The sequence below is a fragment of the Mauremys reevesii genome, linkage group 2 (assembly GCF_016161935.1).
Source record: "Mauremys reevesii isolate NIE-2019 linkage group 2, ASM1616193v1, whole genome shotgun sequence".
Classification (NCBI taxonomy): domain Eukaryota; kingdom Metazoa; phylum Chordata; order Testudines; family Geoemydidae; genus Mauremys; species Mauremys reevesii.
In genome coordinates, this window is record NC_052624.1 from 119876643 (window position 1) to 119948731 (window position 72089).

The window sequence follows — 72089 nt, forward strand, 5'->3', positions numbered from 1 at the left end:
ACTATTACTAACAATGAGCATGGTGACAGAAATGGGTGAGAAACTGATGAGTATTGTTTTCTCAGTGATTTCCTCCCAAAACAGTAAATTTTCAAAAGAAGGATAATTCCTTTGGTATCTAATGAACGTCAATATTTTGTTTTAAAGCTGAATCAAATTGCCTTTTACAGTGACTGAAGGAGACTTGGGACACCTGGTGCTGCTTATAAGAGTCAATGTATCCCCTCCTCACTCAACAATATATACTTTACATATAACATTGCTGCTGGCAGGCCCCTCTATCCCTGCCACCCTCTTTTGAATATGCTTCAACACCTCACATTGTAATTGTAAGCAGAGTCGGCAGAAGGGTTACATAATAACCCCAAAAGAGAGATTTTCAATTTAGCAGTAACAATGTTTATCTCATTACAGTTGCCAAAATCATGATATGGAATGGATGCTGTTTTGCATCAAGAGCTCATATGAAGGCTCTTTTCTCGTTTGATTTATTCAGCACAAAACTCAAATTTGTTCCTATTTTGCATAACTTAGACAAGCTAGGCAGCTCTACCATATAATTTTCAGAAAATATTGTGACCTTCCCATAACTGGGATTCATTCAGTGAAGTGTAATAGTTATACACAGTGGTGAGCATCTTCAAAAAAAGGGACATAAAACATGTAAAAAGTGGTAGAAATGACTTAACTACATGGAAAGAAAACTCAGGCATGCAAGTTAAAGCTGATCAGGTATAATGCAACTCTTGTTTGTACGGGATGTGGCTTTTCACTAATAATGGGCTCTCCTTTGAGTTTCCTCAGCAGTTGTATCCAATCACATGAATAGTCATACATATATTCTAACATTTAGTCATACTCATTGTGATGGGATCCCCGGGGGTGTAACCTGGGACTGTGGGACCACTGTGCCACCTTAACTGACTAATCTGGGTTGTCTCTCACAATGCTTTACAGGTGATAAGCAGCAAGATTCTCCAGGTGCTGTTACTACTCAGCACAACAGCATGTGGAGCCTCACACCCAGCTAGATTGCATGAATACTCCCAGAGCCACTCATGAATCAGAGAGAGAGAGAGAAAGGCACCAGCCAGATGCTGTCAGCACTGTACCTCAGGATAGCAACCTTCAACTTTTGATAACAGCCTTCAACTACCTGAAGGGGGGGTTCCAAAGAGGATGGAGCTAGGCTGTTCTTAGTGGTGACAGATGAGAGAATAAGGAGCAAGTTGCAGTGCGGGAGGTCTGGGTTGGATATTAGGAAAAACTGTTTCACTAGGAGGGTGGTGAAGCACTGGAATGGGTTACCTAGGGAGGTGGTGGAATCTCCATCCTTAGAGGTTTTTAAGGCCCATCTTGACAAAGCCCTGGCTGGGATGATTTAGTTGAGGTTGGTTCCTGCTTTGAGCAAGGGGTTGGACTAGATGACCTCCTGAGGTCTCTTACAACCCTAATCTTCTATGATTCTATGAATATACCATCTTGTACTGCTCAAGACCCTTTCTTGAGTAATATAAGATTATTAATTGGTTCACCACTTCATCAATGGAAAGTGGACATATACTTTGTAATGTGAGCAGATTTATCAAACACTTCAGTCAAACTCACTGGTAAGGATAAATATCAGAATAAGTTTGTTTATTATGAAAGATGGATTAAAAGTGATAGAAAGTCAGAGTAGTTACCAAAAAGAAAATAAAAGGTAAGTATGCAGTCTAAATTTTCAACCTTTATAGACTAGACAATATCTGGACTAGACAGTTTTTCTCACCCCACTGGATACTGCCATTTGGGTACAGTCTTTCATATGCAGGTTCTCTTTGTTAGCCTTGGGACCAGACTCAGTTCCAGCATTCTTGTTGCCTTTAGCGAAGGTAGGGGAAGAGAGAGGCCCAACTATGTGGCCGCTGCCCTCTATTTTTTATCCTCATTCCACGTGCTTGGAGAACACAAGTCAAGGCATGTCTAGTAGGCATTGCTGAGTCACCAGGCAAGGTTGAGCCTATTCCCCCGGTGTGGCCTTAAATAAATAAATGGAGATATCCTATCTCCCAGAACTGGAAGGGACCTTGAAAGGTCATTGAGTCTAGCCCCCTATCTTCACTAGCAGGACCAAGTACTGATTTTTGTCCCAGATCCCTAGGTGGGCCCCTCAAGGATTGAATTCACAACCCTGGATTTAGCAAACCAATGCTCAAACCACTGAGCTATCCCTCCCCCCAAGTAAGACATTGAATTGTGAGTCCTTTGCTGCACAATGGCTATTGATGGCTCCTCCTTCCTGGTTGAGATCCAGCAGGAGGCACAACAAGAGATGCAGCAGAGCAGCCACAGCAGTCCCAGGCAGCTGAAAGGCATAACTGAAGACAAATATCTGCTGTCTGCCCACATCTCGGCAGGTTGCATAAGAATCCACTAAGATGCAAGTAGGCATGACAGGGCTGCTGCAAATACATTAGTATCATATGCCATGTATGGTGCTTGGTATCCCTTGTGTGGGGTATACTTGCACTGGCAGTGTTTGTGCTGTATTTGTTCTATAGATTAAAAAAGAGAGTACTCAGTTACCAGTGCTATAAGTAAAGTACATTTCAGGAGCACTAATTCAATAATAAATACATATTAATAAGTATATAAATACTGCACATTGAAAAGTCTCCAAAAGGTTCATTTAATAAAGTTTAAATGAACCTTTTGCAGACTTTCCAATGTGCAGTATTTAAATGGAGATTTTTGTTAATCAGCTGTGAAAATGAGTAACGTAATCAGTACAACAGCCAATGTTTTATTTATTTTGATATTAAATTCGTTTTTTATGCTGTTTGCACTTTTTAAATTTTCTATGTAGTGCAGATTTTTGTAACAGCAAGTCATAATGATATTGTGGATGTTGTCAGTGGGAAAGCTGGAGATTTGGCAGATGGATTGGAGATAGAGCTTTGAGCTCTTAGAAGACAAGGGAGACCCAGAGCACCCATCATTCCCATGGCTCATTAAGCCTTAGACGGGAAACCTGGATAGCAGCAAGGAGCGCTTCAACAATAGGCTGAGTAGGTGCAGAATGAGCATGGAATGTGCATTTGGCAGATTAGCAGTGCACTGGTGCTACCATTATGGCAGGTTAGATCTAAATGAGAAACATTTCCATGGTCATAGCAGCCTGCTGTACGCTCCATAATCTTTCTGAGGGTAAGGGTAAAAATTTTCCCGTGGGGTGGAGTGCTGACACAGATCGCCTAGCTGCTGATTTTGAGTAGCCTGATACCAGGGCTATTAAAGGGGCACAATGGGGGGCAATTTGAATCAGGGAGGCTTTGAGGCAGCTTTTGATAATGAGCACCAGTAATGTGTATTTCTATACATCACTCTGCCATGCTTCATTAATTTATCTTATTTTGCCTAAAACTTGAGCTGATTCCCGAGTGGGATTTGTAGTAAGCAAATGATTAAACTGCATGTATGTTTTACTACCAGCAACAATCAGTATGTGTAGGACACAAAATAAAGATTAGTTATCTTTCAGAGAGTTTGTTTTTATTAAATACCAATTAACACACCCAAAAGGCTTGGTGGGTAGGGAAATAGCCGTGTAGGGCAGTGTAGGCTCTCATAGCTGTGTGTAAGTCCAGATATCATTTTGGAAGGTGTCCAAAGGGTTGGAGTGACTGAGATGCTGAAATGTTCTGGGAATTTGCAAGGAATGTGTGGGAGGAGTTTGGGGAGGGAATGGAAAATAGTTCTGTATCAACTGCAGGATCGGGGAGCACATTCTGACTGCAGCATGATTAGGAACTTCAACATTTCAGTTTGCTCCTCCATCATCTTTATCATCTGCTCATGGAACTTCAGAATGCACTCCTCACTGTCCTTTCTGTCCAACCTTTCCATTTCCTCTACTCCCTGCATTCTCTCTTTTTCTGACTCAGAGGATTGGAGCACCTCTCAGAACATGTCCTCCTTGCAATGCCTTGGTTGCTTCCTTATCTGGTGAAGGCACTCCGCTGGTGTGTAGGGGGATCCCTGAAGGCCACATTCACAGAAGCACAAGAAGCAATACACAGAAGCATGTTTGTTCATTCATGCACAACATTTAATCATTGCAGTAAAATACACCTTTTGTAACATCATAAACCCTTTTTCACTGACCCTTGGCAAGCACACATCTCAGTGAACACCCGAAACATGGTGAACCATAGGGAGGAGATTACATTTGTAGAATCATAGACCCATATGGTTAGAAAGGACCACACGAGTCACCTAGTCTATCCCCTTGCCAAGATGAAGGATTTGTTGTGTCTAAATCATCGAACACAGATGGCGATCCAGACTCCTTTTGAAAACCTCTAGTGAAAGTGCTTCCACAAGCTACCTAGGCACTCTGTAGTTTGAACCCATGGCCACTTCTCCTGCCCTCTGTGGCAAAAGAGAACAACTTTTCTCCATCCTTTTTATGGCAGCCTTTCAAGTATTTAAAGACCACTACCATGTTCCCCCTTAATGTCCTTTTTTGCAAACTAAACATACCCAGTTCCTTCAGCCTTTGCTCACGTGGCTTGCATGTCTTTCCTTTGGTTATCTTTGTCACTTGTCTCTGGATCCTTTCCAGTTTCTCTACATCCTTTCTATACACTGGTGAGCAATACTAGATGCAGTACTCCAGCTGAGGCCTAACCAGCGACAAACAGAGCAGTACTATCACCTCCCATTACTTGCATGCTCTGCCTCTGTTAGTGCAACCTAAAATTGTGTTTGCTTTTTTTGTAACAGCACTGCATTGCTGACTCATGTTGAGGCTGTGATCCACTCCCAGATCCTTCTCAGCAGTGCTGCTGCCACGCCAGTTTTTCCCCCTTCTGTATTTGTGCATTTGGTTTTCCTTCCCTAAGTGTAGCACCTTACATTTGTCTTTGTTGAATTTCATTTTGTTGTCTATAACACAGTTCTCCATGGTGTCAAGTATCAGGGGAGTAGCCGTGTTAGTCTGGATCTGTAAAAGCAGCAAAGGGTCCTGTGGCACCTTATAGACTAACAGAAGTTTTGGAGCATGAGCTTTCGTGGGTGAATACCCACTTCATCGGATGCATGCGATGAAGTGGGTATTCACCCACGAAAGCTCATGCTCCAAAACTTCTGTTAGTCTATAAGGTGCCACAAGACTCTTTGCTGCTTTTACAATTTTCCAATTTATCAAGATCCCTCTGAATTTTAGCTCTATCCCCACCAGCCTTGTGCCATTTGCAAATTTGATGATTATGCTGTTTTACTACATCCAAGTCATTAATAAAGATGTTAAACAACACCTGACCCAGAACAGATCCCTGAGGAACCCCTTTTGAGCAGGGCCGGCTCTACAGTTTTCGCCGCCCCAAGCAGCGCGCCGAATTGCCGCTGTAGGCATCGGGGGCAGTCCCTGCGCCCTTAGGGTGGCAGGTGCGTTTCCGCGGTGGCGGCAATTCGCCAGCAACTTCTTTGTTTAGCTGAAGCTGCCGCGGACAGCTAAACATAGAAGCTGCCGCCGAATTGCCGCCACCATGGAAATGCACCTGCCGCCCTAACAGCGCACGGACTGCTCCCGCTGTCCGCAGTGGCAATTCGGCGTGCTGCTTGGGGGCAAAACAACAGGGACTGACGCCCTTTGCAGAATGCCGCCCCAAGCACCAGCTTGGAATGCTGGTGCCTGAAGCCGGCCCTGCTTTTGAGACCTCTCTCCATAGAAAAGAAATTGTAAAGAATCTATGGACATGATTCTTGGTTTGGTTTATTTTACTGTCTATAGCAGGGGAATTTTCATATTAAAAATGTTGTAGGACATGGCTCTTTGTGTTTCCATTAGCCTGCTGTGCATGAGGATCCTCACAGGGTTTTGCATCTTAGTCGTCTCAAATGTTTTCTCTGCATTTTGTGGTGCTCTGTCATTTACTAATTACTATTTTTATGTCATCCTGACTGATAGATATCTATGTGAAAAACAATTAATATAATCCCATATGATGAAAAAGCTTTAAAATGAACGATTGGCAGACAGTTATATAAAAATTATTATGCTATACTTTACATATGATAATATTCATAAGGAAGTGTCCAATTATGCTCAGGTCTCATCAGTGTCTCTTGCTGGGAAAAAATGCTGTTTAATTTTCTATCAGTCTTCTAGACTAAAGAAATGAATGGTTCAGACCAGACTCTTTTAGTGTTCCACATTGTATAAAACACAACAGTCTCATCCAAAACATTTGTTTGTTCCACATGTTACAGGACAAAGGAGGAGTCAGTTTATCTTCATTTAAGAAGTATTTCATTTGAATTTCATGGTGGGTGCATTACAAATTGTTTTAACACATTTTAAAATGGCCTGAACTCTATTTTCTGCATATTTTAGCCATGAAGGCAGCAGTCATGCACCAGCATTTCACATTTTCATTCTTTCATTTTAATAGCCTTTTAACAAATCAGCAGGTTGAGAGGTAAAATACTAACATATACCCAATACTGCGGTCCTTATGCAGTTGAGATGAGCCACAAAATTTGGAACATATTTTTGAACACCAACAAATGTTCAAGTGTTTGGATGTTGGGTTTGTTAAGGGCATATATCTTTTACATATCAAGTGCGTGAGGAGTGCAGATGGGCAGACAGAGTAATTGAACATTAAGACTTGGGCTAAATGTTTTTCACAAATTTTCTAAACTCAGTTTCATTGATTTTTCTCTTTGTGACATTGCATCATATTGATTAAGATTTTAGCATTTTGCAAAAATCTGCTGCTGAATTTGTTCATGCTGTATTTGTAACCCATGTACTTATATCACATAATTTGGGGGTGGGGGCTAGTGGGTTAAGTCTCATGAAAGGGAGAGAAGCAGTGGGGAGGATGCATAGATTTTCTTTTACTCTTTTCTTTCTCTGCACTTATGCAGAGACAACTTAGTAAAAAAACTCAGTAAACTAGATGCAGGGTGTGGCAATTTCTAGACTCGATTATTGGCTGTTTTAGAAACTGTACAAAGGACAAGTAGTTTGCATGTTTTCCTAGTGAGGATAAGCAGTTTTGCAGACTCCACTCATCCACCAGGTGAGAATAATCAGAGTCTGGGGGGAGTGAGAGGAATGTTATAAATAAGGGAGTGGTGTTCACAATTCAAAAAAAAAAAAAAAAGATAAATTGGAGAGGATTCAGAGAAGAGCCACAAGATTAAATTATTAGAAAACATGCCTTATAGTGATAGAATCAAGGAGATCAATCTCTTTACCTTTATAAAGAGAAGGGTAAGAGTGACTTAACTACAGTCTGTAAGTTTGTCTACATCGGAACTTCATCAGCAAAACTTTTGTCATTCAGCCGTGTTAAGTTTTACAGATGAAAAGTGCTGGTGTGAACAGTGCTTTGTTGGTAGGCGGCTCTCCTGCTGACAAAGCTGCTGCCGCTCACTGGGTGTGGAAGTTTTTTGTTGGTAGAAGAGCTCTCTCCTGCCAACCGACAGCAGCTACACAATGTACCTTTTAGCAGCATGGCTGTAGCAGGACAGCCGTGTCGCTAAAAGTGGGTAGTGTAGACAAAGCTTTAGTACCTACATGAGTGTGAGCGTCCGGTGTGGGGGCTTGACCTTCTCAGGTGCGGCCGGGAGCCAGACCACGTCACTACACGGCCTAAATCCGCAAGTCAGTCTCCGAAGGTCCACAGGCTCAGACCCTCAGGCAGGGGCTGAGCAAAAACAAACAGAGTCAGTAGATTAGGCCCCAAGCCCTCAGTCAGGGCGGGGCAACCAACAGCAGTTCTAGGCTCAGACCCTCAGGCAGGGGCTGAGCACACAGAGTCAGTAATTGACGCCCAAGCCCTCAGTCCGGGCGGGGCAACCAACAGCAGTTCTAGGCTCAGGCCCTCAGGCAGGGGCTGAGCACACAGAGTCAGTGGTTTAAGCCCCAAGCCCTCAGTCAGGGCGGGGCAACCAACAGCAATAGTTCAGGGCTCAGGTCCTTGGCAGGGGCTGAGCAACAGCAATAGTTCAGGGCTCAGGTCCTTCGCAGGGGCTGAGCAACAGCAATAGTTCAGGGCTCACTGTCTGAGCGCTGGTGTGAGGCGGAGACTGCCACCCGTGAGTGGGGTGGCAGGGGGGACACAGGCCCACCCACTCCACTGTGTCCCAGCCCGGGGCCCTAACAGCAGCAGTTAGTCTGCTGCTGGGTCGGTGGGGTCCTGACCGCAACACACCGACATCGGATCAACGTCTGCTGTAGCCAGACTGGGGTCAGCTACCCCCGGGCTACTTTCCATTTCCCCCTCCATGGGTACCTGCTCAGTACTGGTGTCCGGCGCTGGGTCCCACACCATGGGCTCCTCGTCATGTTGAGTATCGGCTAGCTCGGGCTGCTCCTCAGGACGCGGGTCGGGGTTACGCTCGGGTAGCTCCTCGGGGTACCGGGCCCAGGGAAGGCTTGGCCAGTCCTCCTCGGGGTACCGTGCTCGGGGAAAGCTCGGCCAGTCCACTTCAGGATACCGGGCTCGGGGAAGGCTCGGCCAGTCCACTTCAGGGTACCTGGTTTGGGGCAGGCTCGGTCCAGCAGGAGCTCGATCAGGAGCGTCTGTCCTCTCCGGCTGCCGGGCTGCAACTGAGCGCTGGGCCGGGGCTTTTATACTTCCTGTCCCGCCCCTTGACTTCCGGGGGACGGGGACAGGTGGCAATGGCTCCGCCCACTGTGGCGGCTGTTCTGGCTCCTCCCTCTCAGGTGCGGCCGGGAGCCAGACCGCCTCACTACAATGGGAAACAAATATTTGGTAATGGGCTCTTCAGTTTAGTAGGAAAAGGTATATCACCATCCGGTGGCTGGAATTTGAAGTTAAACAAGACATATATTTTTAACAGTGAGGGTAATGAACCATTGAAACAGTTCACCAAGGTTGTGATGGATTCTCCGTCACTGGAAATTTTAAAATCAAGATTGGATATTTTTCTAAAAGATGTGCTCTATGAATTATTTTGGGGAAATTCTATGGCCCGTGTTATACAGGAGGTCAGACTAGATGGTTCACAGTGGTCCCTTCTGGCCTCAGAATCTATGAATACCTGTACCGTTTTGGATACAAGGTGCAGAAACTCAATCCTGCTGGAAAATGAGAAGTTGGCTGTTGGCTTGGGGACAGTATTTGCTGCTGACAGTAAGGTTCTTTATACTTTTGTTTTCTGAGGATATTCTAAAGTGTTGCGGGGGGGGGGGCTGGGAGGCTGCTATTCTCCTCAGACTCTGCAGACTCAAGGTGATGCATGCATACATGCATTTTGAGGCCACACTTACTGAGAAGACTTCTATGAGATCAGAGGGACATGTATCTGTATGTGTATACCAAAGTATAAAGGTGTCATTGTTTTGTCAAAACCTCACAATGACATATTTTAGTGGCAGCAAAATGGTGGAGTCATCATAAACCACATGGAGAGCAGAAGACAGACAGTTTCCTTGTCTTCAGTGCTGCTTCTCTGAGACATAGCTGTCCCTGTTGGACTAGAGGAGTAATTGAATTAAATCTCCTGCTTATCCCTTGCAGACTTGCTGGATGCAATAAATTCCATCATGGTTGCAGGACTGCATAACGAAGCTGCCAAATATGTGACACTACATCCCTGTTTATGCTGTGCAAGCAATTTACTAGTTTTGAGAAATTAGTTTGTTTTTACAATATTAATAGATCTTGTTGAAAAATCGGAAGCAAATAAACAATGTCCGCAGTTAACAGGCCAGGCAAAACAATTCATTTCCTCTTAATTCATTTTCATACATTGCTGTTTCAGACTGTCTTTTCTAGTGATAGATTAATTCTGCAACATTAACAACCTCCAGCAGAACACCATCCTTGCCACCATCAATGTCAGCTCCCTATGCACCAACATTCCTCACAATGACGGCATAGCTGCATGCCTCAAATATTTACTAAACAATGGACAACCCTCAGATATCCACTCCAAACACATTGCCGAACTCATTCATTTCATCCCCACCAATAACAATTTTACATTCAATAACAAATACTTTGTCCAAACCATGGGCAGACCATGGGTACTAGGCTGGCTCCCCAGTATGCCAACCTCTTCATGGGCCACTTTAAAGAAGAATTTCTGGACATATGTGCCGTGAAACAATGTGTATATATGAGATAAATCAATGATATTTTCATCCTCTGAACAGTTAACTTAAACTCCCTCATAGATTTCCACCACAACTTCAGCAACCACCACCCATCCATTACACTCTCTCTGAAACACTCCCGCACTAGCATCAAATTCCTAGAGCCATGATCAGCTTCAAAAATGGAACCCTACAGACAATTATATACAAGAAACCCAGGGATCATCACACCTACCTTCATAGATCCAGCAACCACACCCACTGTTGAAACGGATCTTTAATGGCCCACAGCTGGGTGGATAATTACTGGTATCACTGAAAATTCAGAAAACAATATGCTTAATGCATAATAATTTACTTGAGAAAGAATCAGAAAAGAAGTAGATTTTACATGGCACATACTTCCTAGTAAACCTCAATTCCCCAAGCATATACCCTCAGTAACTATGTTGGCTTTACATAATATCCTGATTGGCAAACAGCAGGTATATCTACCAATTCTAGATGGAGATTTCTTCTCTTCTCTTCTTTCCCCTCTCAGGTACTTGGTCTGTCAAATGTCCTCTGGATCAGGGTCTAGGTTTCCCTGAACTCTTCTGGTTCTAGAATCCCATAAAGATCCTTCAAAGCAGGACCTAGGTTACCATGCGGACTTTTGTGTCTCAGTCTCAAACCTCTTCAGATGTTAATTGGGGAACTAACTTAACTAATTTACATTGCTTAGCATTTATATCTTTTGTTCTCAACAGAGTCACATGCCTGAGGAATATGCCCTGTGGGTGTCATAGAATCATAGAATATCAGGGTTGGAAGGGACCTCAGGATGTCATCTAGTCCAACCCTCTGCTCAAAGCAGGACCAATCCCCAACTAATCATCCCAGCCAGGGCTTTGTCAAGCCTGACCTTAAAAACCTCTAAGGAAGGAGATTCCACCACCTCCCTAGGTAACCCATTCCAGTGCTTTACCACCCGACTAGTGAAAAAGCTTTTCCTAATATCCAACCTAAACCTCCCCAACTGCAACTTAATTACTCTTTGTTCTGTCATCTGGTACCACTGAGAACAGTCTAGATCCATCCTTTTTGGAACCCCCTTTCAGGTAGTTGAAAGCAGCTATCAAATCCCCCCTCTTTCTTCTCTTCTGCAGATAAACAATCCCAGTTCCCTCAGCCTCTCCTCATAAGTCATGTGTTGCAGCCCCCTAATCATTTTTCTTGCCCTCCGCTGGACTCTTTCCAATTTTTCCACATCCTTCTTGTAGTGTGGGGCCGAAAACTGGACATAGTACTCCAGATGAGGCCTCACCAATGCAGAGTAGAAGGGAATGATCACGTCCCTCAATCTGCTGGCAATGCCCCTACTTATACAGCCCAAAATTCCATTAGCCTTCTTGGCAACAAGGGCACACTGTTGACTCATATCCAGCTTCTCGTTCACTGTAACCCCTAGGTCCTTTTCTGCAGAACTGCGGCCTAGCCACTCAGTCCCTAGTCTGTAGCAGTGCATGGGATTCTTCCATCCTAAGTGCAGGACTCTGCATTTGTCCTTGTTGAACCTCATCAGATTTCTTTTGTCCCAATCCTCTAATTTGTCTAAGTCCCTCTGTATCCTATCCCTATCCTCCAGCGTATCTACCACCCCTCCCAGTTTAGCGTCATCTGTGAACTTGCTGAGGGTGCAATCCATGCCATCCTTCAGATCATTAATGAAGATATTGAACAAAACCAGCCCCTGGAGGTTACATGCTGCCAATTTCTTCTTCACCATCCTTCTTTCCTCACTGCAGAGCCTGCTCTGATTCTTCAGAATGCTGTGCCCATAGAAGCATATCCTGATGTCTGTCAAAGAAATTTTATTTTTTTTAATTTTCTTTTATTCAATGCAGGGTCGATAGTTGTTTCTCCAGACCTTGAACCTTCTCTTCCATTATGGAGACCAGCTTTCACTTTGTACAGACAAAGTCGCTTCTGTCCTGTGGAAGAAATACAAACATGGCACATCCTGTCAGGTCACAACAGCTGATCACTCACCATCCATATTACCTTCCTTCTAAGAGCTTCCTCAGCTGTTGCATTAAGTATTCAGAGACATCTGTAGGATGAAGTCCTCAGTGGGCTCTTCCCAGGCGAACTCCCAGTCAAACTCCCTCTGTTAGCCTCTCCACTGTTCACCACTCAGCTGGCTGCCTTTTTATAACAGTGAGGCCCAATCAAGGCCCACCTGGAACAAAGCACTCCCAATTCACACTTTTCAAACAATCAAGCACACAGTCAAATTGACAAACTGTCCCCGCAACAGACACTCAGATACTCACCAACACAGCCCCCCTAATGCAGCACTTAGTGTACCTCCTCTCAGACAGATCCCGGTCAAACACCCTCTGTTTTGGAATGGGGGCTGCAGAACAGACACAGACCAAAGATCAATCAATGTTTACCCTCTCATCAATCATTCACTTAAGCTCTTAGTGTAATGTCATCTAGAGTGGTAATTTTGACCCAGGTCAAGCCCACTGATTACATGTTTTCTTTAACATTTATGTTTTCTTTACTTTGTGATTTGGTCCCATGGTTGATATATTCTAAAGTTCGATGTTGAAACATACATGCACATTGAGCGTTTTTAACCATTCAAATGCAGTTTCAACACTTCCAGTCATTTTCCACATAATTTGTCTAATGCTAAGAGAATCCTGCTCCCAGAATTCTCTTGCATATTCAGACATACCAAGCCATACCAAATTCGTGCTTGTCAGGCACTCAGATACACAGAATATGCTCCAAGGAGCAAATCCGGGATAAAAACACACTCAGAATCACCTTTATCAAATAAAGAAGTAGATGGAATCATGGAACATGCCATGCAAATACCCCAAGAGAACCTGCTTCAGTACAGAAATAAAACCCCTCTGACCGCACATTCCTAGATGTCACCTACCACCCTACAGTGATATTATGAAACAACTACAACCCATTCTTGATGGGGACACCATCATGAAAGAAATCTTTCCTGAACTCCCACTTCTGGCCTTCAAACAACCCCCCACCCCCTGCAACCTCTCCAATCTCATCATCAGAAGCAAGATCCCCACAGGCTAGGACACACCAACTCAAAGTGGCACCAGACCCTGCCAGAACAAACCTGCAGACACAGCTCCACCGCTACAATGATCAACACCCCTCACAACACACCTTTCAAGATCCATGGTCCTACAGATGCCTATCACAACATGGGGTGTATCTCATCCAGTGCACTAAATGCCCCAATAGCAACTATGTGGGTAAAAACAGACAACCACTACACTCTCAAATAAACTCACACACTCTATAACCCACTTACAACCATACCCCAGCTATTTCTCCCCCACCTTCCTTTCGTCCCTATGACTGGAGGGGTGTTAACAGGCCACTTTACCTTGAATGGTCCCTTGAAATATGTGTCACATACTTATGCTAAGTATCAGGGTATAGCCATGTTAGTCTGTATCCACAAAAACAAGGAGTCTGGTGGCACCTTAAAGACTAAGGATTTGGCTACACTTGAAACTTCAAAGCGCTGCTGCGGGAACGCTGCCGCGGCAGCGCTTTGAAGTTTCGAGTGTAGCCACAGCGCCAGCGCTGGGAGAGAGCTCTCCCAGCGCTGCAGGTACTCCACCTCCCCGTGGGGATTAGCTTACAGCGCTGGGAGCCACGCTCCCAGCGCTGCGGCACTGTTTACACTGGCGCTTTACAGCGCTGTAACTTGCTGCGCTCAGGGGGGTGTTTTTTTCACACCCTTGAGTGAGAAACTTGCAGTGCTGTAAAGCGCCAGTGTAGCCAAGGCCTAACAGATTTATTTGGGCATAAGCTTTCACGGGAAAAAAGCCCACTTTTTCAGATGCATGGAGTGAAAATTACAGATGCAGGCATTATTATACTGACACATGAAGAGAAGAGAGTTACCTCACAAGTGGAGAACCAGTGTTGGCAGGGCCAATTCAATCAGGGTGGATGTAGTCCACTCAGGGCCGGCTCCAGACCCCAGCACGCCAAGTGCACGCTTGGGGCGGCGTCCCGCGGGAGAGCAGCAGGCGGCGCTGGTGGACCTCTCGCAGATGTGCCTGCGGAAGGTCCGCTGGTCCCGCGGCGCCGGTGGACTTCCCGCAGACACGCCTGCGGAGGGGCCGCTGGTCCCGCGGCTCTGGTGGACCCTCCGCAGGCACGTCTGCGAGAGGTCCACCAGCGCCGCGGGACCGGCGACTGGCAGAGCTCCCCCTGCGGCGTGCCGCCCTGCTTAGGGCGGCGGAAGTCCTAGAGCCGCCCCTGAGTCCACTCCCAATAGTTGATGAGGAGGTGTCAATTCCAGGAGAGGCAAAGTTGCTTTTATAGTGAGCCAGCCACTCCCAGTCCCTATTCAAGCCCAAATTAAATATTGAATTGATATACTTATGCTAAACAATCTGTTCTATCTTGTATTTAGCAGTGACATTCTGAGTTAGTTTCCCAGATCTGAAAAAGAGCTCTGTGTAAGCTCGAAAGCCTCTCTCTCTTGCCGACAGAAGTTAGTCCAATAAAAGTTATTACCTCACCCACCTTGTCTCTTGGAAATATATTGTAATATTAGAAATTATGTCTCATGCAAACTTTTCAGTTGCACTACTAGTTAGCTGATAATTGCCCAGTTCTCAACATTTTAACTGAATATTATGGCAAAAGTAAATTTTTACAGTTAAAAAAAAATAGCACTTTTTCACAATAGTTTTGTCACAACATTTTTTAGAATGTTCACACACAGATTTTTTCATTCCTATATTGCTGATTCAATTATAACTCATTGTTGGTGATAGTGATTTAAAGTTGCTACCATCTAATTGCTGTTCACAGTTCTATGTCAAATGGAACTGCTGTTCTCAGTACAGCTCTCAGGTGTCAAACATTTATAATTACCAGAAGGATGGCAGTTATGGGTGTTTAGCATCTTAGAAAATCTGGCCATTTATGTTTCTGAATATGGGTGTAGATGCTTAACTTTAGGATACCCACATTTGAAAATGTTGGCCTATCTGAACATAAGAAATAACTTTGAAAAAATGTGCAGTATTATGATAGTTTCTCTAGTGTCCAAGACATCTGTATCTCCTGATATTTTGTGACTGAAGAAGAAATATTTTAATTTTTTTTAGAAAACATTAGAAGGTCAGAATACATATTGCAATTGACATGATAGAATTAAACAAAGGGTTTTTTTAATAAAAAAGATATTTTAGTTTATAAATATAAATATTTATATTTAACTTTCTTTTATGTGACAACAATCAGTGTGGGGAAGGGACTCTTTTATGTTTCTAAATCAAAAGTATTTGTGAGTATTTTTTTCTTTGACATTCCATATTGCCTTTTCCAAGAAGGTTAGTGAATGCCTAGAAAATACAAATGCACAGTGAAATTAAGAGTATATTTTAATTAGAATGGGAAGCAGTTCTGAAGATGGTGTCAGAGATAATTTTAAAAATCAGTCAGGAAGAGCCCTGACTGAGAATAAGGGTCCATGATCCTTGTGGATGCAGATGCATCTCTCATCATATCACAGTTTGAGCTATACTGTGAGTGAGAGATGAGATTTTATGCAATAATATAACAATACCTGGTCAATGAGGTGAAGTTATTATACAGTGGGTTCTAAGACCTTCCGGTAGGAATGCACTGATCTAGCTTAGTATGGGAATCTTGGAAGAACAAACAGAATGGCAACACTGACACCCCAGATAAGAATTCCTCAGCATATACTTGAAGACAAGAGGGGGTAGGAGATATTGGCTTTAAGGATCCTGTATCCTGCCTCCAACAAGTTGCAAGCCTTGTTTTTCCAAACCTGGGATCCTGGAGATTGAAAGAACACCAAACAGTTAAAACAGGGGTCGGCAACCTTTCAGAAGTGCTGTGCCGAGTCTTCATTTATTAACTCTGATTTAAGGTTTCGCGTGCCAGTAATACATTTTAAAGCTTGTAGAAGGTCTCTTTCTATAAGTCTATAATATATAACTAAACTATAGTTGTATGTAAAGTAAATAAGGTTTTTAAAATGTTTAAGAAGCTTCATTTAAAATTAAATTAAAATGCAGAGCCCTCGGACTGGTGGCCAGGACCTGGGCAGTGTGAGTGCCACTGAAAATCAGTGCATGCCATAGGTTGCCTACCCCTGAGTTAAAACATAATTCTCAGGGGAAGGAATGTGGGGGTTTCAATTTTCAGAAGCTGTCAAGGAAGACATGCTGACACAGGTAGACTCTTCAAATTGTGGCTGAAGTTGTTGGGCCGTCCCAGATCCAGGGAGTGGTAAGCCTTAGGGAAAAGAAGCCATGCATATATACTGGTTTATTGTTAAGTCAGACCCGCTGAGTCCAACGTGGTAATATTTAAAAACTGGACTCTCCAGCAGGAGTGCTGGAACCTCCCCAGCCCCACCTCTTCCCCCAGAGGCCCCACCCATGCCCCGCCTCTTCCCCTGAGGCCCCATCCACTCCTCTTCCCCCCCCCCTCCCCTGTCGCTTGCTGCTTTTTCCCTCCCACCACTCTGCCCGAGTCAGGAGGGACTCGCCTACAGAGTCAGGGCTGGGAGATGCAGCAGCCTGACACAGGTAGGAGGTGGTCCCGGCTGAGTAGGGGCTGGTGTGGGTTACAACCCAGCACTTCCCCACCTCTCCCTCCTGCAGTAACCAGACATTGGGTTATGACATTATCTAATTAAAATATGACCAAATAAATCATTGTTGCAATCACTGGTATATATTTGCAACAAATCTTGTACAGAATGTGGCATGTAAGAGGTCTATGAAAAGGTTATGATTTGCTGGTTATGATAAAACTATTTGTAGGCATGTATCATTTTTGTAGTTGAAGTTATAAGTATTGGTGCTATACCTGGATTTTAAATGTTTGCTCCTGGGGTAATGCCCACAAGATAGTTAGCCAGCACATCTTGGGGGGGTCTATTCAAATTGAGTGGTCCATCAAAAGAACATTTAACTGACAATGAACCATGAGAGATGCCTATTACACTTAATAGAATTTCCTGCTGTGACTAGCCAAAATGCATGGACATTGTCCATATGACTCCAACCACCATCTTGTTACTGTACTTTTCCACAGTAAGAACAATGGGATTCTTTCCACATGGCAGGAGATATAAAAGGCTCTGGAAACACCTCCATTTTGTGTCTTTTCTGCTCCAGCCTCTGGACTATGAACTAACGGAAGCATTCTAACCAAGGAATTGAGGACCTTGAAATGATTTGGAAGCAGCCAGAGACTTGACTTAAGCCAGCAGTTTATTCCATCTCTGCTACAAGCCTGAACCATGAACTTTGCAATTATTGTATGTATTTGATTCCTTCAGCCAATTTTAACTCTCATCTTTCTTTCTTTCTTTCTTTCTTTCTTTCTTTCTTTCTTTCTTTCTTTCTTTCTTTCTTTCTTTCTTTCTTTCTTTCTTTCTTCTTTTTATGAATAAACCTTTAGATTTTAGATACTGAAGGATTGTCATCAGTGTGATTTTTGAGTAAAATCTGAGTTATATATTGACCTGGATGTGTGGCTGGTCCTTTGGGATCAAGAGAACCTTTTATTTGATTAGACTGGTTGTAAAGAACCATTTGCCTTTAAATCCTGTGTTTTTGGTGGTAATACAAGGACTGGAATGTCTAAGGAAACTTCTTTATTGACTTCTTGTTAGCTAGTGTGTGAAACAGACATTTACTTTTGTTGCTGCTTTGGTATATCCTATGGGGGATTAGCCACCAGTCTTGGCATGTATCTGCCCTATTTTTCAGCAGTTTGTCCTGAATTTAGCATTTTCAGTTGTTGGTCACAAAGGCATGGTTACATGGGTGCCAAGTCAGTAGAACTGACCAGATACTGTTAGGTCCCCTTTTCAACTGGACTTTCCAGTCAAAAACCAGGCACCTGGCCACCCTATTGCTGAGATAAACATGGTTAATACACTGGGGGTGCCACCTAGCGACTGGTCTGAGAGTGAGACAATCACATGATTCCATCCCAAGAGACAGGTGATGGCTAGAGGTCTGAGACTTGAGAGGGAGTGCACTCAAAGACACCAGAAGGGCTCTGAGATGCATTTAGATAGTAACCATCAGTGACCTCATGCAAGTAATTCCTGCATCAGTGAAAACATCTATTGCCAACACAGTGAAGGGTGGTTGGAGTGCTTGCAGAAGAGGGAGAAAATATAATTATGTGGGACAATACACCACATAAAGTGGCACGTTCACGTAATCCTTCCTCATGTCTTCCAGAAGACTAGAAAAGGGCAAATATAGTGCCCATTTATAAAAAAGAGAAATAAGGACAACCCGGGGAATTACAGACCAGTCAGCTTTATTTTTGTACCTGAAAAGATAATGGAGCAAATAATTAAGCAATCAATTTGAAAACACCTAGAAGATAATAATGTGATAAATAACAGTCAGCATGGATTTGTCAAGAACAAATCATGTCAAACCAATCTGATAGCTTTCTTTGACAGGGAAACAAGTCTTGTGGATGGGGGGAAGAGGTAGATGTGGTATATCTTGACTTTAGTAAGGCTTTTGATACTGTCTCTCATGACCTTCTCATAAACAATCTAGGGAAATACAACCTAGATGGAGCTACTATAAGGTGGGTGCATAACTGGTTGGAAAATCATTCCCAGAGAGTAGTTATCAGTGGTTCACAGTCATGCTGGCAGGGAATAATGAGTGGGGTCCCACAGGGATCGGTTCAGGGTCTGGTTCTCTACAATATCTTCTTTAATGATTTAGATAATGGCATAGAGAGTACACGTATAAAGTTTGCGGACTATACCAAGCTGGGAGAGGTTGCAAGTGCTTTGGAGGATAGGATTAAAATTCAAAATGATTGGAAGAAACTGGAGAAATGGTCTGAAGTAAATAGGATGAAATTCAATAAGGAAAAATGCAAAGTACTCCACTTAGGAAGGAACAATCAGTTGCATACATACAAAATGGAAAATGACTGCCTAGGAAGGAGTACTGAGGAAAGGGATCTGAGGGTCATAGTGGATCACAAGCTAAATATGAGTCAACATTGTAATGCTATTGCAAAAAAAGCAAACATCATTCTGGGATGTATTAGAAGGAGTATTGTAAACAAGACACAAGAAGTAATTCTTCTGCTCTACTCCATACTGACTAGGCCTCAACTGGAGTATTGTGTCCAGTTCTGGAAGCCACATTTCAGGAAAGATGTAGAGAAATTGGAGAAAGTCCAGAGAAGACCAACAAAAATGATTAAAGGTCTAGAAAACATGACCTATGAGGTAAGATTGAAAAAAATGGGTTTGTTTAGTCTGGAGAAGAGAAGACTGAGAGGGAATATGATAAAAGTTTTCAAGTACATAAAAGGTTGTTACAAGGAGGAGAGAGAAAAATTGTTCCTCTTAACCCCTGGGGATAGGACAAGAAGCAATGGGCTTAAATTGCAGCAAGGGCAGTTACGGTTGGACATTAGGAAAATCTTCCTAACTGTCAAAGTGGTTAAGCACTGGAATAAATTGCCTAGGGAGGTTGTGGAATCTCTATCATTGGGGATTTTTAAGAGCAGGTTGGACAAACACCTATCAGGGATGGTCTAGATTACACTTAGTCCTGCCCTGAGTGCAGGGGACTGGGCTAGATGACCTCTCGAAGTCCCTTCCAGTTCTATGATTCTATATCTGCTTATTGTAGGGCAATGCTGGCTGAATGATATATCCCCAGTGAAAAGGTATATCACCAGTGGCTCTTGCCAGTTCTAGGAGCAAAGCTAAGGTTGTGGGACAGGCCTGGTGTGTACCATGGTGCTGTATTTCCTGGTTTTCAGAGCTCTAAGTATAGGGATATTTGATATTTTGGAAGGATATGAGGCATGTTGGTAAACTAACAGTGTTAACAAAGTTTTTGGGCCATTAATTTTCCTTGTTTTTCAAGGAAGTGGAGGTAGTTGGCGGGGTGGGGAGGATAACTGGAGGGTATCATGAGTAGTGGGAACAAGGACCCTTCTTGGGAACATCTCACTGCGACTCATATTCCAACTATGGCCTCCTCCTGGCTCCTTCCTGCCCCCACTCAGGCTGGAGGGGCTGTGGGAAGAAAGAAAGGATAACTAATGGCTGTGAGGAGCACATCTACCATCTGAAGGCAACAAGGGGGAGTAGAGAGGTGTTTCAGAATTTATACTCCACTTCAGGGGCTAAGGTGTCGAATAGGGGCTCTACAACACTCTCTTCAGCACAAAAGGATTGCAGAGGTATGAAGTGGCACACTCATCTCAATGGTATCATTTCAGATGAATGAGACCACCCCATGAAGATTAATACAGCCTGACACAATAGTTCTGAGAGTTCTGACTCGTTCATCTCAATAGGAGTTTGTCTTCCACCTTTCCCAAAGTCTATCCCTGCCTTTGTGGTAGCATGCCCGTATTCAAGATAATCTTACTATGCACATGGAATTTAGAACATGCTGAAAATTAAGAGAGACATTTTGTGTGTGGGGATATATATTGGGAATCTCTCAATCAAATTACTCCACATTTGCACCGCAAAAGCTAATCCAGATTCTATTGTGGCACACCAGTTTTCAAGATACTTTTCAAGATACCGGGGCATGTGGATATTAAAGCACTTTGAATGTTAAAATTAGCTCCTTACTAGGGGAGACAGTATCTAAGGAACTCCTTGATCAAATGTCCCAAATTCTACCACCACCTCTACCCCTGCCTCTAATGTGGCACAGGAATATTATGGAGGGCAGGCAGCAGCAGAATTCCCATTTTAACAGCAGTGGAAAAAAAAAAACTACCGTATACCAAAATTCTGTCTTTTGGGGTTAGGGTATCATTTTAACATGTTTATTGTACTTGGTGCTTCACTTGATTTTTCTATAGCAGTTTGTGGGAGAAAAATATCATTTGAGATTTGTTATGACTGTTTTATTAAAAAAAAAGACTATATGACTAAAACTTTTCTAGTGTCTAACATTTCCTTTAGACTCCTTTTCTCAAGGTACCATAGTGCTTTGAGGGATTAAATTAGTAGGCATGCACCCAGGCTTTTTATAAATTGCATGAATTATTATAGAAAGTTGAAATTTGTTTTCTCTGTTCATTTTTCATGATGAATATAAATTACTGATTTCCAATAGGCTAAATTTCTTTCCCAATGCAGTGGTAGTGGTACCCTATATGGCAGTGTTGAATTTGGTCTGTCATGCTTCTTTTACATTCAGTAGCACAAACATCAGAGAGTTTCATGTAGTTAGCACAAGCAGAGGAAGTCTAACATAGATCTCTTTATCTAAGTCCTGCTGCAGATTCCTTATATCATAGAGATCTCACTGAATAGGTAGCAAAGGAATGCTACTTTTATGGAGGGTGGATGGGGGGGCAGTATTATAGATGGAGCCTCTTACATGAAATCCACCAATTCATCTGATACCACCCCTGGAAGCTGTAAAGTGTTAACTATTAACCTCATTCTTTTCCAAGATGATTTAAAATGGGTAAAAGGATGTGTATCTATGTGGGTGGATATATATATATATATATATATATATATATATATAACGGTGTGATAGGGATAAGGCAGTGGGGAGGGGGGGCATTAAACCTCGATAGGCCTTGGAATCAAGCCTGTTTCAGTCAGATTGTGGCCCTGCTAACAAATCCAATAGTAGTTAATCTGATCATCTGCTCTCTAGTTTTCACGCTGTGTTTTCTTCAGAGTTCCTTCTCCTAGTTCCAGTCTGTGACAGTGTGATAAGACACAAGAAATTTAGTCATCATTGCTGCTGTAAAGGAGCTCAGAGAAGGGATTATGATATTCCATAACCCTTACATTAGACACGGACAGGGGCAGCCACTGCTGTGATTACAGGCCTGAAAACTGCTGTTATTTTTTCCCCTCCCTTTGCTGCTTATTTATTTATATTATTTATTTTATTTTATTTTACTTTTCTTTCAGTGAAAGCTTTACAAGATTAGCTGAGAAATAGTCATCATCGCAATCATCATCATAAATCTTGTTGTGTGGAACTCAGAAGTTGTGCAGCTCAGAAGGTTGTTACACTTCTAACCAACACTGGCAAGATAACTCTCAAGTAAGTTATCGAAAACACTCATCCGCTATTCAGTCATTATTAGGAAATTCAAACAGTGTAAGCTGAACAAATCAACATGGAATACAGAGAGGATGCCAGAGGGAGCCCTGATTTAGGGAAAATATAGTTTACTGCTGAGGCAAGACAGATTTTGCTGCCTTCTCTGTTCTCTGCACATGGCAATATTTTGTAATGAGAATGTTACTAGAAAACTTTCACTTCTGGGAATCAAGAAGGATTTTAATGGCTTAATTGAACTAACAGTTACAATTTATGTGAATTCATGATTCAATACTGAGCACAGTTTATGTTGTCTCTGATCCCTGTGGAAAGGGACATCTTGAAAAATAAGTGTGATTCATAGTAAAATTAAATGTTTAAAATGGAAGTGAGATGGAAGGTAGGTCACAGAAGCTTTATATCAGGGAAGTCCTAAAATGATAAAGAATCTTTAAAAAATGGAAGAAGGGGAAAGGAAGAAAGAGGTGGGAATTTTTGTTGTTGTTGTTTTACTTGTTTAAAGATTGTTTTTGACATTTCAGAAGAAATACTGATAAATTTTCACTGGTTCCTGTGTGGTGATAATATAGAGAGGGACAGGGTACAGATATGGACTACTTTGGCCTCTGCAGAGAGAAAACTGTAATGGTTAAACATTAGCACAAAATAAAAATTATATTCTTGAAAACTATAGTAACAGTGAGAAGAAATCTAAATACGTTTTTGTAAAAAAAATAAATAAAGGTAGACAGGTAAGATTGACGGCAAGGCTCCCTATTAATTTGGTAAATTTGATATTAGAAGATTCAGCACTACGCTCTATGTAGAGATGACAGAATAAGAACTTAGGCTGTTTGTTAAGTAGGGAGGCAATCATCCTTACAGATAAATAAACTCTAGTATGATCCTCTTCTGCATTTTGAACTTCTGTGTTTAAAGTGGCTGCCTTGTGTATGCCTGAGACATTTTAATTTGATCATAAGCTTTTGACATTTCCAAGATGTATTTTCTGTAGTGGTCCTGCTATTTTAGCTATTGGTAACATCCTTCATTTATTTTTTCTCCTCTAAAAGGCACAACCACAAATGACACAACACACAAATACATAAAAAACAATGAGTTTATCAGCGTTCTCTCAGTTAGTTTTGCATAGTAAGCTGAATGATAACCAACATTTTTTGTTTGTTTTTGTCCTTTTGTTTTCTTCCATCCAAATGAAATTTATTACAGAACAAAGTATCCAGAAAATCCTTTGATATCTGGGGGAGTTTATTTGACAAAGGCTTCAAGCTAATCAAATTGGGAACTTGGTCTGTCAAAGGTCAAGGTTGGAGACCACTTCCTGTTTCCTTTAAAAGTAAAAAAAGCACAAAAAAGCTCCCAAACTTTTGAGCCATCACCATGGGGATTTCAGAAGATGATTGAGGCTGGAACAAAAGCATACCCTTTTGCTTCTGGGTATCAGGAAGGACTTTCATGGTATCATGACATTGATCAGTGAATTCAAGGTGACAGTCATGTCAGTGTTAATGAATTCCAAGTAGATATATGATTGCAAAACCTTTTTAGTATACTATAGGTAGGAAACAGTGCATAAAATAAATGTTTTGAACATTATTTATTACAAACCATATAAAAGCTTTGTACTAAGTTTGATAAGTAATTGTTAATTTCATGCTATGTGTAGCCATATGAACTAGCTGCAGGTTCTGAGTTCTGATTTAAATTCTTGACATTCAACATTGTTGTAATGAACTTTTATAACCCACCATTAAAATTCCTGAAAACCAGAGTTTTACAATTTTTTTTTTTTTAGAAGTAAGTTGTCTAGTCCTGGCTTAGTAAAATATTGATAAGGCTGTGATTTGCAATGATTTTCTGTCTTTGCTGATTTTCTCAGTCTGTAGTCAGTTCACATTTCCCTGCAATTTGCACACATTCAAAGTCAGATGAAATTAGGCCAGAGCTGTCTCACTGAAGCCCACAGTGACAGAGATGTCCCTAGCTACAGGAATTTGCAGTTATGACTGCCTCTTTTCTCTGTCCACCATAAATTTTTCATTAGGTCACCAAAGGATCCAACTACACAATTCACAATCATAATGTGTTTGAGAGGGTCTTGTTTTTCATTGGTTTAGACTAAACCAATTCCTTTTAATTTAATATGTTAAAATGCATATTACTTTCTTTCTTAAAGAGCACATTTTCCAAAGAATTTTATCGATGTTTCCACAAATCGATTTATTCCTATAATTTTAACCAGAATTCAACCCCTCCTTGAATTTCAGGTGAGGTCATAATCTGAACCCAGATGCAGGTTTTATGGTTTGGGGCCTATTTCTGTCACTGGTCAAACCAGAACCCCTGAACCTTAGGGGGTCAATTTAGTTATCCCAACCCCAGTCTAAGCTTCATGGTATCAGCCTATCTCTAGTTAAACAATATTCCGTATCATGGATTGGAAGAGTTGTTTAACTTTGACATGACATTGAATGATAGCTGAGTAGGGGCAGAGATAAGGGGAGGTTTAATGTTTCACTGTGTTTGCAGTGTTTATCACAAATGTTTAAAGCTTATAAAAGTAACTGGTCAGTAGTAAAATACAACTATTTACCAATGCTAGAGATATCAAGAAGTGTTAGGATTCTACCTTAAAAATAATACTTATAGAGGACACTAAAAGGCCTTGTCCACTAGACTTTTTTTTCCCCGCTATTGCGCTAGCAGTGGCAAAGCTCCACCAATAGAGCTCTTCGCAGTTAGATGACATGGTGGTTAAAATGCATGTGGCCAATCTACACTAGTGGTTCCATAAGTGGACATTGTTAACATAGGAAAAAAGGCCAGCATAGATGCTGTGAATCTGGGTTGTGTACTAAGAACTTCTGGATAACTAATGATTATAACGTCACCGATCGTTCCAGTTATTCAGTTTGTGTACACCAATTCTGAATACTTGTTTACTATTTTATTTAGTTTTTGTACCATCCTTCTTGACGTGAATGCTTAGTTATTAAAGGTTTTTGTTTGTTTTCCTTTTAAATTTCCAGACTCTGATATGTACTGGTAAATATCTGCAGCTCAGTTAAAAAAAGTGACTGTGAGATCAAGAATTTTGATTTCATACTTTACTGAAAACAATAGCCCTTCCGTTATTCCATCACAAAAGAAAAAATGCAATACATCTTAATTTTATATAATAAATTTAATAGAAACGTTAAACCTAAAATTATGTAGAGAGTCAAATTCCATAACTTACCACTTAAAATGCCACTGGTACACAATAGTTTGGATTTATCTGCTTTCAGGGCAGGCAGCTGGCCTGATTTGTTTCACCTGGCCTGGAAGGTAGGATTTGAAAATGAATAGGGTGTTACTATTGAATTCTGAATTGCTGCTTGATATATGGGTCAAGCAGATTAAACAGTATCTATTTTGTCATTTTAAATAATTGGTGGAGTGTTCATAACCTTTGTGCTGGTGTTTTTTATTGATTATACATTGAAATGAAATAAAATTTTAAAAACAAAGAGATAATAGAGAAAGTATTGGTGCTGGGGAAAGAGGTGGTTTTGCATGAGATTTGAAAGAGCTGTAGAATAGGTGAAATGTACAGGTATAGGATGTTTTTTCTACGGGGCAGAAGTTGCAGATGAGAAGGATGTCCTGCTAACAATCATGAGACTGATTGAAGGGAGAGATAGGAAATATATGCTAGATCAGCAAAGAGAGTGGATAGCAAAGGAGAGAGAAACAGGGTTCTGAGACAGACTGGAGCAAGGACATGTAGAATTTTAAAAACAAGTCAGGTGCATACCTACCCAGACTCAGCAAATCCCAAAAGACAGCCCCTTCTACCCAATGAAGCAACAGAGAAATGTCAGGTTTTGCAGGCAGTACCTAGTACCTGATTATTAAAGTGAGTGGGGAATTGCAAATGCTTGGTAGACAGATAAATAGATTATTCTGGTGTTGATAGATTCATACAAATGTAAGTCTGGAAGAGATCTTGAAAGGTCATCTAGTCCATACCCCCACACCGAGGCAGGACCAAGTAAGCCCAGACTATCCCTGGCAGGTATTTGTCTAACTTATTCTTAAAAGTCTCCAATGTTTTCCACAACATCCCCTGGAAGCCTATTCCTGTACTTTACTATCATTATAGCTAGAAAGTTTCCCTAATATCTAACTTGAATCCCCATGCTTCAGATTAAGCTGATTACTTCTTGTCCTACCTTTACTGGACACAAAGAACAATTGATCATCACCCTCTTCACAACAGCCCTTAACATATTTGAAGATTGCTATCAGCTTCCCTTTCAGTCTTCTTTTCTTGAGACTAAACAAGCCCATTTTTTTTTAAATTTTCCTCATAGGTCATGTTTTCCAAATCTTTTAATGCGTGGAATCATAAGGAATATGTAATGATTTAATATATATATTTCCAAGGCCACAATCAGGATCAGGGCTGCATTGCGCTACTTACAGTACAAACACATATAATGACCTGCTCCTTCTCCTAAAGACCTAAAGACATTGCTAAGGGGAGCACATGTTATCACTGAGTATATTAATAATGAGGACAGCCAGGAGTGTTGAAGACTATTGAGAAGGAGCTACAAGACATTACTACCCAAGAGGAAATGGTTAACTTCTTGCCATGTGTCTGCAATTGATTGGGATGTGGGTGGTAGGCAGGTGCTCACTTTTCTAGAAATGGTTTCTTTAAGCTTGGTAGTGGGAGGATCTGGTTTATCTTTTCAACATCCTTGCAAACAGATTGCAGCAGGATTAAGCCTAACAACCACACCTGGTGACCCAGAATGGAGACACCTATGAATAGGCCACCATTTCCTTCAGGAGATGTCAAATGGTTCCTGGGGTCTGTCATTTGTTAATAGGAAAGAGGCAACAGTGGGGCTTCTTGTTAATAGCTTTGGATGGAAATCATGTGAAACTTAACAGTTTTTTATGGTTTCAATCTGAAATTGTTGAAACATGGTAGACTTGGTAGGTTTAGCTGTGGTGTTCATTTGAAACAGAAACTCAGTGAATGTGAAACTTGTAGAAATCCACATATATCAAACCTAAAGAAAATATTTGCATGATCTTCAGCAGAGTGAAACAGGCAAATTCCACACAGCTCTAATGTGGTCACATTTCTTTGTATAAATATAAAGTGGGCAGAAGTAGCAGTCTCACTGTATTGGAACATTGAGAACCTGCACTTGGGAATGCAATGGAGAACAGAATTAAAATACTAGAGACAAGAAAAGGAGAAGACATTGATAAGGCTTTCAGCAGAGGTGAAAGGTGTGTAGAGAAAATTTAGTAGAAGTGTCAGAGGCATATGTATAGATGCAGGAGATAAGCTAGAAGAAGGAAAGTTCAACATTAAGAACCACACAAAGGTGACAGACAATGGAGGCAAATGGGAAGTGTGAGTCAAGAAGGGATATAAAGTCAAAGAGATGGAGTTATGTTTACAGATGTTCCTCTTGGTTAAGGGAAGCACTGCTGTCTTTTAGGTTTATGTTGACTTCAAGTTGCTGGGATCTGTGGGTCCTTTGCACCACTTAAAAATGGTCAGAAGTCATTGTGCACTCTAACATTGAGGCTCACAAAATTAATGCATACTGCTGAAAATGTTAGCCTTAACTTACAAAAACTGAGTCATAGTCAAAAGTTTACTTGGTCAAACAGAGCAGGCAGGACATAATCTGTTTATAACTACTAGCAGAATGAAATTTGAAGGTCTATCATTCTGTGATATCTAGTACAAATGCCTGGACTGAATGGCAATGCAGAGAGCTTATCTAGATAGCTTTATCCATTCAAGCACCTAAAAGCTCACCCAGATGAAATTGTCTGTCTTGGAGAAGTAGAAAACAAACCTTTGACAGTTTTACAAGGTAACAAAAGATGCATGGGTAGGTCCAATACTGTCTCAATATATTACTTCTGATGAGTGGGAAAACACTAGGAAAATCAGAAGAACTATTGTATTATTCCAGAAGATTGGCGTTATCAGTTCAAGCAACTTGCCTGTTATGCAGCCTTCATTTTATTATTCCTTCCCTGTTATGACAACTTGGTGTTGACACTAGAGTGCTGCATAGATAGGAAATTGCCCAAGGTTACTTTTGGTAGATTAGGCTGGATTGCTATTTAGATTTCAGAATCTATATTCTCTTAAATCTTATCTTCCTTACCCGAGGTATCCTGAACCGAGTCATCGTAAGGGAAAACTGCCTAAGATGGGACCTGGTAAATTCATTTAGGCCCAGTTTGGCATGGCCTTGGTAGGTTGGCAAGATGGCAAAAAAGCAAGAAGGCTTTTTCTAAGATGCACTCCCTATGTGGTAACCAGGCATATTCACTGCCACAATTTGTTCCTTGTGCACAGCCTGCAGTGGTGTATGGTGGACAACAGACTCTTTGGACTAATGTCCCTTGCATTTATGGTTAATTTGCCATTTGGTAGTGGGAGGAAGCTATTCATGCAATTCCTACAGCTCTGAACCCACTTTGCTGTATTCCAGAATTATTTGAACCACTTCAAACCCTGCTCCCAGTTTTGACTGTGCACTGCAGGAGAACATCAGAGTGCTAGCTACAAAATATCCTGGAGAAGAATTTCCACTATACATGATCAGGTAAAAGCAGTGTAAATGTAAGTCTATACTGCAGAAAAGGTGTGTTCTTAACTCAGGTTAGCATAAAATAGCAGAGAAGACATGGTAACCTGGGTTAGCAGTATAAGGTAAAGCCTATCGGGCACCCTGGGATTGAACTCAAATGGCTAACTTGAGTTAAAAGCAAGTTGCCATATCTTTTCTGCTATTTTAAGCTGAGTTAGCTAACCTGAGTTAAGAACACATGTATTTTTTCTATACCCATAATAGTTAAGAAGGGAAGAGAATGGAGGTTGATAAGCAGGCATATATATGTGTGTGTAGAAGCAGTGAGAGTTTGTGCATGTGTATTAAGAAGTCATAATGGTTATCTGTGTGCTGAGAGTCAGTTGTGGTAATCAAAAAGATGGTTGAAGACCAATGAGGTGTGGAGTAGAGTTGCACCAGAACTCTGCTGAGAAAGGTAGGGGAAAAGGCTGTAAACCATCTTTGTGCTCCTAGAATCCATGGGACTGCTAGTGGGCAATATTGTCCCTGATGAAACTTAGAGCAGCCTCGAGGCTGTGAATAACTATGTACACTTTTAATGCTCTTCCAGTGAGTCAATCAACCACATAAATCTGGCCATGACTCCCTCCCACCTCCTGTTATCTTCTCAGAATATCTCCTATACTGGAGGATCCTGGAAAGACATAGATGTGCTTCATTTAACACATTGTGAATGGTCCCATTGCACTCATAGTCCATAAAGTTAAGCATATGAATAAATCTTTGCAGGATTGGAGACCGTGTCTTTGCCTAAGGAATTTAGCATTTCTGTTCAAAAGAAAGATGTCTTTGTGGTTAAACCAGAATCCTAGGATTTGGGAGAGAGACTTCTTTTCTTGCCTCTATTACAGACTTCCTGGGTGACTTGGGACAAATCAATTAACCCCTAAGCATCAATTTCCCCATCTCTATGGTGGGCTTGATAATATTTCCCTCGCAAGGTGTTTGTGAGGCATTGATTTGTTTGTCAAGCTTTTTGTGATCCACAGATGACAAGTGCAATAGAAGTGCAAAGTATTATTATTTTAGATATACTGTACTCTGTATTTTCTTGAATTTATTTTTAAAGAACCTGTGTCATTTACTCAAAGTAAGGCTCACTATTTCTCAAAGACATTTGAACAGATGATACTGAAATATGCTTCTGAAGAGAGTTCCAATAGTTCACAATGTCTATAAAAATGAAAGCATAGAAGAGAGGTATTTTTAATTTGTAAATTCTCAGGATTTATTACATTTGTATTTAATGTGAAATTATTTAACTTTAAAATAGTCATTTATTGTATAACTGTCCAATGTAAAACTGTCTCAGGGAAAGCTGTGGTGTAGTAACGTTACTGAGAAATCATCTCTCTGTGTTCTTTCTTTTCATTTGTGCAGAATTGAACTGGAGACAAAAATGTCAAAAAGACTTTCAAAGGACCAGAAACCACAAAAGGACCACTCACATTCTGCTGCAATTGCATTTTGGAAATGATGTCTGTTTAAAGATCTTGATTCTAAGGCTAGGAATGGACAATTCTTTGATGTATACTGTTTGGAAGAATACTGACAAAGTGGGCTTCCATATATCTTTTGCACAAATTTCACTGTATGTTCTTTATCATTAGTACAGGTAACTAGGATCCAGTTTTTATATAAGTTTCCATCTATTACCATAATAGCTGCTTTATGCCTGGTAGTTACTTGCTTTGTTTTTCATTCCCATTTTATAACAGCATGCCTTAAACCCCATCAATATTCAAGTTAGCACTTTAAAATGAAACTATAAATTTCAATTTGGAGAAAATAAGCCCTTATTCGGGCTCATAAGTTTTAAATAAAGCATTACCATTGGCTACATTAAGTTTGCATTTCTAATGTTATTTTATGCATTTGACAATAGATGTTCCACTCTGCTCAGGAGTGGAAAGCAAATGCATGTGAAATGTAAGTCTGCTTAAAATGTAGGAATTTATTAGAGCTGTCACTCAGCACTGACATGAGAGTAAAATTATTTCTGAAGATATTTGAGTCGATTCTTGCACTTTTTATTGGCTTCATCCTCTGAAGTTTTAGTATAAATAACTCTTTAAAATGTTTTCTTCCTGGATTAGTAAGCTTTTTTGAAAAAAATAAAATAGAGAATAGAATACTAGGTACATAAATCTGTTATGAAAGTAGTTAACTAGCATGCTAAGTTTGATTATTTCATTACAGTTCACTTCTTGGACTGGCTGAATGATTTTTTGGGAAAAGCAGCCAGACCCCAACTAAATGGGTGGATAAACTGTGATCTGTTTTCCCTATAGAGCTCTTTCTTTTGCAATGGACTTTATCTCCTGGTGGACAGAGTAGTACCTTTTCTTACTGCCTGAATATTAACTGACTTATAAATTAATATAAAATATCTTTTTGTGACAAAACTATATGGACCAGATGGATAATAACACAGGAGGCAGTCTTCTCACAAACCATGTGAATGCAGGAGCTTCCATTAATTTCTGTGGCTGAGTGGTTTTATTTCATTCTCTACTGGTTTCTTCATTTACACTTGGGTATTATGATTGATCTGGGGGAAATTGTTTCCCTTTGGCTGGACCCATTCCCTTATATAGATCTAGGCAAACTCAAAAGCCATGAACAGAGGTGGCTAATATGAGAGTTTCAGAGGGAGTTGAGAGAGGAGATGTGAGGGCCATAAGAACATAAGAACAGCCATACTGGGTCAGACCAATGGTTCATCTAGCCCAGTATCCTGTCTTCCAACAGTGGCCAATGCCAGGTGCTAAGGAGGGAATGAACAGAACTGGACTTTAGCAAAGCTTTTGATACAGTCTCCCACAGTATTCTTGCCAGCAAGTTAAAGAAGTCTGGGCTGCATGAATGGACGGTAAGGTGGATAGAAAACTGGCTAGATGGTCGGGCTCAACGGGTAGTGATCAATGGTTCCATGTCTAGTTGGCAGCCGGTATCAAGTGGAGTGCCCCAAGGGTCGGTGCTGGGGCCAGTTTTGTTCAATATCTTCATTAACGATCTGGATCCTGCTTTGAGCAGGGGGTTGGACTAGATGACCTCCTGAGGTCCCTTCCAACCCTGAGATTCTATGATTCTATGAGAACAGGCAATCATTGAATGATCCATCCCCGTCATCCACTCTCAGCTTCTGGCAATCAGAGGCTAGGGATATGCAGATCATGGGGTTGCATCTCTGACCTCTTGGCTAATAACCATTGATGGACCTATCCTCCATGAACTTTTCTAGTCCTTTTTTGAATCCTGTCATAGTTTTGGCCTTACCAACATCTCCTGGCAATAAATCCCACAGATTAACTGTGTTTTATGTAAAGAAGTACTTCCTTTTGTTTACTAATTTCATTGGGTAATGACTGGTTCTTGCATTATGCGAAGGGGTAAATAACAATTCCTTATTCATTTTCTCCATAGCAGTCATGATTTTATATAACTCTTATCGTAACCCATTTTGGTCATCTCTTTTCTAAACTGAAAAATCCCAGTGTTTTTAACCTCTCCTCATGCAGAAGCTGTTCCATACCCTTAATCATTTTTGTTGCCTCTGTGCCTTTTCCAACCCTAATGTATCTTTCTTGAGATGGGTTGATGAGAACTGCATGCACTATTGAATGTGTGGATATACCATGGCTTTATATAGTGGCATTATGATATTTTCTGTCTTATTTATCCCTTTTCTAATGGTCCTAACATTCTGTTTGCTTTTTTGACTGCTGCTGCTGCACACTGAGCGGATGTTTTCAGATAACTAGCCACAATGATTTCAAGGTCTCTTTCTTGAGTGGTAACAGCTAAATCAGACCTCGTCCATTTGTATGTATAACTGGGATTATGTTTTCCAATGTGCATTACTTTGCATTTATCAACACTGAATTTCATCTGCCATTTTGTTGTCAAGTCTTCCCAGTATTGTGAGATCTTCCCAGTCTGCTTTGGACTTGACTATCTTGAGTAATTTCATATCATCTGCAAATTTTGTCATTTCACTATTTACCCCTTCGTCCTGATCATTTATGAATATGTTATATAACACCACTGTTTACATCTCTCCATTCTGAAAACTGACCATTATTCCTATCCTTTGTTTTCTGTTTTTTTAACCAGTTACTGATCCATGAGAGGATCTTTCCTCTTATCCCATAATTGCTTAGTTTGCTTAAGATCCTTTGTTGAGGGACCTCGTCAAAGGCTTTCTGAAGTCCAAATATATTATATGCACTGGGTCACTCTTGTCCACATATTTGTTGACCCCTTCAATGAATTCTAATAGACTGGTGAGGCATGATTTCCCTTTATAAAAGCCATGTTGACTCTTGCCCAACAAATCGTGTTCATCTATGTGTCTGATAATTCTGTTCTTTACTATAGTTTCAAACAATTTTCCAGGTTCAGCTCTACATGCAATCTCAAGATGGCCAGTGATGGAACAGTATTGGTGACCTGTAATGGATGTGCCATGTTTTTTTTCATGCCTAAGGACAGAAGGGACTTCCATGTGCATGAATTGCAAGTTGGTAGCTGTGCTGAAAGAGAAGTTTTTTGGACTGGTGAGGAAAGTAGAAATTCTACTGATAATCAGAGAAGCGGAGCAATTCTTAGACACCCAGTTTCAGGAAACATCAATGCCCCAGGTTCAAGGAAGAAAGAAGCTGATTTACCAAGATGTAGGAGAGAGAGGAAGTCAGAGAGGAGGCCTGTCTCTTTATAACCTTCAGAGGCAGGAGGTATTCTACTTTGTGGCCACCTGAGAAAAGAGGACAAGGAGAAATTCCACTTAGTTAAAAGTTTCCAACTGATACCATGTGCTCAAAGTGGAAGCTGTGGAAGGTACCTTTTGAGAACCAGCTGGTCCAAGGGAACAGAGAGATGTATGGGACACATTTAAGGATGGCAGCTCAGTCCAAGCTGTAAGAAAATCAAGCTTGTTCACAAAGAATTCTCCAATCAAAAGATTAGGGGGAAAAAATTCTGCAACAGACATGTGGAAAACATGTGTGCTGCCTTGCTGGAGCCAAGATATCTGATGTTACACTAAGACTGGTTAGGCTTCTGGACGGCAGCACACTGTTGGTTTTCCACATGTCCATTGCAGAATGTTTTTTTTCCTATTATTTTGAGTATTGAATCCACAACAAGGATTGTTGATAGAAGATGATGTCAGGGAACTTAGAAGCATGCTGAAGAAAAAGAATGTCCAAGTGATCTTCTCTGAGATCCTTCCTGTTCCATGAGCAAAGGAAGAGAAAAGGGAAAAGATTTTGTCAAGTGGCTTATGATGGAGGGGTTTGGTTTATGGAACATTGTTACAGCTTCTACAGGAATAGGGGGCTGTACAGTTTGGATGGCCTCCACCTCAATAGAAGGGGTATCAGTCTGCTTGGGTACAGGATGGATAGAGAAATCAGGAGGGCTTTAAACTAATAACAAAAGGGGATAGTAAAAAGAGGGAAGATATGAACAATCATTTAGCAAAAAATCAAGGTGTTGAGAACAAATTAATCAAGGAAGCAAAGAACATGAAGAGATAAAATTCTTCAGTTGCCAATATACAAATGCCAGGAGCCTGAGTAACAAACAAGAAGAATTGGAATTACTCACTGTAGTGGGGCAGCTGCCCCACTCCCTAAAATTTTAGGCTGCAGCAGGCCAGTGGGCCTGCGCAGATGAACAGCCAATAAGAGAAGGGCTTATTGGGAGCCAATCAAGGCCCAGATTGGAGACAGCCAATCAGGGCCAGGCTCAGCCATATGTAAAGGGTGCCCAGAACAGAAGCAGGCAGTCTGTCCCAGGCCTTCAAGAGGGGAAGGTCTGCCTCCAGAGCTAGGAGACTAGCACCAGGGGCAGCACAGTGCTGGGCAGGCCCGGAGGAGCAGAGGGGAACCCCAGCTTGGTGTTTGCCAAGCTGCAGACCCTCAGGGGAAGGGCCTTGCCAGTGCGAGGGGCCGAAGGGGAAGTGGCCCAGGGATGTGGACAGATGGAGGGAGAGAAGGAGGACAGGACGGCTGCCACTGGAGGGTCCCTGGGTTGGGACTCAGAGTAGTGAGTGGGCCTGGGTCCCCCCCTTGCCTTACACCTGGCCAACTTCCTGGCCAATGGGAGTGGCCGTGTAAAGCTGCACCAACCCCCTGCCAAGAGGGGTGTGACTTTAGGGGTGCAGTTGGCCCACATTGGCTAGGGCGCAGAGAGACAGCTGCTTGAACCCCCCCCAACCCCTGGAAGGGGGTGTGGATGGACTAAGGGGCACTGCTGGAGGGCAGTGGTCTGGAAGAGGATGCCGCTCTGTGGGGAGCAACGTGGGTCCAGACACACCAGCCGAGGGCAAGACAACAGACAGGACACCACCAGGAGAGGGTGCTCCACTGGACTAAGCTAATTCCTGGAGTCACCAGTGGGAGGGACTGTGGTGGTGAGTTCCAAACTTGTCACACTCATTTATGAGCATACATATGATATAATTTGTATTACTGAAACATTGTGGGATGGTTCCCATGACTTGAACATTTAAATCAATAGTTATAACTGATTTTGGTAGGTTCAAGTGGATAACAAGAGAGGGGGAGTGGCACTTTATGTCAAAAATGGCATTGCCTGTTTCCAAGTCACTGATAACTCACAAGAAAATGATCTTGAATATTTATGGATCAGTGCCCTAACGGATAAAGCACAACTTTGTGTATTAGTTGGTGTTTGCTACAGATCACCAAATCACACTAGGGAACAGGATAATGAGCCCCTTACACACCTATCTATAATGTGTAGGAGAAAAAAAAGTGCATGATCATGGGGGGGCTTCAACATGAGTGCCAGTACTGAAACATCCTTGTAATTTCAAAGCATTATAGATGATATTTTCCTAACTCAAAAATTCTTGCATCCAATATGGGAGAATTCATATTAGATCTCATCTTGACAGATAAAGAGGAATTTAACACAGAAATAAAAATTAATGGTAGGTTAGGTAAAAGTTTCATGACTTGATGACATTTATAAAGTGCAAACAGAATAATGTCCAGACCAGTGATATATATACTTGGTGTTTTAAAAGAGCTAATTTCACCAAGCTGAAAAAAATATGAGCCAAATCAGCTGGGAGAAAGAATTTTATTAGAAAAATGTTAATGATAATTTGGAATGATTTAAAAACACTTTACTAGATGCTGAAAAGGCCACAATCAAGGAAGAAGTCTATAGGGGTTTAACAAAATGACCTGGTTTAGAGGAAGAGTGAACATAGTTCTATAAAATAAAAATAATAATATATAACAAATGAAAAAGGGGAAGTTGATAGTAATGAATATAAATTAAAAGCTAAGAACTGTAGAAAACTGATAATGGAAGGAAAAAGATACAAACAGAGAAATCTATGGCCTGCAGAGTTAAGGACAATAATAAGGAGTTCTTTAAAGTGTATTAGGAACAGAAAGAATCCTGACAATGGTATTGGTCCAGAATTAACAATAACAATGCAGAAAAGACAGAAATGTTCAATACATATTTCTGTTCTGTATTTGGGAAAGAACAGATGATGCAGCCATATCACATGATGATAACACTCTTTCCATTCCATTACTATCTCAGGACGATGTTAAACAACAACTACTAAAATCCCAGACATTTTAAATAAGCAGGTCTGGAAAACTTGCATCTAAGAGTTTAAAAAGAGTTGGCTGAGGAGTTCACTGGACCATTAATATTGATTTTCAATAAATCTTGGACACCGGGAAAGTTCCAGAAGACTAGAGGAAAGCCAATATTTTGCCAATATTTAAAAAGAGTAAACAGGATGACCTGGATAATTATAGGCCTGTAAGTCTGACATCAATCCCAGGCAAGATAATGGAGTGGCAGATATGGGGCTCAGTTAATAAAGAATTAAAGGAAGGCAATATAATTAATGCCACTGAGTATGGTTTTATGCAAAATAGATACTGTCAAAATAACTTGATATCTTTTTTTTAGTGAGGTTACAAGTTTGATTGATAAAAGTAATTGTGCTGATGTAGAATACCTAGACTTTTGCAAAGGCATTTGACTTGGTACTGTGTGACATTTTGTCTTTAAAACCCCCCTAGAAAGATATAAAATTAACATAGCACACACTAAATGGATAAAAACTGGCTAACTGAAAAGTATCAAAATGTAATTGTAAATGAGGAATCTTCATTGAATGTGTGTAGTTCTCAACAGTTTCTGCAGGGATGGTTCTTGGCCCTATGTTATTTAGAATTTTTATTAATGACCTGGAAGAAAACATAAAATTGTCAGTGATAAAATTTGCAGATGACACAAAAATTGGGAGTGGTACATCATGAAGAGGATAGGTTACTGATACAGAGCAATCTAGATCTCTTGAAAACCTGGATGCAAGTAAACAATATGCATTTGAATATGACTAAATGTAAATATATACATCTAGAAACAAAGAATGTAAGCCATACTTGCAGAATCGGGGACTCTATCCTGGGAAGCAGTGAGTCTGGAAAAGATTTGGAATCATGGAGAATAATCAGCTGAACATGAATGAAACTCAGCTGAACAGTGCAACAATCTGGCCAAAAAGGCTAATCTGATCATTGAATGCATAAATAGGGGAATCTTGAGTAAAAGTAGAGAGATTATTTTATGTCTGTATTTGGCACTGAAGTGACCACTGCTGGAATATTGTGTCCAATTCTGGTGTCCACAATTCAAGATATATATTATAAATGGAAAGGATTCAGATGAGACATGAGAATGAATAAAGGATTAGAAAACATGCCTTCTAATGATAGACTCAAGAAGCTCAGTCTATATAGCTTAACAAAAAGAATGTTAAGGGGTGACCTGATTAAAGATTGTAAGTATCTATATGGGGAACAAATATTTAATGATGGACTTTTCAATCTAGCAGAGAAAGGTATAACACAATCCTATGCTGGAAGTTGAAGCTAGAAAAATTCAGACTGAAATAAGGTGTAAATTTTAACAGTGAGAGTAATTAACTACTGGGACAACTTCTGAAAGGTCGTAGTGGATTCTCCATCACTGACCATTCTTAAATCAAGATGGGATGTTTTCTAAACATTTTGCTGTAGGAATTATTTTGGGGAGGTTCTATGGCCTGTGTTATACAACTGGTCAGTCTAGGTGATCATATTGGATATGGCTACACAGGCCTGGTCCACACTAGGACTTTAATCCGAATTTAGCAGCATTAATTCGAATTAACCATGCACCCGTCCACACCACGAAGCTATTTAATTCGACATAGAGGGCTCTTTAGTTCGACTTCTGTACTCCTCCCCGACGAGGGGAGTAGCGCTAAATTCGACATGGCAATGTCGAATTAGGCTAGGTGTGGATGCAAATCGACCTTAGTAGCTCCGGGAGCTATCCCACAGAGCACCACTCTGTTGACGCTCTGGACAGCAGTCCGAGCTTGGATGCTCTGACCAGCCACACAGGAAAAGCCCCGGGGAAATTTGAATTCCTTTTCCTGTCTGGCCAGTTTGAATCTCATTTCCTGTGTGGACGTCGTGGCGAGCTCAGCAGCACTGGCAACGATGCAGAGCTCTCCAGCAGAGGAGTCCAGGGAATCTCAGACTAGAAAGAGGGCCCCAGCATGGACTGACCAGGAAGTCTTGGATCTCATTGCTGTGTGGGGCAATGAGTCTGTGCTTTCGGAGCTGCGCTCCAACAAACGGAATGCAAAGACCTACGACAAGGTCTCCAAAGCCATGGCACTCAGAGGATACAGCCGGGATACAACGCAGTGCCGCGTGAAAGTCAAGGAGCTGAGACAAGGCTACCAAAAAATCAGAGCGACAAACGGATGCTCCGGAGCCCAGCCCCAGACATGCTGGTTCTACGAGGCACTGCATGCCATTCTCGGTGGGTCTGCCACCACTGCCCCACCAGTGTGCGTGGACTCTGAGGATGGGATACTGTCGACGGACTGTTCCTCGGAGATGTTCGTGGACGGGGAAGATGAGGAGGATGAGGCAGTCGACAGCGCTTACAACGCTGATTTCCCTGACAGCCAGGATCTCTTCATCACCCTCACTGAGATCCCCTACCAACCCTCCCCAGCCGTTACCCCGGACCCTGAATCAGGGGAAGGATCAGTCTGTAAGTGCTTTAAACATGTTAATATTTATTTTTAATGGAGCAGGAATAGTTACTAGTTGAAAAGAAGGTCAATATATATGGCGATGGAACAGAAATCCTCTTGGGAGATTTCCGAGAAGCTCTCCTGCAGGTAATCGAAAAGCCTCCGCATGAGGTTCCTGGGGAGAGCTGCCTTATTGGGTGCTCCGTGGAAGCACATTTTTCCGCGCCAGGCTATCATCAGGTACTCCAGGAGCATTGCCTCCACGAGCATGGCAGCATAGGCCCCTGGTTTGTGCTGGCTTTCATGCAGCATGCGCTCTCTATCTGCCTCAGTGACCCTCCTCAGGGTGATCTCGCTCGGAGACTCCTGCATTTAATTACAGTAATTTGTGTACTATTAGTATTGGGAGTGCTTCACTGTTCCTTTGCATAACAATGAGCGTCACTTTACAGCCACGTGGTGGAGGCTGCAGACTGGCAGCATACAGGGATCTTTCCCAGGGAACAGACCCGAGGGGGTGCAACAGGGGCAGAGTTTATGCTTTCAGGATTGCCTGTAGCAAGAGGACAGTGGTATACATTGACTTTTAAGCAGCCAAAAGTTTTTGGCTTACCATGCCTGGCTGCTCCACGGATTCTGCTGTCCCGCCCCGCTTGTCTGGTCTGCAGTGCAATCCCCCAGGCAATGAAAGCGAATTCCGAAAATTCGAACTTTCCCTGAGTGAGTGCTGTGCATGGTCTTGTTCACAGAGACTGACTAGACTATGTTTCTTCTTTGCAAAACTGTATCTTTATAAGGAAGTCAATCCCTTTTTCCCATCACACAGCTGCAACTGTATCCCGACCTGCTCCAGCATGCCCCTCACAGAGGCTGGCACAGATTAGGCGGCGCAAGAAAAAGACACGGGACGAAATGTTCACAGAACTTATGGGCTGCTCCCGAGCCGAGGCTGCCCAGCAGAGCCAGTGGAGGGAGAACCTCTCTCAGCAGCAGCGCTCACACAGCGAATGGGAGGACAGATGGCATCTGGAGGACCAGCAGGCGACTCAAACGCTGCTTGGACTAATGAGGGAGCAAACGGACATGCTCAGGCGCCTTGTGGATGTTCTGCAGGACCGCAGGCAGGAGGACAGAGCCCCCCTGCACTGTATCTGCAACCGCCCTCCCCCGCCACAAAGTCCAATACCCCCTCACCCAAAATAACAAGAAGGAGGTGCGCCAGGGGCCGTGAAAACTGTCACTCCACCCCAGCAGAGTGCTCAAGTACCAAAAAGCTCTCATTCGCTAAATTTTGAGAAGTCCTTCCCTTCCTGGATCACCCAAGCCCAAATCCCAGTTTCGTCCCCTCACTGTGTAGTTGATTATTAAAAATAGTTTGCTGTTCATTACTGTTTCCGTCATGTTTCTTTACAGAAGACTTTGTGTGAAGGGGGGGGAGGGGTTTGGTAATTGCATAGGATGGTCACCATTACCTGGGTACAAACATGGGGGCAGGATCTACAGCAGGTCACACACACAGTGCAGTCACTAGGCACCCTGGTAAGTCTGGGAGGTGTTTTTCATGTTCTGTGCATAGGCGGCAGGTGCCCTGCTCCAGCTATATTTGGAGCTGGGTCTCTGCCCCGGCCCTGCCTGGATCGGGCCCTGGCCCCTACGGGTCTCCCCCCTCCCCACCGCGCTGCGTACCTGCCTGACAGTAGAGCAGCTCCCCACAGAAATGCTGTCTGGTGCCCCAGGGTCCTAGCGCCTGCCATACACAAATGGCAAGGCAGGCTGCCCTTACCCTGCCCTTCCACCATAGCCCTGAGCCTCTCCAATGCCCCAAACCCTCAGCCCCAGCCAGAGCCCTCATCCCCCTACACCTCCTCCCGCTTCCCACACACCCCTCACCCCTTCCTACGCGTCCACCCCCAGCCCAGAGCCTGCACCCCTCACCCCTTCCTTCACACCCACCTGTAAACGTCCTCCCCCCAGTCCTCCCCCACCACAAGGCCACATAGCCCTCGCACACAGAGTCCTGAAAAGGAGGGATGGCAGGCTTCGTTGAAACAACCAGTCCGGCAGTGCAGACCGCTCTAGGGGCAGGAGTCTGTCATTCCTCGAGTGTAGAAGCGGTCTGTACATCACTGCACACCCTACCCACCACAGTCTGCGTCCCTGTTTCAACCCTTTAACGTGAATTCATTAGTAAAGAAAACGTTGTTAATTAACAATATTCCATTAACTTTATTTTTAAACGTGTGTTGGAAGGGGGGAAACGTGGTGAACGGGCTATGTAACCGCAAAAGAAAGTCAACAGTAACTGAAACAGGGGCAGGTTCAGCTTCTCTGTAAAGAACCTGAACAGTCACAGGTTACCCTGCAACCTGAGGAATCTATCTTTCAAAGCCTCCCGGATGCACAGCGCTTCCCGCTGGGCTCTTCTAATTGCACGGGTGTCTGGCTGAGTGTAATCAGCAGCCAGGCGATTTGCCTCAACCTCCCATCCCGCCATAAAGGTCTCCCCCTTACTCTCACAGAGATTGTGGAGCACACAGCAAGCAGCAATAACAAAGGGGATATTGGTTTCGCTGAGATCCGAGCGAGTCAGTAAGCTCCTCCATCTCCCCTTGAGACGTCCGAAAGCACACTCCACCACCATTCTGCACTTGCTCAGCCAGTAGTTAAAGAGTTCCTTGTCGCTGTTCAAGGCACCTGTATAGGGCTTCATGAGCCAGGGCATTAGCGGGTAGGCTGGGCTCCCCGAGGATCACTATAGGCATCTCCACATCCCCAACAGTTATTTTGTGGTCCGGGAAGAAACTACCTTCCTGCAGGCGTCTAAACAGAGCAGAGTTCCTGAAAACACGCGCGTCATGAACCTTGCCCGGCCTCCCGACGTTGATGTTGGTAAAGCGTCCCCTATGGTCCACCAGTGCTTGCAGCACCATTGAAAAGTAGCCCTTTCGGTTAATATACTGGCTGGCCTGGTGGGCCGGTCCCAGGATAGGGATGTGAGTCCCATCTATAGCCCCACCGCAGTTTAGGAATCCCATCGCAGCGAAGCCATCTATGACGACCTGGACGTTTCCCAGGGTCACTACCTTCGAGAGCAGTAGCTCAATGATTGCGTTGGCTACTTGCATCACAGCAACCCCCACGGTAGATTTGCCCACGCCAAAGTGGTTCGCTACTGACCTGTAGCTGTCTGGCGTGGCAAGTTTCCACAGGGCTATGGCCACTCGCTTCTGCACAGTCAGGGCTGCTCGCATCCGGGTGTCCTGGCGCTTCAGGGCAGGGGCCAGCAAGTCACACAGTTCAAGGAAAGTGCCCTTACGCATCCTGAAGTTTTGCAGCCACTGTGATTCATCCCAGACCTGCAGCACTATGCGGTCCCACCAGTCCGTGCTTGTTTCCCAGGCCCAGAATCGCCGTCCCATAGCATGAACATGACCCATTGCCACCATGATCTCCACGGCGCGGCGTACTGTGCTTTCTGAGAGGTCTGTGCCACTCTGAGACTTCATGTCCTCACCGTGCTGCCAGAGCCTCCTCGCCCGATTTCTCAGCATCTGACTGTTGAAGAGGTGTATGATAAGGTGCAAGGAGTTGACAATGGCCATAAGTGCAGCGATGATCGCAGTGGGCTCCATGATCGTAGTGGAGTGCTGCGGCGTCCGCGCTGTCACTAACAGGAAAAGTACGTGAACTGATTTCCCACCAGCGGGAGTGACAGTGGAATGCTGACAGTTACCCAAGACCACCCTCCACACAGTTTTCCCCCCTGCATGCATTGGGGGGAAATCCCAGAATTCCAATGGGAAGCGGGGAGTGCGGGAACTGTGGGATAGCTTCCCACAGTGAACCGCTTCCAATTTCGACGCTTGCCCCGTTAGTGTGGACTCACAATGTCGAATTAGTGTCCTTACTGTGGACACACAAATTCGACTTTGTAAGGTCGATTCTACAAATTCGACTTAAGTTGATTCGAACTACTCTTGTAGTGTAGACATACCCACAGTCCCTGGCAGAGAGCTTCCCAACCCCATTGAACAGACCCAGGCGGTTCCACTTCTGTGCTGAAAATAGATGTGTAGACAGCACTTTGAAGTTAGGGCTCAGGCTGGAGTTTGGGGGGTGGGGTTTTCTTTGGATAAATTGATTTGTCATGCATTTCCTCCATTACATGAATAATGATGTGTAGCAGGGTGGACCCTGCTCCTGCCCAGAGGGGCTTGAAAAGCTGCCTGCCAGGGCTTGAGAGGCGTGGCTCTGGAAGCTGGCCTGAGTAAGGAAGTGGCCACAGCTGGGGCCACACCCCAAACTGAAGCCCTGGGGCTTATAAGAAGGCAGGGAAGCCAGAGCCCAGACAGTCTCTCTCTGCCTTCAGAGAGGGATGGGCCTGGCTGCTTATGAGCAGAGGTAAAGTACCTGGGTGAAGCAGGGCTGGGAACAGGCTAAGGAGCTGGGGAGCTCCAGCCTGGAAAACCCCAGGCTGCAGCCTAGTGGTAGGCCACAGGTACTGCAAGGGGCGACCCAGGGGTAGGAAGAGCACCAGTCCAAACCCCCTTTGCCTGTGACGAGAAGGCGGATACTGCAGTCTGTCCCAGTAGCTGGGGCTAGAGCACGACTGGGCAGTAGCCATTCTGAGGCAAAGCGGGGAAAGCAGGGTGGGGGTTCCCCGGGGAGGGGGAAACCCACTTAAAGGGGCACCGGGGTCCTGGGAGGGACACGGGGCTGAGAGGAAAACAGGCGGACCACCGACCAGCAGAGGGCGCTCCAGGCTGAAAAAGAGCTAATTCCCCGGAAAAACCAGCAGGAGGCGCTGCGGCGGTGAGTAGTCTGTTTACAGATGCTACCAAAGAAGCTGCTTATGACTTGAGAGCATATACTGTAACTCCAGAACAGCTAAGAATACCTTGTTTTCAATACTAGTAGTGAAATCCACAAGAATTTCCATAACAGTTTAGGAAATTCTCTCAGCCATCCTCAAGGAGGGTGAAGAACTTCTATTAGTTTCAAATGGGCAGTTTGAACTGACAAGTTGTTGGCAGTCACAGCAGAGTGGCTGAGGACTGGAAACTGAATATGGCGTATCATGTTAGGGTTCAGGTATACAGTGGATTAGCATGCAAAAGCGTTGTTGCTGTCTGGATGTTCCTATTCCACAGATACATAGAAGACTTTGGTCTCCATAGTTGTCAGGACTGTTATTCTAGAAACTTTTATATACATGAATATTAACAAAATAAAATAAATAGCTTGGTGTATATGCACTGTCATGAAAAGTTTAACAAATAATACTTCCTCTTTAGAGGTAAATATTTCCAAATGCTGCAGCATATATGATAGCTAATGTTGTGGTGCCTTTGAAGCAGAGTAAGACAGGGTGATGGAATCAATATTTGTAAGACTAGTGTCAGGGGGTAGCTGTGGTAGTCTGTATCCATAAAGACAACAAGGAGTCTGGTGGCACCTTAAAGACTAACAGATTTATTTGGGCATAAGCTTTCGTGGGTAAAAAACCTCACTTCTTCAGATGCATGGAGTGAAAATTACAGATACAGGTATTATATAATGATACATGAAAGGAAGGGAGTTACCTCACAAGTGGAGAACCAGTGTTGAAAGGGCCAATTTGATCAGAGTGCATATAGTCCACTCCCAATCAGGGGCGGCTCCAGGCCCCAGCACGCCAAGCACGTGCTTGGGGCAGCATGCCGCGGGGGGCGCTCTGCCGGTCGCCAGGAGGGCGGCAGGCGGCTCCGGTGGACCTCCTGCAGGTGTCCCTGCGGGGGGTCCACTGGTCCCGCGGCTTCAGTGGAGCATCCGCAGGCACGCCTGTGGGAGGTCCACCGGAACCGTGGGACCAGCGGATCCCAAGCACATCTGCGGGAGGTCCACCGGAGCCGTGGGACTGGCGACCGGCAGAGTGCCCCCCGCGGCATGCCGCCGTGCTTGAGGCAGCGAAATGGCTAGAGCCGCCCCTGCTCCCTATAATAGATTATGATGTGTCAATTCCAGGAGAGGCAAAGCTGCTTTTGTAATGAGCCAGCCACTCCCAGTCCCTATTCAAGCCCAAATTAAAGGTGTTAAATTTTCAAATGAATTTTAGTTCTGCTGTTTCTCTTTAAGTCTGTTTCTGAAGTTTTTTTGTTCAAGAATAGTTACTTTTAAATCTGTTATATTGGGAGTGGACTACATCCACCCTGATCGAATTGGCCCTGTCAACACTGGATCTCCACTTGTGAGGTAACTCCCTTCTCCATGTGTCATTATATAATGCCTGCATCTGTAATTTTCACTCCATGCATATTTTTCTAAGGCCATGTCTACCCTACAGAGTTTTGATGGCAGTGGAGGTGTACACACAGCAATGCTCCTCCCACTGATTTAACTCTCCTGCTTCACTGACATAATAAAACCACCATGTTGAGAGGCATAGAGCTTTTTTGTGAAGTAGTTACATCAATGCAGTGTCAGTGTAGACACTGAGTTGCTTATATTGCCCTAAGAGGCCTCCAGAAGGTGTTTCACAATTCCCATCATGACTCTGGTCACCACTTTGAAGTCTGTTTCCCTGCAGCCAATTACACAGGTATGTGCCCCTCCTCCTGTAAAGGCCTGGGAATTTTTGAAATTCCATTTCCTTTTTGCTTGGCATGGACAGCTCACATCACATCTTAACAGCTGACTATGCTCACTCTCCGCAGCAAATGTGCTCCCGCCTGCAGTACACCAGAGTTGTTGGATCTGCTGGGTCTCTGGGTAGAGGAGGCTGTACAGTTGCAGCTCTGCTTCAGCCTTAGGAACTTTGATATCTATGGGCAGATTTCTCGTGGCGTGGAGAAGAAGGGGCACAAAAGGGACATTCAGCAGTGCCATGTAAGATCAAGCAGCTGAGGCAGGTGTATTGGGAAGCCAATCATAGGTCTGGTGCAACACCGAAGGCATGCCATCTCTCGACCAAAAGCACTGTGGATACTTCAGGGGGAAGGAGGAAGGCTGAAGGCAGTGTTCAGTGGAGTGAACCCCAAGGACGAAGTGGTGGACAAGTAAGTGGAGTGATGGGGGACAGGCAACAGGGGTATCCAGTGGCATGGTGAGCCAGGACCTCTTTTTAACTCCAGAGGGGTCTAGCCAGTCCAAGCACTCCAGCTCTGAGATGCCTGATGCAGGAGAGAGGAGCTCTGATAAGTACTCAATGTTCTTTGATACTAGAGGGAGACATGTGGTAGAGCTAAGCTTTTTTTTTTTGTTCCAGGGTAGAAGAGGATTAGAAATAACCAATACTATTTGCATGCCATTGGCAGTGGGGACCCTGCAGAAAGCTTTGTTTATGCACACTGAGATGTCGCTGGAATCCTCCATAGTGATCTTGAGAAAACTTTCCTGATGGTACTTTGCAGTCCTCTGCCAAAGGTTCCTTGGGAGGGCGTCTTTATTTTTTTCCTCACGGTAGGAAACTTTGCTGTGCCAATCAGCAATTACCTCTGCAGGCACCAAAACAGCACACAGAATAGGAGCATACAGACCCAGTCTGTAGCCGCACACATGAAGGAGCTGCACCTTTGCATCCCTGGTTATCCTCAGGAGCAAGATATCAACTATCACCCCTGACTGTTTAAAATTATGCCATTCTTCAGAATAGTGGTCCTAGGTGCTTGTAATGATACCCCTGTAAAACCACCCCCACCCTTTGTCCCATCTTTCCCCTCCCTGCTCCAGGCTGAACTCACCATGGTTAGGGCTCTTGCTGCACTATGTGCCTGCCAAGGGAAAGTAAGAAAGTGGTGTATCTAACTTGTATGAATCAGTATTGTAAGTGCATTCACAATAGTGCCTCTGTTTCTTTAGCTTCTGCTCTTGAGAGTTTTCTCCTGAACACTGGCTTAGCAGCTCCAAGTGATAAGGAGATGAACCAGGAGCAGTAATGAAGACACGTTGAGGGAGGTGTTGCATTCGTCTGATGCAGCTGATAGCAAGCAGAGAGCATGGAGAGAGACTATTGTTATATCCTTGGGGGCAGCCGGTTTAGGAAGAAATCACTTGAGTCCAGAGAGCAGACAGCTAACAAAACTACCATTTTATTTACAGACACAGAGCTCACCCAACCGGCCGAAATAGGCTGGGCTATCCCCTAATAATCTAACTCAGTTGCCATAGGAACAAAAACCATGACAACCAAATACACAACATATTCCTCCCACCCAATAAGAACATCCCCTAAATAAAACACACACTAGACTAGAGAAGGAGGGTAGACTGCCTCAATTCCCGGCTAAACCCTGGGGAGTATTTTGCCCCATAACCATGGGTTCGCCCTAGCTAAAGATCTAGCCGATGAGGAGGCCTTCTGTCTCTAGGTGGATTACGGCAAACTTCTGGTGTTGTTGCACCCGAAAGTACCATGGGCTCAGGGTCCGCAGCACGAACAGGTGAGGAGGTAGTATCAGCTCATGCTGGGCAAAGGGGTATCTCAGCCGCCGGCAGTAATGGAGGAGAACAGTCAGGAACAGGTGATTCGTGATTCGGTGTCTCACCAGAAGAGGTGAAGTCAGACCCCTCAACTGCAGATGTGTCCTGAGGACTGGCATGACCTGGCAACAACTGATCTACATGTCGCCGCCATGTAAGATTCTCTGCAGTCCGGACTGTGTAGGAAACAGGTCTTGTTTGAGTGATGATTGTGGCAGGGACCCATTTAGCTCTGGAAGTATAATTCCGAGCCAAAACTGGCTGTCCCGGGCTAAAGGTTTGGTCTTTTGCTCTGGGTGCCCGTCTGATGACTTGATATTGCTGCTGATGTTGCACAATTTGTCGGGTTCAGAAGGTTTCAGCAGATCAAAGCAAGTGCGCAGCTGTCCCATCATTAGAAAGGCCGGGGATGCCTGGGTCGTAGCATGAGGTGTGTTTCTGTAGGAAAGTAAGAAGGTATCCAGACGCTTTTGAATGGAGTGTTGTCCCCTTGCTGATTTCAAAGCGTGTTTCATTGTCTGCACAAATCTTTCAGCTAATCCGTTGGTGGATGGATGATATGGTGATGTGGTGTATCCCATTTGCCTTCATAAAATTTTGAAACTCCTGAGAGACGAACTGCGGTCCATTGTCGCTCACAAGTTGTTCTGGCAGACCAAAACGACCAAAGAGTCCTCGTAGTTTTTGGATAGTACTCTCTGCAGTAGTGGACTGCATTATAGAGACTTCTGGCCATTTAGAATGGGCATCTACTGCCACCAAGAACATGCTTCCTTCAAGGGGGCCAGCGAAGTCAACATGAATACATTGCCACGGGTTTTCAGGCCAGTCCCATGGGTGTAGGGGTGCCCACTGGGGTTCATTCCTCACACCCTGACATAACATACAAGCTTTTGACTTCTCTTCAATAGCACTGTCCAATCCAGGCCACCAAAAATAGCTTCGTGCAATTTCCTTCATGCGCACTATTCTCTAAAATCAGGATGGAAAATACTTTACAGGGTAATCAGATTTATATAGCCCAGAGGTACCCCCTCTATCCTTAGGTTCAAAGTTACAGCAAACAGAGGTAAAATCCTCTCAGAAAAAAGGAACATTTACAAGTTGAGAAAACAAAAATAAGTCTAACATGCCTTGCCTGGCTATTACTTACAAGTTTGAAACATGAGAGACTGATTCAGAAAGATTTGGAGAGCCTGGATTGATATCTGGTCCCTCTTAGTCCCAAGAGCGAACAACCCCCAAACAAAGAGCACAAACAAAAGACTTCCCTCCACCAAGATTTGAAAGTATCTTGTCCCCTTATTGGTCCTCTGGTCAGGTGTCAGCCAGGTTTACTGAGCTTCTTAACCCTTTACAGGTAAAAGAGACATTAACCCTTAACTATCTGTTTATGACATGGAGGAAGACACTCATTGCCTAACTCATGGCTACCCAATGGAACAACTTGTACACTCACATAGCTGGAGGGATCCACACAGGAAAGTGACAGAGGGTATGTCTACACTGCAGTGTAAGCCCAGGATTAGTGGACTGAAGTCAGCTGACCTTGGGTTACATAACCTAGGGCTTACGCATCTACCCTGACTGTTTACCCTAGGTTAAGAATTTTCTAACTCAAGGTTAAAGCTGGGTCGCTGTCATCCACACTGTACCACACAGATGCAAGTCAAACCAAGCATATCCCAGACTCACTAGTACACTCCCAAAGTGTGGCTGCTTTAGCTCTTTGATTGTGGTGCACTGTGGGAAAACTTAACTGTCCTCTTTGCCCATTACAGGAAGTTTGAACATCTGCTGAGCCACCATTTTGGTCTCAAGTATCAGAGGGGTAGCTGTGTTAGTCTGGATCTGTAAAAAGCAACAGAGAGTCCTGTGGCACCTTTAAGACTAACAGATGTATTGGATCATAAGCTTTCGTGGGTGAATACCCACTTTGTCAGACACATGTAATGGAAATTTTGGTCTGCACACTTCCAGCTACCAGGATCAGCAAGGCAGAGGAGGTGCCTTTTGAATAACTTCTCTTGCTTGCACTTTCATTCAAATGTCATTGCCACCTCGCCCCACTACAGTTCACTGTTTCCAGGTAGCTCAATACACTGAGTTCCCATCAGTCCCCACACTGGATTGTGGGGCCAGCAAGGCACCATCCCAGCTGACCAGGGTCACCAGGGGCCACTACTGGCTCTGTGCTTAGCACAGTGCCTGGCACCCCATCAAACTCATCGTAAAATGGACATGATGTTGGCAAGTTGCCTGAATTGCTGTTTCCATTTCCCTGGAGTTGACTGGAGATTTCTGGGCTAGAGAGGACAAAGGAAGTTGGCCCATGGGATATTTTTGGCATATTCCCAGGATCCAAGTCAGGGGCAGGGGGCTGAGTCTACACTGCAAGGGAATAAGGTTTGACCCCTCCAGCCCCACAGAGTCCTAGGATCCTAAGTCCAAGCCCGAGATTTAGAGATTTGTGTGTAGATGGAAGGAGTCTTTTGGGCTGAAGCCTGAGGCCAGGCTTCCCTTGAAGTGTAGACATATGCAGAGAAGTCAGGCGCTAAAAGATACAGACACTCCAAACACTATGCACAAATAGACTTTAACTCCTGTTGGTAACAGAGACAGGTAAGGAACTAAACTAACAAATAAGGATAAACAAATTAATAGCACAACATCCCAGGCTCCTACCTGGAAGTACCACCTAAAGACATATGGAGGAAACACCTAATTCTCAGCTGCAAAAATGGTAATGGTGTGGTTTCTGCATTCTTGATTTGGCATTAGTTCATTTACTTGGACTTTTCAACTGCCCAGAACTCCAATTACTCTGAGCTGGTAATTGGTTTAAAACAGTAACCTAAGGGACAATATCTGGGACCAATGCCTTTGAGTGTCTGGGACACCATTGTCTGGCCATCACTCTACCCACACTAAAATTTCTGAGAAGTAAAAACTGAGGCAGAAACTAGACTTGCTTGAAAAGACAAATCAGAAATGAGAGGAAACAGTGTTGTACCTGGCAGCCAAAAGGTAAAGAGGGGGGAGTCTGACCTGTTTGGGAGTGTGGGGGATGCAAATACACTGCCAAAAATTGTTGAAATCAAGGGGAAAGTGGATAGAGATGGGACTTTCTCAGCATTCCATATTTGATTGGCTGCTCCAGGCTCTCAGCTATGCCATTTGATGGCAGGTGATATGGTGCAGAGATTAAGGGGCAAAATTCCGTGTGTCTGCAAAACAGTAATGAAGAGATTAGTGATAAACTGTAGCCCACTGTCAGACCCCAACAGTAATCATTCTTGCTTCATGGCTGACTCCTGTCTTTTATTCCAGAATGGCCATAAATATTGCATTATGTGTGTCACAGGTTTCTATGATCAATTCTGAATATAGAATACAAAGTTCTTAGAAAAGGGAGATGTGCCACTGTAGCAGTGGCTAGTAGCTTAGCTGCGATGAACAGGTCTCGGGGAAAAGTCATCTCAATAATGCATCTTTGCTTATGTGTGCAGAGCTCTTTCTATATTGTATTTCATAAGAGTGGAATGTCAATAGTCATGGCCAATGTTGTGTGTGTTTGGCTATCAATGAGGTTATTCTGCTGTGACCCCATAAATCTTGAGAAGGAAGTGAAGGTCAGTGCATTGGGTGATCAGTGAAGGGAATACATTTCCTACCATAAAGCTAATCATGAAATTTGTGAGCTACATTCACTAAAGCTGAGGCCTCCTTCTCCAACTAGGTGTGACATTTTCTGGTTTGCAAAAGGTGCAGGAAGCATATGTATCAGGACCACTGCTACCCACAGATAATGAGAAGTCACCACACCAGCTCCCTCAGGTGAGATGTCACAAGCCAAAATCAGGGGAAGGTCAAGATCAAACTGCATAAGTATGGGTGCCATACTCAACTACGGCTTTACCTGATCAAAAGCCTGTCACATTTTTGGCATCATTCCCAGTGAGCCTCTTTCTTTTCTTTCTTTCTTTCTGTAAGCTGCTTCCTCCCATTCTTCTTTTTCTTTTTATTTTTTTTTTATTATTATTAAGGAAAAGTTACAATAAAACATTACTATATTACATCTACATTACCTATTCAGGATCAGCTTAATATTCAAATAACCTGACTAAAGATTCTGGTTTGCTGACTGAGAAGCCCTCCTTCTCTGAGTATGCTAAAAAGGGTGACCACATCTCTGAATACATATCCTCTTTCTGGAGTGCCTCTTGTGTACATACTTAGTGTAAATGTTTTTCCATTGCAAGAACAGCCCATATTTTACTGTATCACAATTCCATAGGAGGGAGAATCATATTTTTCCAATAATGAGCAAAACAAGGTCTAGCTGCTAACAAAAAATAGTTTGTTTTGTTTAAAATGTAGATCCTTTACTAGATACTTAGGTAAGCAGGTCTACACACTCAAAGGGTGAAACAATGTGGAATGGTCCTTTACAAATCTAATACAGAATGTCAAACATGACTAAAGCTTGAAGTCTGATAATCTTAGTAAGTAGGGGTGCTATAAAGCAGGGGTCGTGCCTGCACTGAAATGCTATGTCCCAGAAAGGACACCACTAGCTAAAAAGAGGCTCACATGCTAGGACTGAAAAACAACCATGCTTTCAGCAATCAGTCTGAAAGTATTTAAAAATGTATCAGCAGCTTGTAGGTGTCCTTTCCTGTGATCAGCATACCACCCAAGCACAGCCTTGCATGGGTGCTACCCTATTCTCCTGCAAATCACTTATAAAGACTTCCCTCTCCTGCAGTAATCAGGATAAACTTACCAATGAAAATGGTTAATCAGGAAACATGTTAATCCTTCACTGATATCTCTTGTTCACATATGTTAGTTAAAATAATAATAAAATTATGATCCCTTGTTGTATCAAGGAGGCAAGGTACTAACAAACTTCAACAGGACTTTATTTTTACAGTGGAAACCCCTTTACCAAGCTGCTGCTGCACACTCTGCTGCTCTCACTCTGCCTCCTCCACTCATCCCCCCCCTCCTTCCTGTTTCCTGTCCTTTCAGACTCCCAACAGTCAGTGTTCCCAGTTATAAAAATTACAAGCACATCTAAACACCACAACCCTTCAGATTGTGACTGTACATTTAGCTAATATATATAACCTTATGCCTTCCTCCTCCCATCACCTTTCTATACCCATCTGTCCACTGTTTCAGTTAGCGGGCATGGCACAAAATGTAATTTACAACATTTTGTCAGGGCCTTCTTCCACAACTGTGACTTTGCCTCCACACCTTTTAAATGGCCAATTTTGGGGCCATAAATCTCCATGAAATGGGTACAAATGCCTGCAGATACAAACAAACCTTGTCCCAGAGCCAGGAAATACCAAACCAGTCTCATCCCTTTGCTCACAAAACTAGGAGAATCAGATTTACAATTTTGTCTTTGCATTGTACTATAACCAGCACTGTCCCCTTATCTGGAGCTATTCTCCACTGAATTTGATCATCCCACCTGTCAGGGAGTTCAATCAATGATCGAAAATATTTTCAAAAAAGATTCTAAGTTAAAACACAGAATGTTTACTTTCAGGTTTTTTTCCATGAAAAATTTCCATACATTTTATTTCATTTTGACCTCATTAACATAAGGTTATACAAATTAACAAATCACACAAATGGTCAAATTTTTCTGATAATACTTTTCATAAATGCAAAGAACAGTGATTAAAGAGCAGTGAACAAGGGCTGTATGACAGTCTCACACCCCTCCATCTTTCTTTATCAAACATTCTCTCTCCTTTCCCTGTGATTAGTTTTGTCTTTGTTGCCATTTCACAAAGTTTCTTTCCACTCTGTCTCTTTCCTTCTTGTTTTTCTCTTTATAGATTTGCTCCATGGATTTTCTTTCTATTCATGAACACCCTTTATATGCACTTTAAAACTTGCAAATATTACAAGTATAACAACACACAAGTTGGCAAATAGGAAAGATGGACTGACAGCCTGTCACTCTAGGACATTATCATGTACTGAAGGGAATAAAGAACAAGTAGAAAAAGATGCTCTATCTATATGTTCTGGTGAGAGAAAATTCCATACATTGGAAAATTCATCTTAGTTACTGACCACAAACCTGCAAAAGGGCTTTTGTGATTTTGTCCAATGCATATCCATCCCTCTACGTCTTTGACTGGATGGATTAAACCAAACAGTTCAGAGAGAGATACTAAGCTTCTCAAAAACAATCTCAACAGCCAAGCCCCCCATGGTACAATAGCTGAGGCAATAGGCTCATTTATCAATAAAAACTGAAAATATGCATTAGTCATATCACAAGGACCATGCCACAGAGAATTGTTCCTTGATTTTTCTGTTCTGGTGCTGAGGGGAAGTGCATCTGATGTAATGGGAATTATATATGGTTTTCTGAGAGATCTGAACAACTAAGGGTATGTCTACGCTGCAATAAAATTCCCTTGGCTGGCCTGTGTCAGCTGATCTGGGATCATGATGCTCACACGGTGCGGCTATAAAATTGCAGTCTAAACATATGGGCTTGGGCTGGACCCAGGAGAATGTAAGTTCCCAGAGCCTCGGGTTCATTCTGAGCCCAAACAGCTACACAACAATTTTATAACCTTGCAGCCTGAGTCCATCAGGCCTAGTCAGCTGACATAAGCCAGATATGAGTGTTTTATTGCAGTGTAGACATACTCTAAGTGGGTAAGACAGGGGCTACAGAGAGGGATACAATCAGTGACTATGGATATAGAGCCAAATCCTGCAATGCTTATTTCCGTGAGTCGTCCCCACTGGCTTTCTTCTATAAGGGCTTCAGGATGGTGCCTTTCATGCAGCTTTCACACAAAGTCACAGCTGATATATACATAAAATTATTTATATACAGCTGCTTCTGAACAGCAAAAGGAAGAGGAAAAGAGAATAAAGTTCCCTTCGAAGTTCACAATCAGCACACCAAGCTCAGAAGGAATTGTGCAGTGTATGTTCATCATCACCAGAACAGGAGAGTGTGTTCCTCAATGGGACTCTACCATGGACAGAGGGGTATCTCTAAATATAATGGAGGAATGACCATATAAAGAGTACAAATGCTTTAATTTTCATATTGTTCTTAGTGTTTACTGAACTATGGCCCAGACAACAGTGAGTCTGATTTATTCTGTCTGTGGAGGTGAGAGGGTGAAGCCACTGAAATTATAAGGATATTTCTAAGGCAAAGAATCTAAATGATCTTTAAAGAAACAAAACAAAACAAAACAAAAAAAAAGGCAGAACATGCCTCATTGCAATGAGAGATGGTTGGATACCAGTAGCAAAGCTAGGACTTTAATTGCAATATGCGTCAAAATGCAACCATTTTATTGGCCAGAAGCAGTTCAGAGAGGGTTCACTGATCAATGGGGTGTCACAATGCTGATGATCTCATCACTCCTGTATGTTCTGTTTGATCTCTCTGCCTGATTAGTGTCAGAGAGCAGGGAGAGGGTCAGTTAACTGCCTACTTCCCCAGTTCTGCCAGGGCTTTGCCAACCAGGGTCTATAGCTATTAGAAATTGGCCTCAGCCAAAGAATTAAGATCCAGATCTGGGTTTTGACTCACTTCTCCCAAAGCTTGAGGATGCAGGGATCTGGCTTTTGGTTCATGCTGACTTCTTGGTGATTACATAGTGAGAATGATAGAGCAGGGGAATGAGACCATCAGCAAAACACATGATATTGCCACAGGTAAATCCAATGAGTCTCCTGAATGTACTTAAAAGAAGATAGAGGAGGACGTGCTGGGATCATTCCCTTTGTGTGTGTATGTGCAAGGGAAGGATAAGGAAGCGGTTTCCTGATATTACTGAGCTCACTCTCGGAGATGTGTCAGTAACACAAAAGATGAGGCTGAACTGGAAAAGTAAGAACAAGTTTTTGAATCTCTGCAAAGTTTGGATGTTCTTGTGATTGGATGAGCAGCTGATGAGTTGTGCTAACTCAAACTGTGGCCTGTAGCTGCATCCCACTTCATTACTGGCTCCTTCATCAGCAGCACTCAAGGTTCAACCCATACCCTGAACAGATCAGTCAGGTTGAATTTAAAGTACCACTTAACTCAAGATACAGGGTTTTTTTTGTGTGGACAGGAGATAGATTATGGCCAACACTCAAGTTATACCATGAGCTGATACTGCCATGAAGACACACTGCCTTCAGACATGCACTTCTGAGCTACCAATCCTTCTCTGCTATTTCCTTACTCCTTGTGGGGAAGAGAAGGGGAAAAGGAGAGAAATTTACAGCTGATCTATACCCACAGTAAATTGACCAACTGGCTCAGCCAGTCCAGAAGGTGAGCAGGGGATTTAGAGCTAGAACTCCATCTGGGAACTTGCTTTGACTCATTATATGGGTGGAGAGAGCTGTGAAATTCAGATCCAGGGTCTGGTTCAAATCCACAAAGGTTGGGGGTCTTTGGACCCAAGATTTAGGTACGTATCCATCCTAGCCGAATTGCTTAGCAGGGGCTGAAATTAGGCATCTTAAGAGAAAATAAGAGGCCTGGGTTGTGATTAGGGGAGAGTATATGTGGATTAAGGGGGAGTAATGTGTAATGCAGCAAAGGCCCAGGGGGGTTGATGGGACATGTCAAGTGTCAATGAGTATCTACCAGGTAAAGATTCAGGAAAAGAAAGTGAATGTGCAGCTTCTGAAAATGGTGGGAAAAGCAGCAATGGTCTGAAGCCAAGAAAGAGAATATTATTAGGTCAGACAGTAGGGGAAATATACTCACAACAAGAGATATTGGTTTGTGGACTACACTGGCAAGGGAGGTAAAGGGGAGACAAAGCATTAGCACAAATGACATAGTGAATAAGTGGCATCAGACAAATGTCCTATTCACTGTCACTCTTAATCAAACATTCTCTCTCCTTTCCTTGTTGTTAGATTTGTCTTTGTTGCCATTTCACACATTTCTTTCCACTCTGTCTCTTTTCTGCTTTTTTGTCTCTTTATAGATTTGCTCACTGGATTTTCTTTCTATTCACAAACACCCTTTATATGCACTTTAAAACTTGCAAAGTTGGTTAGATAAAGGCTTAGAAAATTATTTTGTACATAGTTAAATAAAGGCCCACATGGTCCTCCCTCGCCCAGTGGGTTTCATTCTATTACTTTATTTCCCTTTAATGAAAAAGAAGGTTGTAGGTGAGATGGAAAGGACAAGGTTTCCATCTGGATGGAAGTTGAGTGGGTGAAGAGGCCCAAAAATGTATGAAGAGATGCAGTTTAAGGGCACTGTTCCCTGGAGGTCCACAATGAGAATCTTCCATCCATTGTTCCATTACTCTGTATTCTGCTCCTGTAATTGGGGAAAGGAGAGGCACAGTCACACCCACACCCAGGGGGAGTTTACCATTGTTTCTGTAACAATTGTTTTCTTTCCGCACACCTAACAGTGCATAAACATCCCCAGTCTATTGAGATAGAGAGAAGGAGACAGGGGAAAAAAAACAGGAGAAAGAGTGTACTGCAACAGATCAGAGACTCAGAAAAGCTCTGAACCCTTGGGAGCATCCCAGAAAGTCTGCCTCATACCCAAACCTTGTAGACAATTGGAGATTGATTTTTTTCTCAGATTTATTTAGGGCTAAATTGCAACCCCCTGACTTCCATAGTCACAAGCAACCCGAATGACTTCCCTAGACCTACTGGCATGAGGAAGTGCTCAACGGGATGAGGACGCCCTCCATGACCTAACCCTTTTATCTTAAGGTCTTTGGGGCAGGGACATGTCATATCCATGTGTAATGTGCTCTGCATAATTATGGCACCACTGGATCCCACCATCCTTATTCCATCTGAGTAGTACCTTATGGGGCAAGAGGTGCCATTGCAATGAATGCGGCTTCTTGCAGGTGAGGTACTATTCCAGTTGACTAATGGATGCATACTCTGTCAATTCACCACCTTAAACTGATTAGATTCTTACTCCTTGAAAAGTCCCATTGCAATCAATAGAACATCTCATAGTGTTATGCACTATTTAGCATGAGTAATGAGAGCAGTATTAGGCCCTATATGATTCATAATGAAAAAATTCTGCCAAACACACACACATGCACAGTGCATCACTCATTTCCCACCCATGGAAAAAATATTAACCTTTTCTTTGCTTCCACAGTCTGAACATTTGTATCGGTATTCACAAGTTAAGGAAAACTGAACCCCATGCTTCAGGGCATCAGCCAGTCAGCTGCACAGGAGTCAGGAAGGATTCCCGCCCCCCATACCATACACAATTAAAAACAGATCAGATGAATTATAGGGATTTTTCCCCCTCCCCTCCCTCTGAAGCATCAGATATTGTCCACAACTGGAGGCAGGGTAGCAGACTTGATGAACCTGTGGCCTACTGCAGTACAGCAAATCTTATGTTCTAGGTACTTAGCTGCATGATTCTTGCTCTCATGCTCAGAGTTCAATTGATTGCCAGATTTGGGGTCAGGAAGGAATTCTTCTTCCAGTCAGACTTGCTGAGATGTTGAGTGGAGGGTGGGTTCATCTTCCTCTGCAGCAGCAAGCGGGGTTTACCTGCTAGGATAATTTCAGCTTGTCTCACAAAGCCATTTCTTTTCATTTCAGAGGCCTCAAGCATTGGTGCCATTCAGTCCTTTTGTTCTCCCTGTAGGTAAAAATAGAATCAACTTTAAACCTTTAAGGTCAGAAGGGACCATTATGATCGTCTAATCTGACCTCCTGCACAATGCAGGCCACAGAATCTCACCCACCCACTCCTGTATCAAACCCCTAAGCTATGGTTGAGCTATTGAAGCCCTCAAATTGTGGATAAAGACCTGAAGGTGCAGAGAATCCTCCAGCAAGTGACCCGTGCCCCATGCTGCAGAGGAAGGAAAAATAAAAAGAAAAAAAAACCAAGGCCTCTGACAATCTGCCCTGGAGGAAAATTCCTTCCTGATCCCAAATATGGCGATCAGCTAAACCCTGAGCATGTGGGCAAGACTCACCAGCCAGCACCCAGGAAAGAATTCTCTGTAGTAACTCACATCCCACCCCATCTAACATCCCATCACAGGCCATTGGGTATATTTACCACTAATAGTCAAAATTAGGCTATCCCATCATACCATCCTCTCCATAAACTTATCAAGCTTAGTCTTGAAGCCAGACATGTCTCTTGCCCCCACTGCTCCCCTTGGAAGGCTGTTCCAGAACTTCACTCCTCTGATGGTTAGAAACCTTCATCTAATTTCAAGTCTAAACTTCCTGATGGCCAGTTTATATCCATTTGTTCTTGTGTCCACATTGGTACTGAGCTTAAACAATTCCTCTCTCTCCCTGGTATTTAACTCTCTGATATATTTATAGAGAGCAATCACATCTCCCCTCAGCCTTCTTTTGGTTAGGCTAAACAAGCCAAGCTCTTTGAGTTTCCTTTCATAAGACAGTAGTTTAGTGTCTTGAGGACTACACGTTTTACAGGATAATTGGCCCAGATTTGTATTTTAGAATTACATATTTGGTTCAGTAAAATCTGTTTGGAAGATGACAAAGTGAGTTGTGTTGTTTGTATAGTCATCTTTTCTGTGTAAGTCAAAGAGGATTTTCATATATTAGAACCAGACTTTGCAGCTATGGTTAAAACATCATTTGCTTTTTTAGTTGCTCTCCCTGAAAGAAGCTGACAGAACTAAGGGAACTTTCGCCAACTGGATGGATATCAACACTCTGGAGAATATCAGGGACATACAACTCTACAAATATCAGAAATGTATTGACACTACAGCACTTTCTTAGCGTATGTCTACACTACAAAATTAGCTTGATTTTATAGAAGTCTAGTTTTAGAAATCAATTTTATACAGTTGATTGCGTATGTACACACTAAGTGCATTAAGTTGGTGGAGTGCGTCCTCACTACCGTGGCTAACATCAACTTACGGAGTGGTGCACTGTGGGTAGCTATCCCACAGTTCTCACAGTCCCCGCCACCCACTGGAATTCTGGCTTAAGATCCCAATGCCTGATGGGGCCAAAAACATTGTCGTGGGTGGTTTTGGGTACATGTCATCAGTCGCCCCTCCCTTTGTGAAAGCAAAGGCAGACAATCATTTTGCGCCTTTTTTCCTGGATTACCCATGCAGATGCCATACCACGGCAAGCATAGAGCCTGCTCAGCTCACCATAACTGAGGCTGTTGCATTAGAGAGGCTTTGAAAACCAGTTTCATGACTAGCCAGTCTTCGGTGTGACAGTTGTGTGTGTTTCTCCTTGATGCAAACCTGCCCCCTTTGTTGATTTTAATTCCCTGTAAGCCAACCACCCTCCCCCTTCGAAATAAAATAACTATTGTTTTGAAACTATTCTTTCTTTATTAATTTTTTAAAAAGACTGAGATAACGGACAAGGTAGCCCAGGTAGGGTGGGGGAAGGGGGAAGGACAAGGCCACGTTGCTTATTGTAGCCACGCTAAAAATCAAACTGTTTGAATGACAGCCTTCCTTGATTGGGACATCCTCTGGAGTGGAGTGGCTGGGTGCCTGGAGCCTCCCCCCTTCCCCGCACGTTCTTGGCATCTGGGTGAGGAGGCTATGGAACATGGGGAGGAGGGCAGGCAGTTATACAGCTTTCCTGCAGCTCCAACAGACGATTCATCATGTCAGTTTGCTCCCCTATTAACCTCAGCATCGCATCCTGCCTCCGCTCTTCATGCTCACTTTATTCTTTCCTGGCATCCGCCACTGAATTAAGCTGTGCCCTATCAGTGTGGGAGGACTGTATGAGCTCTGAAAATGTGTCATCTCAAGTGCGTTTTTTTTTTACCTTCTAGTCTGCGATAACCTCAGGGATGGAGATGATGGGGGAGCATAGAAACACTATACGCGCTATGATTCTGGGGGAACTGCATGGGTCACCTGTGCTGCTGAGTTTGCCACACTGACCAAACAGGAAATGAAATTCAAAAATTCCCGGGGCTTTTCTTGTGTACCTGGATAGTGCATCAGAGTTCAAAGTGCTGTCCAGAGAGGTCACAATGGAGCACTCTGGGATAGCTCCCGGAGGCCAATATCATCGATTTGCATCCGCACTACCCCAAATTTGACCCAGCAAAGTTGATTTTAGCGCTTCTCCCCTCGCCAGGGAGGAGTACAGAAGTTGATTTTAAGAGCCCTTTAGGTTGATGGAATAGGGTTGGTTGTGTGGACGCATTCATTTTTAAATCGACCTAACGCAGCTAAATTTGACCTAACCCCATAGTGTAGACCAGGCCTTAAAGAGCATGTTGAAGACCTAAATATGTGTCTGAAGGGCTGCTGAGATGGCTGAGCATGAGATAATGAGGACTAGATTTTTAAAGTTAAGTAGGTGCTGAAATCAGACCAACACCTAATGAGATTTTCAAAAATGCCCTGTGCCTTACTCCTCACTGAAATTGAACACCTTTAAATATTTGACCCTGAGGTACTCAATAGAACAGAAGAGGGAGTGTGTATGGTCATTCTGCCCCACAGTCTTAATTTCTTATTATAAAAAAAATGAAAATAGAAGCTATTAGGGAAAGTAGATGGTTCATAGTTTTGGTAATGGGATATGGAGTCTTTCACTTCTGGATCACCAGTTTGAATTTGTCCTTTTTAATCAGTGATCAAAAGTTGTCATCTACTGGTCATTATTTGGTCCATCTGATCTTAGCTACTGGCTTTAATCCAGTTTCCAGTGGTTAGAAATCCACAATCCAAAACTGCTTATCAATCTGGCACTCTTGTTGTAATCGACTGAAGGGTTGCTGAGTGATGAATTGGCATAGTAAATGTTCCCTGTGGATTCTGACTGAGGACATTGCTAGGCAGTGTGGGGATGAAGCTTACACCATTACTGTCCATTCTGTGCCTTTTCTGTGGTAAATGGATGAGTTCAGCCTTCAGGGCTGTCTATCCTGTGCTTTTCACCAACATTATAGGAAAGGTTGATATTGGTTGAAGAAATACCTGTGGAAGAACATTACATTTATATCATAAAGCAATTCCACAAGCAGTAGTATTATTTTGACTTTATTATATTTCCTGTTTTCACTTTGTTATGCCTCACTACTTTACTAGCAATGTAAAGATATGACTACAGAAGTCCTCATTTTATCATGACAACATTCAGTTTTGAAATTAATGTAAAATAAAACCTATGGTATGCACAGAAAACTCAATTATGAAACAAAAGGCATCCAGTATGAAATTAAGGTAGTACATTCCATGTTTTATGTTCTGGTATTGTAGATTGTTACAGGGGGTTTTGCTGATAAACCTCAAAAAGCTTACATAGCCAAAGGCAGCTCTAGTGGACTGAATCTAAAATTACTCACTTTCATCTGCTGAAACAAATTGGTTTAATATACAGTCGTTTGTTGTCAAATACATTAAAACATTTCTGCCAAACAGAATTATATACTGTGTCTTTTGTTGTTTGGTTCTTTTGGGGGAGGGGAAGTGGGAGGGAATATAATTTGGGGGGGCATCAGGGAGGGGAGAAAGTGGGTGGAGTTTTGTCCTACACTTGTGGACATCAGCCTAGATAGCACTAAGAAGATGCAACACAGACAATATGCGTAGAAATGTGTTTGAGTTAAACAGGCTTAAAGCTTTTTTCTTTCCATTTTTTATTGTTTGACCATGTGTAGTTGAAGAGTTCTAACCTGTTGGGCATTGCAAGATAGTATGCAAATAAGCCAGCTATTGACAAAGGACTACAGTAATTCCCTTTTTTTGTTAATCAGTGTGTGATTATCATTCTGTTCTTTTGAACTCCATCCAACTTGCTATTCTGTCTCAACTTCAAGCAGGTGTTTTGTTGTTTCCAGCCCATGAACACAACCCTGTGCCTGAGTCTTTCATGTGTGCTAGCTGTGCAGATGAATTTTGCCTGCAAACTCTCCTCAGGCAATGAACTGACTAGTGCAACATGCTCACAGCAATGCTAATCTAGCTCAGGGACATGCACTGCACATGAAAGACTATTTTTACCATAATTTTTAATTGATATATTTTGCCCACTGCAGGTTTCCTTTTTTTTTTTTTTTTTTTTGGAGGCGGCAAATGAATTGGAATGAAATGGAACTACAGTAGCTGGCAGATACAGAGAGCAAAGAATTCACCTTTGATTTAAAAGATTAGATCAATTGAAAAAGTAATAATCAGTAAATTGAAAAGTGGAGACTATTATGCATTAGCACTGTGAGTAGCATAACAAATAACTTTTATTTATTTATGCTTTCAGAAAGACAATATTTCATTATAAACAATATCATAATGTCTTCGAGAAGGGGGTCAAGATGACAAATTCTAACTCTGTAATCCTGGTGTGCAGTATTTGTAAAGTAATATGATGTAGTAATTCAGTGTATTAAATATGTGTGCCCTCATTATACTAAGTATTTATTTTACATAAAACTTGCTGTAACTGGTATACACTTGCTTTGTCTATTTTTAGAAGTTGCACTGGCTTCTGATGGCTTGGTTACTAAGTCTTGTTAACCTTCACATGGTTGGAAAAAAATACTTAGTTACTGTCAACTTTATATATTAGAAAGCCATTTTCAAACATAAGATACAGCGACTTATGCACTGTATTAACTGTTTATTTTTAATATGGCACCTTTTGAACTCTTTCATTTGGCAAAAGGACTACAAAAAAACTGGGACATCAACTCAGGGCTGCTAAGTCTGTGTATTTCCCCCTAGCCTGCATGTTTCCCCCTATAGACTGATGTTTTCCTCATAAGATCTGTGAGGAAAACATCAGTCTATAGGGATATTTGCCTTGGATTGGCTGCCCTTCCCCACTCCCCTCCCTCCGGGGAAATGCTGCTAGTCAGTGCTGCTCCATGTACTGAAAGAATTCCTTCCTCTGCATTACACAGTTTTGTCAACGAAAGTTAAAACGACAATCAAAAACTGGTATAATTACATCGCTTGTGCATATTCACACAATGCTCCTTCTGTCGGCGGAGTGCGTCCACAGTTGGTGCTCTAACACTGACAGTGAGAGCAGTGCACTGCAGGTTGCTATCTCACTATGCTACTCACTACCTTCTACAGTTAGGAGTTGTGGGAAGGTGGAAGTGCATTATGGGTATGGGCTCAACATCTCAGGATGCAGGGATTTTTTTCCATCCCAGCATTTCATGGGCTTCCAACTGTGTTTCGCGGAAGTTTTCAATGGCCCCTGTTTATTGTTCACACAGACAAATGGAGTTCAAACCTCTTTGTCTCCCCATTGATACCTAAAAACAGAATCAATGGTTTTGTATTGGAGAGATGCAATAGCATGGAGTCTCTTGTTTCTGGCAATATTTTAAACTGATTCCTCTGCATACATGTCAAACACGAGGTAGACTTTGTCATAGGTCCAGTATTTTCTCTGTAGTCTTATAATGAATTCTTCAGCAAAATCTTGGCAGGTTTTAACAGTTTCTGAGCTTATACTTCAGCCACGCCATCTATGACTGATACACTAAAAGGCCTCTGCTGGTGTAAGGTGCTGATAACATAGTCAGTAGGTTTCTGGTTTAGGGAGACCATGCAAGATGTGCTTTAGTTTGCTTTTTGCCTGGCATATATGGGTTGTCCTATTGCATTCAAACATTGATCATGGTACCACAGAGAACTCATACTTTCCCAGAGTCTCATGTAGATAAACATCATGCTGATATCTGGAGATGAGCAAACAATGAGCTGTCTAGGGTTCTCTAGTAGTCCCTGCCACCTTCACTCTTACTATCTTCTTTGCATTTGAGCACAGCTTTATTCCGTTTTTCTCGACTGGAGATCAAAGATTGACAGAGCCTTGGATAATCTTTGGGTTTTGAAGGCTTCATACAAGTCATGACCCAAAGTATCCATTTGAGTGACATCTTTAGCTATGTCATCCTTGAAGACTGCTTTCATGAAGATATAAATGTGCTCTGGTCCGTCATATGTGAATGGATTGCCAGTGAGGGTAAGATCATTCTGTAGCTTTAAAATTGCCCCTTGTTGGTATTTAATAGCATGTAATGAGTGCTTGATTACCTCTGGGGAAGTTACATAAACTATGTCCGTATTCCACAGTTCATCTTCAGTGGGTGCATTTAGAGTTTTTCTGCTAAGCATTTGTTCCTCTTTAATCCCATTCAAAGCACATATTTCTCTATTTTCTTAGCCCCTGCATCAGACATCGCTACTACATTCCCATCAATTAGAGCCTCTGCCAGGCAATTTATGAACACCAGCTGAGTCACAAAGTTCACAGTAGCAAAATCAGTATTTGTTTCTGTTGCTTTTACCTTTTGATGCAACACATTACATACATCCTTTGTGTAGCACTCAAAGTAATAGATAATGTTGTGTGTGTGTGTGGGGGGTATCTTTTGGGTCAATGCACCCCCTTAAATTTACTTTTTATGCAACGTTCTCACTAAGCATGACTACTTCATTCAGTTTCTCACCTGCCTTCAGCTTTCTTACTTACAACAGACGAATCAGATATTCTTCTCAAAATACATCCCATGGGACCTAGTATAAGGCGAGACTTTCCCACAACTACCACTTGTCCTGGTCTTCAACTTTTTTCTCATGTTTTATATACTTCCTCTCTAGTCTTGCCAAATTAAGTTTATGGGTGAACTTCTTATAGCATATAAGGTGCCACTGAGAGCTATGTTTAATCAGGTCCTCAATGATGGTTTTCTCGAAAGATGTTTCTCTTTGTCTCCCCATTGATACCTAAAAACAATCAAGACCAAAATAAAAACAAGGATCTTGTAATAAATTAATCTGGGATTATCTATTAATTATGTTATGTTATACCATTGTCGGAGAAAAACTCAGTTCTCGCTTTTTTGTTTGGGTGCAGCAAAATCAAATACTTTATTATTTCTCCAGTAATTACAATGGAGGGAGAGAGTGCCATAGGATACAGGGTCGCCCCAGTCCCGGACAGGTCTCTCAACTGGTAAACAATTACAGCAAGCCTTTATACTTTTGTTACAGACAATAACTAGCAATAATACAGACAATAGAGAGCAACAACTACATTTTGTTTATACATAAGCCTTTCTGCTATCTTATTTGTATCACTCCTAAAAGATGCCAGCCTGCATATTTGGTTATCAAGTTGCAAGGTCATAATAACTTTGTACACAGTTCTTGTCCTCTGCCTCACACTATCTTCGCTTCTACAAATCTCACGTCATTAGGGTCACAGCTAGCCTAACTCTTGCTAACTGACTGACGTGCATTAAAATCCCCTTCAAATCCTTATTAATTCTTTCCCTGCTTCCACACCATCATGTGCATACTGTTTGCGGATGGATTCCAGTAATTTCTGGCTGGATTCTGATATCTTAACCAGTGCCTCATTACAACTCTTTTGCCATAATAAACAAGCTGATAATCATTACTACTGAACTGCTTCTTTTTTACCAGTCATGTCAAATCAACTTGAAGCACTCTTTCCATTTACAGTAATCTGTATCATTTAAGAAAATCAGTATCATAGTCTGAGTATTTGCTGATAACAGAGTGTTGTCAGTTGAGGGCCAGAATTTAACTTTGTGAGGGCTGCATATCTGACATGCCTGTGTTAAATTATAATTTTTAAAAGGTTGATTTTTAAACATTTTCCAAATATATATCTATATAATTGTTCTAGATTTGTCATGTTTGCCTCAGTGTTCTTGTGGGATAAAGGGCTTTAGAATGACACACAATTTGATCCATTTCCAATGATGTATTATCAAAATTTCCACCAACTGGAGGACCTGGAGCTGTGAGCCAGTAAGAGCATCCAGTCCCCCCTGCCATGCCACAGAGGGTCACACCATTAAAATTATGATTCTATAGTTTCTTTTATGAATTAAATTATACCTCCCTACCTTTCTACCATTAATTTGCTCATGAAATTACACATGCTTTCACACTGGATATGCAATGACAGGAGAGCAATATCTATCTTCCCGTCTATCTATTTCAGATATTTGTAAATCACACATCACTATAGTAAATAACTATTTTAGGCTCCCTGCACCTTTACCTACCCCTTGTAGGCCAATATAGGCAGAGTCATGATTTTGCATTAAAGCTCCAAAGAGACTGCAGTATATTCAGATGACATCATGGATCCATTTATTCTTACTGCTTACTGACTTTAAGATGTCATAATTGATATTTACTTTTGAGAGACATACAATTCATATATTTGTAAATTCTAAGGCCAGAAGGCAACATAGTCTGACCTCCTGTATAGCAGAGGCAGTAGAACTTCCCCAAAATAATTCTGAGAGCATATCTTTAAAAAAAATACGATCTTGGTTTAAAAATTGACAGTTATGGAGAATCCACTATGATGCTTGATAAATTGTTTCAATGGTTAATTAGTTTCACCATTAAAAATGTATCCCTTATTTCCAGTCTGAATTTGTTTAGCTTCAACTTCTAACCACTGGGTCATGTTATACCTTTCTCTGCTAGATTGAAGAGCCCATTATTAAATATTTGATCCCCACGTAGACTATAATCAAGTCGCCTCCTAACCTTCTGTTTGTTAAATAGATTGAGCTCCTTGAGTCTATCACTGTAAGGCCTGTTTTCTAAGCCTTTACTCACTCTCATGACTCTTCTCTGAACCCTTTCCAATTTATCAGCATCCTTCTTGAGTTGTGGACACAGTGTTCCAGCAGTGATCACACCCATTTCAAATAAAATAATCTTTCTTGAGACTCCCCTGTTTATGCATCCCAGGATCCTGTTAGCCCTTTTGGCCACAGTGTCACACATGGAGCTCATGTTCAGCTGATTATGCATCACGGCCCCCAATTTTTTTTCAGAGTCACTGCTTCCTATGATAGAGTCCCTCGTCTTATAAATATAACCTTCAATTTTTTGTTCCTAGATGTATACATTTCCATTTAGATGTATTAAAACACAGATTGTTTGCTTGTGCTCAGTTTACCAAATGAGCTAGATTGCTCTGAACCAGTGATCTGTTCTTCATTATTTACCACTTCCCCAATATTTGTGTCATCTACAAACTTTGTCAATGATGATGTTCTCTTTTCTTCCAGATCATTGATAAAGATGTGAAATAGCATAGGGTTTATGACCTGTTAATATAAATGAGAAGGTGAAACAGTACATTTTATAAGAATTGGTCAGTTTAACTGAACTCAGACTCTTGCATTTCACTTAAATTGCATTAATATTCATTTTTTATTAGTTTCTGTGGAATTGATATACAGTCTATCTTTCCAGTATACTGTCATTAAATGAATGAATGAAGAAAATTCACTTGGCATATAGTATTGTGCGAGTCAATAATTTGTTCCCAACTGAAACATAATTTCTTTAAAAATAAATTATCATTAGATCATATTTAAAAATCTAAAGGCTCAGTTTGTTGAGTCTAATGGATAGTTCTCCAGGAACTGCATAGGTTCAAATGATTTTAAAAAGTTAAAATATCCTTCAGATAGTGAAAATGAGCAGGGAAATAATGACAGCATAAACATTACCACACAACTGTCATTCTCAATCAGAGATTGACACCTCATCTACAGCATGGACAAGCTGACTCAGTGCACTCAGGCTGGTATGATGACATACAAACCTCTGTGAAGACTCACTGAATTTTGGAACCTTCATGTAATGTACATTTACCTCTTTTTGTGCCATGGCCTTGTGCCTTTGCTGATGTCAGATCTTATTATACTTTAGTGAAGAACCACATACAATCAATATTACATGATAATATTATTATCCCCTTCTTTACTCTGTGTCCCAGTACACTAAAAGAGCCAATTAGTAGTTATTTTAGATTATACAATGTTCTAAAAGTTATTCAAGGATGTTATATAAATGTCTGAAGAGGAACACGGGATTTTCAAGTCAGTTATGACCTGCAGAACAGTCCTACAATGGCTTTTAAGGCTGTGATGTGGACTTGTTGACATCTTACATATAGAGCTGGAGAATTATTTTGTTAGGTATGAAAACTGATTGGAATTGTCAAATAATGTTGGAAATGTGCAATGTAAAACTTTATTCTAGGATGCTCAAATACTGGAAATTCAGTGTATTTCTGGAACACATAAACAGAAAAGCATAGGGAACACATTCTTATATATTTGTAAAGCTATTAAAAACCCACATCCTTTTATTGTCAGATCTTGCCAAAAAAATCCAATCAGAGTATACTGAAAATGTTAGGGACCATTAGGGACTTCTCATAGAAGTAAATGACCTTACTCCAACTAACTGGAATACCTAAGGATTGGGACCTTAGTTCATACAGAGCAGTGCAGATTTTACTGAATATGAGGATTCATCCTTCTGAGCTTTCTAGGGGAAGACTAAGGTGAAGGAAAAGAGAACTGAGACTATTGTTACAGGGAAGTGGTTTTCTCATTTTATTCATTATTACTATAGGCCAAATTCCCCTTTACTATTTTTCTGAAAGTGAATATTATGCAAAATCTTGAAAAAATAGTTCCAAGAGAAAAGCTGTAAAAGATATACTGACAACAAGTTCCTGGTACTAAATCTCCCTCTTTCCACCATTAGCAGTGGAATTTTAAAAAACACTCCACTTTCACTTAAGTTGATAACTGACTACTGTGGCCTCAGAGCTAGACCAACACTGAGCACTTCTGAAAATCTCACCATAGGTTCTTTTACAGGCATGTGAAGACTCTCTTTGGATTATTGAGCTACAATGTAAGTCCTATTTATTGTTTATTCAGAAAAAAAAACTTTAGACACAGCCTGGGGAAATTATGAATATAAATGAGTGATTAACCTCCATTCTGGCAGGACTATAAGATGGCAAATAGTTTTAGAGTTTTGTTAGGCATTATCCTTTTCTGTCTATGATACTAGCAAATTATCTACCATGACTCCAGGTAACTCCCCACTTCAACTATTTTAGATTCTAGGTGACTAAAAGAGGACTGTATGACAGAAACATAATATTAAAAAAAATTAATGATGTAGCTCAAAAAGACAAAGATTCAACTAATCTCTGAAAGATTCAAACTAATATTGTCCAAGTGCTCAATGAAATGGTTTGTACTAATGTTTTATATCTTGTTATTACTAATGTTCTTCCCTATAAATTAGCCCGACCTCAACTAAAGCTGGTCACTTTCCAATTTCCCTGAGCTGGGGGCCTTCGTGGAGGGAGCGTGAGATTATGTTGGGGCAAATGTGGAGCTGGCACAGCCAGAGGGACAGAGTTGGTACTTTTAGCCAGAGAATTAAAGAAAATTTGCAAGCTGATGCAATTGTGAAACCCCATTGTGTGTGCCAGTGACCTCCATACACACTGGTATGGAAATGTTTGAAGCAGAATTGGTGTTAAAAGCTAAAAAAGGATAGGTTTTACAATACAACTAGTAATGTCACTGAAAGGTGATTGAGGAGCTTTTGTGTATGGATAGGTGTGTGTTAGAGTCATAGTAGGGGAAACAGACAGGATTAACCACAACCAAATTCTCTTGTGAAGGCCAAGTTCAAGTCCACTAAAATTAATTAGAACAGAGTTCTCTTTAAGAAGAATCCCCTCTATAGGCTTTAATCCATGTATGCCTAGCACAACAAGCTCCTGTGATATATCAGGAGTCCCTAGGCTCTATTGCAATACAAAATAAAATAAATAAATAATAATAATTATAATTATAATAATAATAAAAATAATTTGTTAATTAATAACATCCTCTTCAGAATTTTAATGTTGCTACTGCAGTTAAATGGGAAAAAGCAGAAGTAAGAGTTTTTTTATATACAGATTATTTTTAAAAGTACCTAAAATAGATTTCTCGTTCTTCTGTACACTATTTGCCCTACTTGAGCAAAAAAAGCCATTGGAAACCAGCCTCAAAGTAAACACATTACTCAGTTCAGTACCTATATGTGAGTTTGTGGTGATCTCTCAATGTACTGCTCTGGGAGTTATATACAATCCTATTAACCATGATGGAAATTATGCATGTAGCATCCTAGGAACTGTGATACAAAAATGTTTATTTATGTTCACTACTGATCATGTCTTAATTTTAGGTTCTAATTTAAAAAATAATAAAATAAAGTATTACCCAATATACATTGTGGACAGCATCATTTGTTGACCACCTGAGCTATTCTGTATTTTCATTACTAGTTTATTGTAAAGTGATGCAATATGAGATTGATCAGACACTTCATGACTTCTTCAAACCTTGCACATTGAGACAGCATACAGTGTGTGGTAACTTGAAATCTCTTTTCTATATTCCCTAAAAATAGATAAGTGTTCATTGTAAATTATTCATTAATTATTATTACATGCATTTATAAGGCTCTCACACCAGTCTATCTGGGACAAATTTACTTATTAAAAATTAAGAAGTAACATTATATTAATGTCCAATAGCTATTAATAAGATTCCCCCCAACAATGGTGAGATGCATTGTGGGGGGAAAGTATTAGCATATTTAGACAGAACATGTCTAGTAGACTCCCTGGTTTGCAACACTTCTACTGCCAAGGGTTAGTCACACCGTGTAAAATTAAGTTATCCTACAAGGCTGATTCTTTTATACTGCAGATAAATATGGCAAAGTATGCAAAGTCTGTCTAAGAAATAGTCACACATCTTAAGTAAAAAGAAGAATTTATTTAATGCATCTCTTTCAGGCCAGCCAAAACTACTGTGTTTTATTTTATCTGTAAACATCTAAAAGTAGAATATGGCATACATTTTGACCTCTTCAATTGTATTTTGAGGTTGTTATTGTACTTTGCTGTCAGCTCTTTAATTAATCTTGCAAGGTCTATAATATCATTGGGGCAGAAATAATTGCTTAAATATAAAAGGACCAGTTAAGACAGCCACACGGGAAACAGTGAAATAGTGAAAGAGCAAATTTCTAAGATTTCCTTATTGACTGTTTAGTAAATAAATCATATGTTTTAATTGCTCTGTCAGAAAGATCCTTCACTGAGCAAAAGGTGACTGGAGCTGAATATGGGAACACCACAGGACAGCTGTTTGGTCTGGCAAAGGGCTCTGTGCACTTGTACTATATATCCAAAGCGACCTTTCAGATTCCATGTACATAGTAACAATTAAAAGTACACAATGACTTGACAATGTTCACTGTGACAGACTGCAGGTTGGCTGCTTCCCATAACAGCCTCCCAGGCAGGGAGAAACAAAGAGCCAGGGCCCATCTGTACGACACTCTGAATGCCTCATGTTCCAAAGAGTGCTCTTTGTTTCTCCAAACGCCCCAGGAAGCTCTTCGACAAACAAAACTCAGAGGTCCAGAGGAGCCCAGTCATGACATTAATATGATAATGAATTCCAGATTACTCTGACAGACGTGACAAAGAAATAGATTCTTTTGATAATAAGTTATTGGGTTGATTAGACAGAATTTGTTTGATTACTTATTGTTGTGGATATTTCAACAAAGTCAAAAAACCCATACATGATATCATTTCTCTTATCCTTTCCTTGTCACACTTCAACAAATGTAGCCTATATCAGAGTTTTAATTTGTCTTTCATGATACTGAAAATTCCATTTT

At 42.1% G+C, this 72089-nt stretch overlaps 1 long non-coding RNA gene across 1 annotated transcript; it reads left to right on the forward strand.

The window, feature by feature from the left end:
* The first annotated feature begins 22118 nt into the window (after positions 1 to 22118).
* Positions 22119 to 30834, forward strand: LOC120399001. Its single transcript, XR_005594876.1, has 3 exons — positions 22119 to 22254; positions 28797 to 28910; positions 30318 to 30834. It is a non-coding gene; the product is annotated as an uncharacterized LOC120399001 (long non-coding RNA).
* Positions 30835 to 72089: the final 41255 nt, after the last annotated feature.